This window comes from Carassius carassius, chromosome 23, assembly GCF_963082965.1.
Source record: "Carassius carassius chromosome 23, fCarCar2.1, whole genome shotgun sequence".
Lineage (NCBI taxonomy): Eukaryota > Metazoa > Chordata > Actinopteri > Cypriniformes > Cyprinidae > Carassius > Carassius carassius.
In genome coordinates, this window is record NC_081777.1 from 27,661,288 (window position 1) to 27,733,376 (window position 72,089).

Here is a 72,089-nt window from a genome sequence, read left to right on the forward strand (position 1 = left end):
AGAGAGCAAAGCAGACCTTATCGAAAGACCTTATGCTTTCGAATCGCTCTCGCGGTACTCTAGCGTTATGGTGCGTTCAAGTCCTCCTGGGAAGTTCGTACGCACGAGGTGGGAAGTCGTGCTTACGACGGCATGTGCGTTCAAGTCACTTTCGTCGGAGCAAGATGGAGGAGTACTTTCTCTTAATTAATAACACAAAAATACAGCAATGTTCTTAAACTCTTGTTCTAGAAAATGGAGAACAAAGAAATGTGCATTAGGTATACTTCGTTTTCAATGTTTTAAATTAATTTATGAAGCCACTGCCAACTTTATTGTTACAAGTTGCATTGTTATATTATAATGCCATCATATTATGCGTCGTCGATTAACTTACTGTGCTGTAAATAGACCCCTTAAAAGTTTGTAAACATTCCAACGTCTAGGGGTGGGAGGGGCTTAGCTGGAGGCAAAAAGAGGCGCGGACGCAATGTTGACAAGCGTAAGCTAGCACGTTTTAGGAGGGATTTCTTAAACATGGATGCAGAAGAAGGTTTGGAACTGTCCGAATATGTACAGTCCCTGACTCTGCGGGACCCTGACAGCTTTTTTTTTAAATTAACTCTCGCGGATGGAAGCAGGCTACCTGACCCGTATGTCATATGGCCATATGAATTACTTTTGGGTGGTATGGGGAATTTTGTCAAGGCTTATTTTCTAATGTAACCTATCACTGGGCTAACTATGATTAGCAATGAGTATTATTTTAAGAGACCATTCAAATGATGGCACACACATCTATCGCTGTATGTTTGTTTAACATTTAAACTAGCTAGTGCGCTGAAGGTTGGCAACTTTTCACCTATAAAACTTGCTGATTTACTAGATAAAACCAACACACCAGTTCATATGCATAGATTATTTTACCTGATATGAAGTGTGCACTGCAAACACGAGCATAATTTATGATCATCTCCGTCCAGTCTGTACGCCGTATTGCATTCAACCACAATTGTCTTCTTGATTTCTGTGAAGGAATGTCTGCCGGGATCCGGTAAAACTTTAGTTTTGAAACAAAAGTGCTGTTCTTTCTATTCTGGCAGCCAAAAACCCAACAAGAAGACATTTTAAAGTCAAAACCTCAAACTTTTAGCGCACCTGCTATGAGTTCTGCCTTATGTTTTGCCTCCAGCTAGAGCGATGACGTCACAGTGACGTAGGCGATTAAGGGGTCTATAGAAAAGCCTGACAATATCACAGCTAAATACCTATAGATACAGACGGTTGGTCTGGGAACGCCCCCGGGGAACGCCCCGTCACGTGATGTGAATTTAGCCCGTGTGGGAAAACATTGCGTTGGCGCCAATGGAAATACACGGGACAATCATGTCGAAGAGTTGTTGTGTCGTTTTCTGTACCTCCAATAAACTAACAAATTATGAAATGAAGTTCTACATCCTTCCTAATAAACATACAGAACCGGAAAGGATGACAAAATGGCTACAAGCAATAAGTTGTGAGGATGATCAAGGGAAGTTGTGGAAATCCCAAGACTAAGCATGTGTGTGTGTGTGTGTGCAGTCCACATTCATCACAGGCAGGCTACGTTAACATTGTGTTCATTATTAACGCTATCAAAACTGTGTAAGGTTGTTTCAGAAAGTGGCATGTATATATAATTAGCCTTATCATTCTACCTTAAGCAGCCTAGTGTCGAACATAAACCCGTTTACCCACTTAAAAAAGCGTGTGGACACGTAACAACTTAGTTTTGTGTCAGAACTTTTACACTTTCATTCATAAATTTACCCCGTCTGTGTTTGCGAAACGATTGAATCGCGGAATCCAGTCAAAAATATAACTTGCTGTATAAAGCAGAACGTTTCCTATTTTGCTGAAATTTTATTGGCTAACGCCAGCTGGGGGCAGCTGGCCAATTGACACGAAGCATGCAAATACTGACAGGTTCGCGGGCAGTATAAATTGCATGGGCGCGAAAATTACGTCAGAATCTCTTTCTTCACATTAGAAGTCTTATCTAAGTCATCGTGGAAGTTGCAATAGAGGACTACTCACCCTGTTTTTCCTCTCCGCATCCGATGGCTGCTAATGCTAGATTCGGACCTTCACCAGTTCTGTGTGACCTGCCTGGGATTCTTCCACGGACCACACGTGCGCCCACTGTGCCGAGCTGTCAGTGCGCGCCCTCAGAGCCAGAGTGGCTCGGAAAACAGCGGGAATGAGGCCCACTGCCGCCAGCGAGCCGCTGGTGGGCCCTCCCCCGCCCGAAGACGAGTTTGACGTCGGCGTGGTGGGCGATAGCTTCCGCCCCGCGAACTTCGTCCTCTTCGGAGCTGGTGAGGAAAACGACTCCATGTCGCTTTCGACGTCGGAAACGGTTTGGACCTCTCAGTAAAGAGGGATCGCCCCGACCAAGAGGGCCCTGCAGACCTCCAGGGGGAGCTCGTCAGGGTCTTCGGAAAGGCTGTCACAGAGCTGGGTCTCGCTTGCAACGCACCTGACGAGCCTGTGAAAGGTAACTGGACTCATGGCTCCTCCAGTCGAGCAGCTGCCAGACGGCATTGAGGCATTCAAGAGCTCGTGGTGAAGTCGTGGGCTGCACCCCAATCGGCGCGCACCCACTCTGCTACGCAGGCCATGTTCACGCACGTGGACGGGGCGGAAACCCTCCCCCCGGTGAGGAGACTGTGCACCTGTGCCCGTCTCCCTCTGCATTTGGTTCGGACCATTTGGTACCCCGTCGCTCACTCCAGTCTTCATCTGCGAGGTTCCGCTCTTATGCACCTCGTCAGGCTCTAAGACCAGCTAAAATAGCCCGCCGTGACACCCCGCTCTAAACCGGATGCTCGTTTCGGCCAAAACCAGCAGTGGTTAGAACCTGGGAGGAAACGTCAGGGTCGGTTGAGGACCCTGCGCCGCGAGAGAGCCAGCGCGCCATCGAGCCGTCTCCCTGACTGACCGATAGTGAAAGAGTGAGTGCGCGGGAGGCCCCGCCCCCAAGTGCCATGTTCAAATGCATCATGTCCCCCATTTCCTTCGGGCGACGATTGCTATGTGTGTTTGAATGCTGTTTGTGTGAGTTCCACAATAGAAGCATGTACACAATCAACAAAAGAGCTTTTCTTTCTCTTACACTCAACACTGTGTCACTCGCCCTGTCTCATAGCAGCGCTGAGCCACAACCCATGATTATAATGGCCTCGCGAGGGAGCGAGAGTGCCAACACCACAAAAAAAAAAAAAAAACACGGTGTCACCCTCCATGTTCAGATGCATTATGTCCCCCATGTTCCTTCGGGCGACGATTGCTATGTCTGTTTAAATGCTGTTTGTGTGAGTTCCACAATAAAAGCATGTATACAATCAACAAAAGAGCTTTACTTCCTCTTACACTCATCACTGTGTCACTCGCCCTGTCTCATAGCAGCGCTGAGCCACAACCCATGATTATAATGGCCTCGCGAGGGAGCGAGAGTGCCAACACCACAAAAACACGGTGTCACCCTCCATGTTCAGATGCATTATGTCCCCCATGTTCCTTCGGGCGACGATTGCTATGTCTGTTTAAATGCTGTTTGTGTGAGTTCCACAATAAAGGCATGTATACAATCAACAAAAGAGCTTTACTTCCTCTTACACTCATCACTGTGTCACTCGCCCTGTCTCAGAACAGTGCAGAGCCACAACCTATGATTATAATGGCCTCGCGAGGGAGCGAGAGTGCTAACACCACAAAACACATGCGTCGTGTCCCCCATGATGTTTGTGTGAGTAAAAATGTTACTTTAGAAGCATGTATCCAAATTCTTGCACCCAACATTGTGTCACTCGCCCTGTCTCTAACAGCGCAGAGCCACAAACCCATGATTATAATGGCCTCTCGATGGCGCAAGAGTGTCACACCATTACGCGACGCGACCCGCCCTCCCGCCAGTGCTTCCAGCCTCGCGGGGGCGGGGCCCTGGTCATAACAAGCCATCCATGGTTGTAGAGGTAACGCGTCCACGGTGTCATTTCATGGACGGTAGAAAGGCTATCCCGGGCGTTTCACCGTGGATACTGGGAATATTCACGATGGATATTCTCTCTAATTCAAACGCAGACCTCCCCGCTTCAATGGCGTGGTCCCGTCACTGACTTTGCCCCAGAACCGTCCTGTTCTGCGACAGGAAGTTCTCAGTCTGCTCGATAGGGAGCGATAGAGCGAAATTTCCCCTCAGATCGAGCGGAATGCGCATGTTGAATTATTTGGACGATTGGCTGATTTTAGCCCACTCAAGAGATGTGCTATCAGTCACGTGAAAACAATGCTTCTCCGTTTGGATACGCTGGGACTGCGTGTGAATAAGCAGAAGAGCGTGCTTTTACGAGTCAGAGTGTAACATATCTGGGAATATGTTTGGACTCGATGGCGATGCGAGCCCATCTCTCTCTAGAGCATTTCATCGACTCTGCGCTGTTTCAGACCGGGCAGGTCGTTTACACTGAGGGAATTTCAGAGGCTTCTGGGACTGAATGGCGGCGGCTTCTTCAGTGCGCCATCTGGGTCTGCTACATTGCGGCTGCTACTGTTTTGGCTGTAACTCGAGTTCCGCCGAGGGCGTGGTCTTCAGTCCACAAACACATACGGTCATTCACAGTTGCCTCAGCACTCTGAGACCGTGGAACAGCCCGGATATGTTCAGCCCAGGAGTTCTTTTCTCTACGAACGCGCTGGGGAGCAGTGCGTCTGGGCGTACCTGCCTCAGGCCTGTGGTCGGAGTCACAGAGAAGGTGGCACATACACCGTTTGGAATTGGAAGCGGTGTCCTTATCCCTGCAATCCGTTCGGTCGAAATTGGAGCGGCAACTTGTACTGATACAAACCGACAACACGTCTGTGGTCTCGTACATAAATCGCCAGAGCGGCGTGCGCTCCAGAGCTCTATTCAAACAGGCAGCGAGGCTCCTGTTGTGGGCGGACCGACACTTAATCTCCATAAGAGCGTCGCACATCCCCGGTACTTTGAACAGTGGAGTGAGCATGCTTTCGAGGAACGGGATTCCTCAAGGAGATGGAGGCTTCACCCAGGATCAGATCTAATGATTTGGGAGGGAATGGATTTGTTTGCCACGAGCGAGAACACACACTGTAAGACGTTTTTCTCGCTATCTCACTCCCCCCTGCCGGGATATGCTCTGACATCGCGTTGGCCGGAAGCCAGGCCTACACGTTCCCTCCGGTGAAGATTCTGCCTGTGTTTTGCAAAATCAGGGAGGAGAGAGCGTCAGTTATACTCGTGGCCCCGAACTGGCCGAATCAGCCCTAGTTCGCGGACCTGAGAGAGTTAGTGATGGCTCCCCCATGGCGAATCCCCCTCAGGCAGGACCTGCTGTCTCAGGCGAACAGCACAATATGGCACCCCAGCCCCGAGCTGTGGAACCTTCATGTGTGGCCGCTGCGTGGACCGTAATAAGCGGGACACTCTGCACTCACGAGTGCTAAACAGACTTACGGAGACGCGAGCACCATCAAACATTCGCTGCTACGCGCAGAAGTGGGGAGTTTTCACAAAATGGTGCAAGGACATTTATGTTGACCCGGGGACCTGTTCCGTGTCGGATGTTTTGCGCTTTCTACAGCACAGTATGGATAGCGGGAGTTTGAAACCATCCACGCTGAAGGTGTATGTGACCGCTAGTGCCGCTTTTCGTTCCCCGGTTGACAGGCAAGCGATCGGTAAGCACGCTCTGGTAATCAGTTTTCTCAGGGGAGCAAGGAGATTGTGTACTTCATGGCCGCCCTCCGTGCCGCCGTGGGATTTAGCTCTAGTTTTGAGGGCTCTATCTCTTACTACCGTTCGAGCCGTTAGCTTCGATTGCGGTTAAGGAGCTTCCCTGAAGTCTGCTTTGCGTTTGGTGAACGATATTGCATCGGTTTCGGACCTGGCGACTGTAACGTCACTCTCCGGCCGAGACCGGGTTTCATTCCGAAGTCACTCAATACACCGTTTTGTTTCCCTGCCCGCCTTATCTGTTGAGCCGTCAGCCTCGCGTGACGCTGATACTCAGAGCGCCGAGACCCTGTTAGGGTTTTACGGATGTATATGAATCGCTCGGCCGCCTTTCGTCAGTCGGACCAGCTGTTTGTGTGCTTGGTGGATAAAATAAGGGACGTGCTGTTTCTAAACAGAGACTTTCTCACTGGATCGTGGACGCTATCCAATGCCAGGGGAAGGGTTATCCCCTCAACATCAGAGCTCATTCTGCGAGGACAATATAAATGCTTCCTAATGGGCCTGGTCTAGAGGTATGTCGGTCCAGTATTTATGTTTTGCTGCTGGCTGGTCTTCCCAGAACACAATCACCAGGTTTTACAAGCTGGATGTACCCTCTGTAGCGTCACATGTACTTTCGGTGAGTTAAGTTTTATTCATTCTGTTATAACCAGATATACAGTAGTTACCATGGCTGCTAACTCTGTGTTATGGTTTAAATGGTTTATGCAGTTGTCACCGCTAAGCTGTCGACTCTGTGTTTACTCTCAAGCTTGAGTGCTTTTGTGTTGTGTCTGCCCTGTTTAGTGCGGGCTTCACATTTATTGCATGAAGATATGCAAATTTTGTTAGGGTCGGAGCTGATGTCTCATTGGTCTAGTTCCGCCTATCAGATGCAAGCACTCTTAGCAACACGGCTATTGTCTAGAACTGTCCTGCTTATGTGTGGGGGTGATTGACTCCGTTCAGGGCTTATCCTCACTGCTCTCACGGCGGGATTTTATACCGTTCCCATATACGTCTTAGCTGACGTAATGTTGAGTTCCCGCCTCGAGAGGGAACGTCTCCGGTTACTATCGTAACCTCGGTTCCCTGAGAGGCGGGAACGAGACATTACGTTAGCCGCCGTGGTCGCTGTTTGATCAGCTGTGTTAGCGTTCAGTCGTGATTCTGACGTAATTTTCGCTGCCATGCAATTTATACTGCCCGCGAACCTGTCAGTATTTGCATGCTTCGCGTCAATTGGCCAGCTGCCCCCAGCTGGCGTTAGCCAATAAGATTTCAGCAAAATAGGAGAAGGGAGGAGTTCCCATATACGTCTTAGCTGACGTAATGTCTCATTCCCGCCTCTCAGGGAACCGAGGTTACGATAGTAACCGGAGACGATACGCACGATGTTCGCAGTGTTTTCCCCCACGCCAACTCCACCCTCGCCACGCCCCCAGCTATGACTAGATGCCGACTGTATGTATTGTATATTCCGCCATGTTAATCACTGACACGCCCCCAACTCGTACAGATCGGGGTTTAAAGAAAATCCCAAGCTCCCCACTGGTATTTACGATATTGTGGTGGCGTTCATGTGCATTCAACTTGTAAATACGATCTATACGAGATGACTTGAACGCACCATTATTCAATATGATCGGCGCGCGGCGACGCTTCAAGTCGAACGAACGAACACGTGAGCGTGTTTGCATCACTTTGATCGTTCCCTGTAGATCTCACCTTATCACGGACCTGGATTGGTCGATTATATACAATACCTGCATGTTATTGGTCCAACAACTTTGGATGTTTTAGGCAATATAAAAATCCTTACTAGGACGTGTCCTGTATTAACGGCACATATGGCCACCCTAATTTAAAAAGAAAAAGAAAAAAGTTTAAAATAAAATAATTTACTCAACACATTTTGCTCCAAACCATTTTCTTCTTCTGTGGAAAACAAAATAAGATCTTTAACAGAATGTCTAAACGGCTCATTTCCATATAATGTGTGTGTGTGTGTGTGTGTGTGTGTGTGTGTGTGTGTGTGTGTGTGTGTGTGTGTGGCTGAGACTATAGTTTTTGATGGCAATGTTTCTTGAGCACCAAATCATATTACCATATTAGAATGATTCCTAAAGATCTATGCAAACATTTCGTTAATGACTGCTGAAAAAAACAGCATTTTAATCACAGGAATATATTAAAACACACATTTTAAATGTTTCATTATGTTTTGTATTACATATTTAATTAAATAAGCGCAGACTAAGCATAAAAGGCTTTCAAAAACAAAACTAACTGACCCCCAACATTTAGAACGGTCGTGTACTGTATATATAATATATATTAAGAAATTAATGTTTTTAATTACTGCAAATCACTTAAGTAATATGAGGGAAAGTTTTCCAGTAAAAAATTCCTTTAAAGATGAATTGTGCACAACAAGAACATGCTGTCATTTCATTAAGATCACAAAAATACAATAAGCACATTAATCTGAAACTTTCTTTGGTCACAAAGTCAGATGACTGTCAGACAGCCATGTCTAAAGTTTTCACCATGTGCTTTCAGTCAACTGCACGCTTTTGAATCTCCACAAATAGTGTGTTACTGTCTCCACGGATATCCAAAGAAACCCTGTGAATTTGAGGAATGTTTCCCGCTGTGTGGGTCGTAAAAGAGAGTGTTTTCGCATTAACCGTAAAGATGGCTGTTCAATGATGGGCTCTTTCGAGGACAGAGCTGGATTGACGGACAGAAAGAGAGTCCTTGAACGTTTTAAAGCACTATGGTTACAGAAGCTTAAATAGGGGGATTGATTGGTTCCTTTCTATTATAAATCTAAAACTCCAGACGTGACCACTAGGTGTTGCTGTTGTTCATTTTGTAACCCTGCACTGTACATCGCTTACGTCTGCATTGTAGATGCTCCACATTTATTAAATTTATATACGGTAGTTTAGAAGAAAATTATAATCTTTATTACAAGCTGTATCTTTCATTCCTTTTTGTTATCAGAGGATCAAAATATTCTTATCAAAATGGTTATGAATTATTTATTATACAGTTAACTGACCTTAGCTAACATATTGATAGAAATATAGTGCATCTGACAGGAGAGCGGATATTGCAACTGTTCTCTTCACAATTAGTGATGCTATCAGTTAGAAAGTCAACTAACAGAGCACTGTCAGCAAAAGTGGGCTTCTCACCAATCTCAGCCAGCAAAGACACATGAGAATGCTCTTCTAAAAACATAATCCCTAAAAAATAGAAAATTAACTTTTAATGTGTTTTTTAAATGATGACTGAATGTTCATAGGAAATGTTTTTTTTTTCTTTCTGTTTTTGAAAAAAGTCTCTTATACTTACCAATGCAGCATTCATTGTTTAAAAATACAGTAAACTGTAATATTGTAAAATACAATTGCAACTTTTTTCTAATTTAATATATTTTAAAAATTAATTTATTCCTGTGATGCAAAGCTGAATTTTCAGCAGCAATTACTCCAGTCTTCAGTGTCACATGATCCTTCAGAAATCGTTTTAATATGCTGATTTGCTGCTCAAGAAACATTATTATTATTGTCAAATGTTGAAAACATTTGTGCTGCTTAATTTTATTTATTTATTTGTTTGTTTGTTTGTTTTGGTGATTCTCATATTTACTGTTGCTTTTTATCAATTTAATGCATATTATTTCTTTCAAAAAACAAAAAATCGTACTGACCCCAAACATATTAACAGTAGTGCATATTGTTGGAAAATTGTATTTAATTAGTTTATTACAGTATGTTTTAATACTGTTCCACTCAGTGTTGGGGAAATTTACATTTTAAAGTAATACGTTATATTGTGCTACTCCATAAAAAGTAACTAATTGTATCACTTAGTTACTCTTTATGGAAAGTAATGTAACTTTTTGTCACCTGACCTGGGCTTTCTTATTTGTTTTTTAATAACAAACAAAAACTAAATTTATATTTTTTGGCAACTGTAAAGGCCTTTTCATACCAAACGTGAAATGAATAAGCCTCAGGCTGAAGGAAGCGCCTCCGCACTAACTCCCAATTTCTTTCAGCAAGGGAACAGGAGATGTATCATTGAATAAATAGGAAAACAAAGTACCTTGCATTACTTATTTGAAAAAGTAACTCAAATATTTATTTGAAGATTTATAAGTAATGTTTTACTTTACTAGTTACTTGAAAAAGTAATCTGATTACATAACTCACATTAATTGTAAACGGTTACCTTTAACACTGGTCCCACTTTAGCTTCTTATGATCATCTAAGACAGAAATGTTCAGGTTAATTGGGACACTCTTCACTGTTCTGATGGATTGCAATCATTAATCATCATACTATTATGAGCTCACATGTCTAGAACAATGTCATACATCGATTACAGCCTAGATATTTCCTGCCTAATTAAAACAGTTCTATGTCACAGACATTTACATATATACTATGTTTACATGGTACTTGGCCAAACTGGCCAACAGTTGATACAAGCTGATGGATCAGTCACCTGCTGGGACCAAGACTGACCTAGCTTTGCCAGCTTAAACTGACTGATTCAACCAAATGTTTAATTTTTACTTTTGAGAGACAAAAACTTTAGTAGTTCTTAAGGTAGATCAATCAAATACGACCTGCTCTATAATTCTGATTCACTTTGACCCAGAAAATCATGAAATTTAATGCACTAAAATGAAAAGAAATGTCTTTGCTTTCTTACTCCAAACCAATGTTGACATCCACACCCTTACCCCCTTTTTTTACTGTAATACATAAAACTGTCTTTTGGGTCAAAGTGACTTAATGAAGCAGGTCACACTTTATGAATTTAAAATCACAAGTTTCATTTCACCTGAAAAAAAGTAAAATATATGGAGCCCCGCACATGGCATGCAGGAAAAAATAGTAGGCTAAATTGTGTGCACAATTTACTATTTCATTCCCTCGATTTATAAATTGTGCGCACGATTAACTAATTCATTCCCTCGATTTGCTAAATCGTGCGCACGATTTACTAATTCGTTCCCTCGATTTGCTAAATCATGCACATGATTTATAAATCGAGAGAACGAATTAGTAAATCGTGCGCACAATTTATTTATTTTTTCTTGCATGTCATGTGTGGGGCTCCGTAGAAATGCAATGCCTAACTGTATGTGCAAATGTCTATGATGATCATAGAAAGAGCATATAATAAAGTTCTGGCATAACGAAACACTCAGATCATAATATAAATCTTTTATGTCCTCAGTTACACATCTACAACGTTCACCCTACAATTCATCAACAAATTTTGCTAACTTGTTTAGTGTCTGATAATGTTCTTGTCATAGATATTGAGTTAAACACTGCAGTCTAAATGAAACGAATATGCAAATAAGTTGAGCTGTAATGAGAATGAGTTTAAGAGCTCACTGAACTGCAATCAAATTTTTGGTATTACACTATGCTTGAATATGTCACTGTTAGATTAATGAAATAAACAGCAGAGCATATGACTTAACTAATTATATATATATATTCTCAGGCTGTTAAGGAAACTGTGTACACAAATCTAAGCATTGACAAAGTTAAAGTCTGCAGTGAGACATTTTTCTTATAGCAGTGGACTGAAATGTCCTCCTTTCGATTAGGACTTTCCTCTCTTGCAGCTGAGACAAAGATCTCTGATGTGGAACATTAAAGGTGAGCTAAAGCTGTCCACTGAGCAATGAGGTGTATAATAAAGGAAACCCAAGGGTCTGGAGAAGGTCAAGAGCTCTGGCTACCACACAGACCCGTGAACCAACGGTGGCCAACCGTCACCCATTCTTATCAGCTTTACCTGAGGAACATTTCAGTGTGAAAATGTATAAGGTATCAGGAAGAGGAAAAAAAAGAGAGCAGAAAAAGCACATCTTCTCATCAGCAGGAGACCCCAGAGATATCCAGCATGCACTTAGGAGAAGCACCAGATGACTGACAGGTTCTTTCCGTGAGTATCAGAGAGAACAGCTTAAGAAGAATAAGCCAGCCGAGACATTCTGTACGGGTCTGAAACCAGAGCTCAAGAGCCATGCTTTAGTTTACTTGCTGAGTAATTGTAAAGGGCGATATATATGAGCACTGTTCAGATATGCAGATATATAAGTTATATGGAAATACTTGATCACTGTTTGCCAAGACCATGAGTATACTACCTTAGTGAGACAAATACATTTATTTTGTGCTAAGTATACTACAAATATATTTACGTGCTTAATAAGAATACCCTTCAATTGTACTTTTGGTATATGTAATAAACTTGTACACCTAGAGTCTGCTAAATTGGAACAACTAATTTTGTACAAAACATAACTGAAGATAGACTTACAATAAGTATATGTGATTGTGCTAAAGTTTTACTTCGTATTCTCATCCAGTACCTCCGAGTCTGTTGTGGGGACATGAATGAAATGTTGCCAAATGAAAGAGCAGAGGAGGCCTGTTGCTGAAGAATTTGTATCCAACGTTGTCTGTTTGCATGTATTGCATCACAAATAATTAACTAATGTACCATAACGAAGATGAACTACATAAGATGGCAGGCAACACATGGGGACGTAATGACATGTGCCATTATAAAAAAATCTATGTATTATATATAACATGTAAAACGGAAACATAAAAGGAAAATTCTAAAAGCAACACCTTAATCATAATAGAATCTTATTCAGAATAATAAACATAGTAAATGTGCTCACAGTAAAAAAATAAATAAATAAATAAAAAATACAAAAAAACTAATAGAGAAATTAGAATCACATGTTCATTATTCGGAATCCCCTAGTTGTGCTGTATACTTTTGATTTGCTAAAAAGTACTAGCTGAGTCATTTGTTTGAGAACCTTACTACACTGGTAATGCAGCATGCTTTTAATTAACTAAAAAGAACCAGATCATAATAGCCATTCTTTAAGGAAACTGACTACACTTGTTGTGCTTTATGTCTTTTATCAAAAGAACCAAATTAGAGTCATTCATTCAGAAAACGGCTTTCAGTGGTTGTGCTGTATGATTCTGATTCACTAAAAAGAACACATTCATAAGAGCCAAAACCTGGTCTTCAATGGAGTATATTTTACCTCTAGATAACAGATAATAGAAAAATTAGGTTCTATAAAACATAGCTGGTCTCAACTGAGGTCCTGAATCTATTATTCAGAGCTGAGACCATCTACGTTTTATAGAACCTTTCGTTATGATTTTTTGATGCCCCCTTTCAAAGCTGTTTTGGCAAAATAACCTCTCCTAGAAAGATCTGCTATTGTTCCAAGTGACCATACAGAGCTTATTGACTTTCGAGTTGTTCAACTGGATCGTAGAGTACCAGACTGACTGAGAGACTGAATATCAATTTGTCTTTGTTTTCATAAATGCCTATTGAATTTTCAAGTGGGTAACCTGACTCTGATGATATTATAAGGAAAAATAATTCTAAGTGAGCTTTACACCGAGCTGAAGTGGCTGTAATCAAGTCTGGCAGTTCTGGACCAGCTGACTCTAATTATCCCTTTAATTTGGTTAATTTAAGGAGAGGACAATTGCTTTTTCTCTAAGGGCTAGTTGGTGTCAAATAACTTTGTTCAGTCTACATAAATTAAATAAGTAAGTAGTACAATTAGTTCACCTAGGTTCTTTTAGCAATCACTGGATTTTCTTTAAAGGCCTAAAAAGATTCATTCTGTTAAGGAAATGAGTTAAAGCTTTGTTCACACTGCACACAAATCCGATTTAGTTTTTAAATCAAATCTTTAGAAAAGACTGTCAGTTTGCAGGTAATGAAATCTCATTTTTTAAGTTAGTCAATGTCTGCTGTGTCTACATTAGTTGCTATGGTAATGATATAAGCACCTGCAGTCAGTGTGGAAAAAGAGGAAGAAAAACAAATTTTGCTGCTGCTCATGTGTATGACAACTCACTGCGTTGGTGAACTCTCAAGGTGCATGAGATGACTTACACGAGGCATTTTGTGCATTTATGCTCCACGTGCTGTGTCCAAAACCGCTGACTTGCTCACTCATTTACTATTCCTTACATAAAGTTTGCTGAAAGATGAAAGAGTGAATGAAAATTGGTGCGCTCACTGTCTAGATAAAACTGCATTCTGAATGATGAAAAACTACTTCTGCTCTGACTGTTAAGACTAAAACTCATTATCAAAAAATCTGATTATAACCAGATTTTAAATCACATGTTGATGTGATTTGGTTCTGGATGGTAAACATCAGATTTGAAGATAAAAAAAAAAATACATAAAAAAAATGGTGCCTGTTGGAGCAAAGCTAACTGCAGATAGGCTACATGCAAATCACATTAGAATGCATTTAATAGACATAGTATTGCAAAATGATTCCGCAACATTTAAATTTTCTCTTTAAAGCTACTATAGCTTCATTGACATGATGCTTCAAAAATGACTTCATATCTCATTGCACTCAAATCTGTGCAGCCATGCTACATTGACTTTTATGAGTTTCATAACTCCCCTTTACAATGGCATAAAGACTATTGCAACAAACTGGAGAAGCAATGCATTCGATTATACTGCACAAAAGTCAAAGCTCGGTTTGTTGTCAAATATGTTCTCATTACAATATTTAAGTTACTAAATGTTAAAGTGCATTATTCAAACAATCAAACTGTGCTATTGCGAGTGGTGATGGTACAATTTAAAAAAAAAATCTGATTCCATAAGGAAACGTTAACATCAGTGGAACCTATTCATTTTCACAAAAGATTTTTAAAATGTTCTTCACTCTAAAAATAAAAGCTCCAGAACTGTTTTTCTTCCATATAAGTGTGAGGAACATCTAAATCAACTTTTTTGAGATGTGTTGATGCCATAAAATTTAAAATCAACTTATTTTTCCCTTAAAATTATACATTTTCTCAGTCTAAACATTTGATATGTCATTTATGTTGTATTCTGGATAAAATATTGACATTTTAAAACTTCCACATCATTGTATTCTGTTTTTATTAACTGTGAAAACCCCCTTTTGGAACCTTTATTTTTAAGATTGTATTATACAGAAAAGCCTTTAATTTTATCAGACCCATTCAGTTCTCACCTGTCTGGCATTTCTAATCAGCCACCAGGCTATTCCAATTCATCTAGAAGTGAATTGGGTAAACATCACCAAGCATTAGTTTAAAATGGATTAATGTGTTTGGAGAGCTGGGACAAACTTTGCTCTCATGGTGCTCCACTAATTACCCCAATCAGCACTGCGATAAAGTGAATTTAAAAACACTTTAAAAACACTGATGTATCCAAATAACACTTCAATGTAAAAGATTTCAAGATGATGCAAGATATACACTGCTGTTTCCAACAGGAATTATTTGTGTCTGAATGAGTTAGTGCTTTTTTAATGGAGTTTCAAGATATCAGTGATCAATCAATCAATCGTGATGTTCCCCTTCACCATCACCTCTACAGCAGATCCCATTTAGATTAGCAGGAGGCAGAAGGGGAGAGTGTGAGATTGACAAGGCCAGGCTGCTTTATCTAATGCCCGTAAAAAACACAGAGCCAAGGTGCAACCGCCTGAGGTGTTTCAGGACATGTTCTCGTTGTCTGGTGAAAGAAGAGAAGCTGCAGACCTCCAATTCAAGAGCCAAAGTCAAATGTGGCTCACTGAATTGAACTGCACCATCTCAAACTTCACTCACCTCAAGGGAACTGTCAAAAAATACTGAACTACTTTTGCAGTACTTGCACTATTATTTTATTTGCATTTGTATGCTGAACTGTGTGATTTCTGCACCATTAGCATCTTCAAATGGAATAAAAAACTTTTTTTCAGATTTTATTCATAATATAATATAATAAATATAATATAATATAATATAATATAATATAATATAATATAATATAATATAATATAATATAATATATTCAGATCCATTTCTTTAGCTAAACATTTCTAATACCTTTAATAGTCTGCTCTCTTTGAAATCATAATGGGAACATTAAACTACAACTGTCTTGCATTTTAATTAGGTAAAACCTTATTTTCAGGTGTCCTTGTTACACATTATATGTACTTACTATTATAATAACAATAAATTATGCATAATTACACACGAGTAACCTTAAGCCTAACCATATAGTAAGCACATGTAGTTGTACATGTAGTGATGAATATTACTCAGTCAGTAATTAAATGTACTGTATAATTATACAATGTATAAATAAAATAAAGTGTAAGCTTCAATTGTTATAAAAAGGTTTAAAAGTACAAATATGCACCCTTTAGGTGTAAATAAGGTACAAAAGTGTAACTTTTTAAAAGGGTACTACCCTGATGATAGCTTTTTGTCCCATTTTTATCTGAGAGTGTATGCTATATCTGGCAGTACTACAGTACTGTTCACATTTTGTAATAGTTTTCATATTGCTCTAGATGTATACTTTTAGTGCTTATATAGCTACCTGCTGGAGTAAGTAGGTCACTTACATAATATACAGGCTCTCCTGTAATTCAGTGCCGTCTGGTGAGAATGTAAATGGACATGGAGTACATCCCACAAAAACACTCCTCACAAAATTACTCCTAGTGTAATACCATAATTGTGTCCAACTCCAGTCAATATGCAAATTCTCTTCCACCGAACGAAATGCAGAAATTATCAAAACATCCCTTTTCATGGGGAAATGCAGGAATACATTAAACAGATCTGAGCTTTCAGATGACCAAAGCACTGGATATGCAGGTATCATTTTCACAGGTGCATCAGACGTTATTTTAGTAATAATGTGCTCTGGTGTGGACAGAGATAATGCAAAACCAAAAACAACAGAACCTCATAATGCTAATAACATCACAATTGCTGCTACTGAGGACACCTATAGAGTCCCACACCTGCACAATTTCCAGCTCTATCTGTGTCGACATCATCAGACAGCAAAAAAAAGAGCTATTTATTTCACGGATATGAGTGGCTACTCTTCTAAACAAAGACACTGTGTGTATCCCGGCTTCGTGGAAAAGACAAAATACAACAGTTGAGGGTCTTTCTATTCAAATGGAGAAAAATAGGAAACAGAGAGAGCAGAATTGGTTTACAGAAGGTAAGTGTCCGTATTAATTCATGTCCAGATGAGGAACTCTCCTGTTTAGCACATCACAGGCTTGTGCTTCACTGTCACGGATTTGATTAGCCCAGGTAATGAATTAATGTGAGGCCGCATTAAAACAGCCAGATTGCCCAGGTCAGGAATAATGTGTGGACACAATGGAAGAGCGATACACGTTCCACATTGAGACAGCATGTATAAAGCCATTTCACTGATATTCTGCCAGGATTTTTGCAACTGAAAAGTAGTTTGTGATATTTGCTAGAAATAACTATTGCTACCAAACTAAGTTAAGTTTCAGTGGTAACATGTCCTGCAATTTTTGGGCAGCAGAAATTCCATAATAAGAATAAATCTATAAAAAAAGTATTTTAAATATTTTCTTCAAATGCTACATACTGTAGTATAGTTTAAAATATATTTAATTTAAGCCTTCACATGCAAATAGTATACATATATATATATATAATAATACCTACTACAATTGTGTAAATTGTGTGCTATAACCTTTCTCAGCAATGACAATTATGGTTTCAGATATAATATAATATAATATAATATAATATAATATAATATAATATAATATAATATAATATAATATAATATAATATAATATAATATAATATAATATAATATAATATAATAATATAATAAGTCATGTATTGTGACAAAAACATCTAAATGTATTTCAAATCTAAATGTATTTACATTTACAATATATATATATATATATATATACACACATACTTTTTTTTTTTTTGACCATTTGGTATATATTTGATAATATCCTAGTGTAAATGATTTTTCTAACAACCCTACCAAACATCACTGCAACCACTTAAACAATGCCCTGGTGATCAACTGAAAGGTTGTTTTCAGGGCCAAATCAGACCTGATAGTACAAAAGTGCAGGCGTTTTGTTTCTCTTAAAACTGAACATCTCTCTGCAACCCTGCTCTAATTAGTTCATTAAAACCAGAATCACATTAGTCCGACTTCACGCCTGCAAGCTGGCTCATGTTTTATCAGAACAGGGGGAAAAGGGTTCAGGAGGGCTGAACAATGAGCTGGTGTAAATTAAACAACCATGAAAACAAATTACAAGGATGGCCCATGGAAGAAAAGACACGGAATTACTTCATTGTAAGAATAATGGCATAATGAAACATTGCCCTTAACAAAAAAATCTGTTTTGCTGAATAGAAATAAATGTATTATTTAGTGTCCTGTGGTTCTGAAAATTGGTCACCCAGGTATCTGTGCATGTTGCATTTTGCCAGTTTTTCACATACATAAATAACAGCAAAGCACTAAGTAGACTAGTTTAGTTAGTTGAATTTGTGTTTCTGAGATGTACTTTATGATTTCAAACCAGTCAGAATAACAAAAAAATATTTTTTTTCCTCACACAACATTCACTAAAAGTGGGAAGGTTTCTTTTCTAAAGGTACTAATATGTAAGTTTAAGGCAGTAATTTATATATTTTATATATAATATTTAATTTTAAGTTAGTAATATGTAATCTTTAAGTGTAAATAAGGTACAGAATAATACTTTTTGAAAAGGTACTGCCCCAGTGACAGCTTTTGTACCTTTTGTATCTCAATCTGGTCCAAATCAGTACATATGATCACAAACATCATATTCTGATAATTGTAACTCAGACATAAATTTGAAAATTAAATCCATCAGAATAGTGCTTTAATGTCATTAAAAAAAAGCCATGTGCTAACTGACAGTGATGGATGTGCAAACAAATGAACATTCGAATATTGCCAAAAGCCTCAGAGCAACTCATTACACCAACAGAACTAAAAGACAGGCTTATTATTGTTCATCTCTCCTTATATAGCCAAACAAACAGCCTCATTTACATATTGTTGAATGGATTGTTTGGGTAAAAGAAGCAGCGAATAAGGGCCATTGTTCTCCACCTATATCATTTACCCCTCATAATCGCTCTGCAAACATGTCCCCAGATGTAATTCTTAGCTGTCAAAAGTATAAATTGCCAAGCCTTGGGGCCTGGTGTTAAACAGCAGGTGGGTCGCTTCTGGATGTATTAGTGAGTTTAACTGTTCTATCAGCTGAAATGAACTTGGAAAATATAAATCATCAAATGTTCAAGGAATTCAAGGTATTCTTTGAATAACAAAGTGATAAAAATATTCATATAACTTTGGAAACAAAAACTCACACAACAATGACAATGTCTGTGTTTGCTGCAGTTTAGTGTTGTGTGATCATGTTCTGTTTTGTCTAAGGGAATAAATGAAAATGAGCAAAAAAAGGGATTTGTTTCATTCCATTTCATGTCTTTAAATGGGCCACAAGACAAAGGAAACTTATATATTTACATACATTTGCACTGCCCTATTTGTAGTCAATCCAAACCATTCAGTCTATTCTTTTTATCTTGAAAATACTAAACATAAATAAAACAGTATTATTTGAGCTTAGGATCTCTTAGATGTCTTTTATCTGTTAGATGTCTTCAGAGATCAAAGCAACGTCTTGAGGCTGTTTTGACTAAAGCCAGGTTCTTATTGTTTGTTTACAAAACAAAATAAATCAAAAACAACTGACTGACCTTCTTGTGATTATTCTCTTAAGTGTTGCTTCTTGTTTAACCTTTATTGACATGATAAAGGGTGTTGGGTAAGGCTTGGGTTTGCTCAGAGCAGATGCACTTGACCCTATCAGAGAGCATCGCTCAATATTAGCATCTTCCTCTTCCGCCACTCGCTCACTTCTGTGATCTATAATGTGAAGTGCCTCCTTTGGTGTTGTGAAAGGTTACGTGTGTAAATAAATGCAAAGTATGGCTGTTGTGTTTGGTTTTGAAGGGCATGAGTCAATCAAATCATACAGGTGCTCCATAATTGGTGCTGAATCGTAAAGCTTTTGGAAGTCAATTATTTATTTGTGTAGTGTTCAAAGTGACAGTTCACCCAAAAATTACAATTCTGTTATAATTTACTCTTTCTTTTCAAACTCAGGCACACTGGAAAAACATTCCTTTACCAGTATTTTTGCTAAACTCACTTAATAATAAAATTCACTGTAGTTTCCAGCTGAAATGAACACTAGAGGCAGTTAAGTGCCAACATCTTTATTACTTTTAACATAAATTATGATTGCTGATTATGATTAAGCACAGTTCCTTGCACAACACTCACCTTTAAACAGTTTTACTATAGCACATGTTTTGTAAACTAATACATTTTGATGTTTGACTCACACCATCCCCATATGTATGGCTTTTTTAATGTAGCAAACCTGCTCAGTAGCTCACCTGGTACAGCAGTGCACTTGCAATACAGAGCGCTCGAGCACAATGCTCATAAAATAGCTCAACAAGAAAGCTCAAAATCATATAAAACAAGTTAAAATGGCGAGAGAATGTGTGAGAGTGTGAGTGTATGAGAGAGAGAGAGAGAAATGCAAAAAGTATAACTAGATTACACAGAGTGAAAACTTAATACTGATGAAGTTCGGAGAACAGGGCTTATCGATTTAACACAAGGGATGATAAATAATTGCTACATTCTGAGAATAAGTGTAAATCAGTAAATTTAGATTTTCATATTGATCTTTCTCAATAAAAAAACAGTAAATTGCCATTTATGCCATATTTCATAAGGTTCTTTCTGGAGGAGACTTGTTAACTACTGTATATAGAAACTGTATATAGATATTCAATGCAGGTTAGGAGCAAAGTAGATCGAAATGAAGATACATATCATTGCTGGTTCAAATTAAAGAGATATTTCACTGCAAAATGAAATTTCTGACATAATTTACTCAGCCTCATGTCATCCCAAAATTGTATGCTATTCTTTCCCCTGTGGAACACACACACACACACACAAAATAATATTTTGAAAAACATACAGCAAGTATAAAATTATTTTTGATTGAACAATCCTGGATTTGTTTTTAAAGAACATGCAGCAGTGCATTTGTTTTTCATATCTTTCCCTTCTTCTGGTCATCTCTTTACCTCCATCCAGCAAAAGCAAGTGATTGCTTGACAATAGTTCATTATAGTGATGATCAGATGTGATCAATTGTTGTGTCCCAAACTTCAGCAGGGATTTTGAGCCTGGACATGATTTTCATTTACAGTGATACATACTTTTAAGTTAGTACAAAATATCTTTGTAGTGCATTCAAATTAATATCAAATCAATCCCATAAAATAATCAAAGTCAGTATGCAGACATTTCATAAATATAAAATAATACAAATTTCTGAGTATGTAACATCTTTACAGAAATGGCTTTATCTTTAAATATTCAATGAAAATGAGTGCAGTCTTATTAAAATTTTTAACTAACTTAATTGGAAGGACTATGTATTGTATAGCCTATTATATTAATATTCTAAAGGATGGTAGATTGGCACTTTAATTGAGTTCAGTGTTCAAATAGAGGTCCTGGAAATTGCGATGTGATCTCATATCATATAATTTGAGCAGATTCCACAACAGCAATGCTGTTATTTAAAGGGGACAGAGCCAAAATAACACTAGGATCAATCCAAGCAAATTCTACGAACAGAGCCAATGCACAATTTGCCATGAATAATCTGTATTAATGTCTCCTGGAATTGTGAGATGAAAGAAAAATAAAACACTCACAGTAACAATTACGTGCACATTTAATCCATGTCTTACCACAAATAGAGCATCACAGTCCCGCCCACAGCTGGTGCCGGAAGTAAAAATTCAATACAATTTCTGCATTGACAGTTGGGGTATAAGCCATAAAAACGTAACCATACATGGTAGACTTAAAACCAGCTACGGCTGTACTAAGCGATAGTATATGCTCATATAAATGCCAAAGGTTTCATGGGGCACTAACCTTGTTTTGAGATAAATGCCTTTTATTCGCGATGTCTTGGCTAAGTACTTCATTACCCACAATCCTGAATAATCCCACAATCCCACAGTGATGCATCTGATTGGTGGAGCTCGTGTAACCGTCTGGTTAAACCCCGCGAAGGTCCGTGAAGACTGAATGAAGATCATTAATAAAAAAAAATAAATAAAAACCTGTTGCGTTTTTGCACAGTAGACTTTGCACGGTGCAATCATGATCTCCTTGGCTGCCATGAGAGTTTTGCAGGGAGGTTGGTAACGTTAGTTAGCATTATCGTCCACGATTAATACTGAAAGAACTGCTATTACTGCACATTCACTATATAAAATAAAACTCACTGGAGGAAAAAGTTTGCGCGGGAGACCGTCATCAGATTTGGAAGTCGCTCAAAAGGCTCGTTCGCGGTTGTGGCTTCAGTCGAATTCAGTGAGGCGCGGTGGTTTATGGGATGAGTAGTTCCTGCGCTCGAAATGAAAATATGTACACAGTCTTGTACCTTTGACTTTTTTTTGGATTTTCTCTGAATTTTTTCACTCGAAATGATATGTCATATGCTTATGAGTTCAGCCGTAGCTGGTTATCCTCACACATGCTCTAAAACTCTTTAGATACGGATCTTTCCGAAAGTCAATGGGAGAAATGAATGGGAAATTTACTTCCGGCACCAAAGCTCTCTCGAGTTGTGGGCGGGACTGTGGTGCTCTATATAAGCCACATAAGGGTGGAATGTGCCATTTCTCTGCCACTTCACAAAATTATTTAAAGACCAAGAGTTTAATTTTTTAAAGGTTAAATATTTCCTACACTGGTAAAAATGATGTGTTGGATTTACTTAAAATATATATGCACCATTTTTGCAACACACTTTTTAAGTAAACCTAACTTGGAACATTTTTTCTTAAAATAAACAAGATAATCTTTGTTATATGAACTTAATTATTTGAGTTGACTCAACGTTCTTTACTTAAAATATTCAACATTATATAATCTACCAAGTAATTTCAAGTTGTGTTAACTTAACATTTAAGCTCATTTATATTTAAAATTGAGTTGAACCAACTTAACATTTAAACTGATTTTAGATCTTCAGCTATTGGTCTGCTTATTCATCGCATCTTAAATAAATTAAACAAGCAAATTACACAAAATAAAGCATTTCAGTTTATTTTTTTGACAGGCTGCGGTGAAGGTGAAGCCTAAAACCAAACATCATGAATGTACAACAAAATGTGACAAATATACAAATGGAGCTTCATTTCCAACATGTTATTTTCTTGATTTTTCACCCTTTGCAACACTTCTTAAAGGGTTTACATTTTTCAAACATTTACTTTTGTACAAAATTCCTAATAAAACTAGAAAAAAAAGCATTTTCTTTCTTTCTTTTATGTTTTGTTTGTAACACAGAGATTGCAAACTTCACAATAGATCACTTTTTTTCACCCTTTGCAACAATTTTTCTAACATTTACTTTTGGAAAGATTTTGAAATAGACATTTATATTTTAAAATTAAATAAGTGATTTACAGCCATTTATTTTATTTCTATCTATGTTGGTTGAATTTAATTAACTGCCTTTATATAAGTTATTTAGTTTTGGAGAGTAACTTGGTTTTTGATCGATTTCAGATGCTCACCTGATGGTGTTTGATGAGATTCTCATAGAGGCAGATAGTTAAGCATAGAATTACAACTTCTTTACGTTGTTCCACTGGTCTAAAAAGTAAAACAAAATGCGGCTTGTTATGCTGCATACACACAAAATCACAACTATACAGTGTGAGTGACGTCACTTCCCAATGCAAACACGCCCAATAAAATGGCCCCACCCCTGTCACTTGATTGACAGGTTTCCGTGAAGACCTTGGAAATTCAAATGTAAAAGGAATTGTGATTCCATTTGAGTTTTGGCAGTTTACATGCACAGTGCAGAGAGAGTGAAAAGGCAAATGTGGTAATTAATATTGCTATTTAAATACGTCAGGCTCACAGCTCGTAAGATATGGGAAACACAATTGCAAATGGACTTTGCATTTCCATTTTAAATTTGGCAGACACTGTGCGTTCGCTTAAACGAAAATGCAAACGGTAATGCGCGATTTGCATTTGCGTTTGGATTATGTCACATTTTATGCGTCCACAAATTGAAAACGCAATTGCAAATACAATTTGCAATTCCTTTTGAATAAAGTCCGGAATATAATTCCATATTTTACAATGTAATATAAACCAAACCTCAAAATTAACCTGTGCCCAGGCCCAGACTGCCACTTATAGAGAACATGAGAACAATTATTATTATTATTATTATTCTGGAATGGGTTAACAAGAAAAGACTCTGTTTTCATAAGTATTCATAACACCTTTCTAATTTCAGAAGCATTATTCTAAGCGATTCAGAAATTCAGTTTAACAGTTCCTTTTTATATCACAAACGCAATAAACGAGATAAATCTAATATTATACTTAGTTTTCAAAAAAAGTTAGCTTACCTCTTCTCACCGTCTTCACATGCGCTTCACAAAATGGCTTCTTGGCAGGAAACAGCATATCACATGACTCACAGTCAAATACTTAAAATTTTATGCTATATTTACTTAATTTTAACATAATTGTACTAGTAGTTGTCATGACTTATTTTCTTTCGTTGTATTTATGCATACACTTAAGTTCACTTTGTAACTTATATTTTTGAACTATATATGTTAAGTAGACATTGAAAAGTTATAAATACTTAGTTTTTTGTGTTTAATATATTTACTTTTATAAGTAATGGTTGTTCAGACAACGAATAGTTTTTTTTCAGTGTACAAGTTTAATATGGAGTGACAACTACAGGTAAGATAGGTAAGATTAGTTTTTTTGGAAAAAAGTATTTTATGCTCAACAGTGTTGCAACAGTTATTTGTTTAGTACAAACAGTACTACTGTGAAATATTATTACTATTTAAATCAACTGTTTTTTATTTTAATATATTTCAAAATGATATTTATTTCTGTGATGGCAAGCAAAATTTCCAGCATCATTACTCCAGTCTGCAGTGCCACATGATCCATCAGAAATCATGTTTTGCTGCTCAAGAAGCATTTCTTATTTTCAATGTTAGAAACATTTTTGTGGAAACCAGGATACATTTTTTTTTTAATTCTTTGATGAATAGAAAGCACAAAAAAAGATGAAAAATAAATCTTAAAATCTTTTGTAACATTACATATGTCATTTTATCAGTTGAATGCATCCTTGCTGAATTAATGTATTCTTTATTTTAAAAATAATTTAGACTGGTAGTGCATAAATTATGCCACTTGAGCAGTTAAAAAAAACAGCTGTTTGAGCTTCCGGATTAACAACATTAACTCGTCCAATGGCATGACCTTGGAGGTGGGACTATCTGTTTGCTGGACCAATGGTAGATGGGGAAACCAGTTTGAAAATAGTCATTATTTTTGTAATTCCATTTAGGGATGTTAGTTAAAAATAAGCTACACATTTCAGATCTCGGTACCAGGGGCGAAAATCTCATCTAAATGTAGGGGGGGACAATAAACATAACATTTCTCATGAGCAAATTTTGAAGGGGACACCAATAAAACAGGCAAAATTGTACTTAAGGATATGTGTACAGAGTGGAAAGCCTTGCTATTGCATGGAGACCGTTCCATTATCCTTCTTCTCAAAGTTTCTTTTTGGTTCAATGAAAAAGCTGACTAAATTGACGAAAACATTCTTCAAAACAATTTTTTTTTGTTGCAATGTTTTTGAAGTTGTTTACACAATCAAGCCACCAAAATACAATGGAAAACTTTTATTTATTTATATAGCACATTCAATAGCAATGTTGTTGCTTCACAGTTATAATTAAAACATGCATAAATAAAAACATTTGCCATGCCTAGCAAAATGAAGGCATACACACTCTTAGACATACACCCTCACACAACTGTATAGTGAGATCGGTATAGACGTGAAAGACGGGAAAAAACAAAAAATAATAATTTATTACGTCAATGACTGATTTGTTCAAAAAGTGGATTTATTCATTTAGGAAACACCTGATGTAGCTTAGTTTTCAACTTTTTTCATTGGTGAAATAGAGCTAACAGGCAATATGGTGCCTAAAATGCACTTAATATTAACTTCTTATTTATTCAATTTTTCTAAAAATCAAAATCACATTTGTTATGCTAATATCTGGAGAACATCTGCACTCTTAGTATGATGTTATATTAGATTAACTATATTAAATGAAATAAACCGACCAGTGGCGGCTCGTGAATTTTAAAATAGAGGAGGCAAACTAATTGTATTGGTCTGGGGATCCCTGCCAATTGTTATTATTATTATTATTTGCTTAACCAGTTTAAAATGGCTTTTTGGCAGCTTTTAGTCAGAAACCGTAAAGAAAATATATTCAATATCGCTACTCATTATAAATACTTGGTAAATTATCAGCCCAGCCGCTCCGGGAGACGTTCAAACCATAGACTGTATAAAAACAGGTTCAAACTAATATCTAATTTATGTCTCTATGATGGTTGGTTGATATTCCAGAAGAGAGGCTAGCCTCCTCTATGATGTTAATTTTCTCAGCACTCCTCAGTGCTGAAAGTGAACACTCGATGCTGATTGGTTCCCCTGGCCTCCCCCTCCCCTTCTCTTTCACTTAGCGGTATAATTACATCAGCAGATTCGGCACATTCGCCATAGAAAAGCGGAGCTTTCATGTAATGGTATTACAACTGTGAAATTAAAAAACAAAAATATCTACATTCTGAGACATGAACTGAAATGAATAGTGAATATTATTAACATTAAATCTTCCTCATTTTCACCTCAAAATTTGGGGGAACTGTGCCTCCCCTGCCTCACCCGACGAGCCGCCACTGAAACCGACTAAATCATAGTGAACGTGGGAAAATCTAAATGCGCACCCGCACTAGTCTAATCTAACGTACAAGACTGTATATGCGTACACTTTGGGTGTGTGTAAGACTTTATTAAACAAGCTAGGTAAACGCCTGTATAAAACGCCCGTTATAATCACTAACAGCGCAGACTACATCGGTGACAAAAGTAAATTGGTACACAATAATATTTTTTGGACATGACTTATTAATGACTCAGCATAATCTATATTAAAGAGAAAATAATCACGTCATACGATGTTTAATGTGAATAAAGTAAGCTAGACTTATGGACTTCCACAACTACTGAAACACGATGTTTTCTCGCACCGGACTGTGTGTGTGTGTGTGTGTGTGTGTGTGTGTGTGTCGGTGGTGGTGAGGTAAAAGGGGAGCCGGCAGTGGACCAAAGCAATGTGAGGCAAAGCAGGGGGAACTCGAGATGTTTAAAACTTTTTTTGTTGTTGCTCAGTTTGCATTCGTATTGTTTTACTACTTACACAATTAGTTTAACTATATATCTCATTATATTATTTACAATACACATATTTCAATTATATTTTAAGGGTGGGACAACCCTCAGACCCCCCGACCCCCCCGCGATTTCCGCCTATGCTCGGTACTGTAGCTTCTCATTTTTGCACAGCATGCTAAGGAATATGTTTGAATGTAAAACATAAAAACATATTCCTTAGCATGCTGTGCAAAAATGAGAAGCTACGGTGCCGCGGAAATAAAACAATCCTTTAGGCAACAATTCAGTCCACCCTCTGTGCTGAGAGACGATGGTGATGAATCATCTGTTAAAACACACACACGCATACACACATGCTAAAGAGGAAAGTTTTCTCACTATGTGACACACATTCATACATTTGTGAGAGTTTCTCACAGGGCTCTTCAAATGTGTGCATGGAGAGTATGGTGAATGAATCTGTCTAATCTGGGCATTGGTATTCGCGGCTGTTTGTGCCAGTTGTGTGGTAGGATTCGGGAATGGCTGGAGGGGACGGACCCCTTGAGAAGCTTTGTGTTGGGTTGGGGATACCGGGCTGAAGAAGTGGTCTCCTCTGAGGAACTATAGAGACCAAGGCAGTTCCCATGCTCCAGTGCTCTGTGGAACACTGCATTGTGTGGCCTCTACTTCAGGCCAGTGATAAAGCCTCTCCAAACCTTTAATTACCCACAATTCTCTATTCCCTTCTGTTAGTCTGTCTCCATTTCATTCGACTAGTATCTCATTGGAATGCATTTTTAAGTGCGAAGCTTTGACATGTCAGCGCGCAATTATTCAACTGACTACACAGACTGAATATTTCCTCTTTGGATTAGTGCACTGCATTATTCACAAATGGTTTGTTTATTTTTGACTGAACGTGGGAATATTTGCTGCATGAGAACTGAGCTTCTTCTCATGCTTTTAAGGTAAGTAGGGTCATTCTATGAAATGTGTGCCATTTTCAGTTTGAAAAGTAAATTGGGTGCCATCACAAACAAAATTAAACATTACATAATAAACTTTTAATATATAGTAGCACATAATTGTCTTATAGAATTATACATCTCGGGCGGGACTATCCGTTTGATCAACCAATGGTAGAAGGGGAAACCAGTTTAACCCCAAATTAGCATATCAAAATGATTTCTGATTTGAGTAATGATGCTGAAAATTCAGCTTCGCCAAGACAGGAATATATTACATTTTAACATTTATTAAAATAGAAAACAGTTATTTGAAATTGTAATAATATTTTATGAAGCACACAAAAGTGATTTTGTAGAATGACCCAGATTATTAGGCTCCTAAAGCCAAATATGAAACAGAGCGCTGCCCTTGTGGGATGCTTCTCAGCCACAGAGCTAATGAAGTAAATAAAGGGAAGTAACAGAAGACCAGAGATCCAGCGGCACAGGGAGATTCTTCAAAAGTTGAAGGAAAGTCTTCAGAGAACGGCTATCACTGATTTCATATCTCAAGTCAGCTTGTCATGTGTAATAGCATAAATATTTAACGCGCAGCAGAAAAGATGAGAAGAAGTCTTATCTGAAATATGGATTTCCTCATTGGGCCTAATAAATATTTGACTTAATAAGCAGCTAGACAGATTAATGATTAGCTGAGTTTGAATAGTTAATAGAGGGCAGATATGAGGAGAAAAGTACCATTATGTGCAGCCGTTGCTGTCATTATGACATCAGAAGAAGAGAAAATGATAATGAAACTGCTCATCAGACCATAATGCCAAAAACACACAAAACTCAAACCCAATGCAAACCCAAAGCCAGCACAGGTTGAATAGCAGACCACTATCATGCACTACACAAAAGTTATGCAAAAAAACTTGCACAAGTTTGCATAAGTAATACTTTGTAGAAAACAAAGTAAAAAAAAAAAGAAAAAAAGAAAAAAAAGCTGTTTGTGTCACAGTATGGCTTCAGAACAATCATCTAAATCCAATAATATCAGACAGAAGACAGTAAAGAGGGATGACAACAGGAAGCCTTATCAAACTTGCTAGAACAAGCCCTCATCCATTTGACAACTTTCTCTAACAGTAACAGGAAATTCATTAATTCACACTGACCTTAAAGACTGCCAGCCACTTCTCTGACAATTACTTCTGCGGAGCCCAGATAAAGCTGTAATTTTGCTCATGGTTTAATGAAAGCCTGATTCCAGGAACATTCAAGCTCTTTTAAAAGCAATGATCATTTATAGGCCTGTGTAATGCATGGGTCAGGGAATTGTGCCTCATTCTTTCATTTCAAAGACATTCTCAATTGCTTGTACACAATGTACTTGTGACAACAAGTTAGATTGCTGCATACATTAATTACATAAATTCAAAGTGACTGTGAGCATTTGTACCTGATACTAATCTGAACTCATCCTAGCTGCAAGGCATACTGGGTAACCGGTGGCACTACAAAACTTCAGTGCCTAAAAGTAATGATAATATATATACACTGAAAAAAAAAAAAAAAAACATTAGGTTTTTTCTGTAAAAACAATTTTCATAAATAATTTGCTAGTAAAATGTGCTGGACATTTAATTACAAGGAAAATTTGTATTAAAGAAACATTGTATCAAAATAATAATGAATTAGAAAAACTGAAATAGCGATTTCTTGTAAAAAAAAAAAAAAAAAAAAAAAAAACCTTTTTTAAAGTCAAAGTCGTGATATTTGCCAAGTATGGTAACCCATACTCGGAACTGGTGCTTTGCATTTAACCCATCCACATCAGTGAGGAGTGAACACACCATGAACACACACCCAGAGCAGTGGGCAGCTATATCCAGCGTCCGGGGAGCAACTGGGGGTTCAGTGCCGTGCTCAAGGGCACTTAAGCCATGGGTATTGAGGGTGGAAGAGAGCGCTGTTCATTAACCCCCCCACCTACAACTCCTGCCAGCTGCGAGACTTGAAATGGCGACCTTCGGGTAACTAGTCCGGCTCTCTAACCATTAGGCCACAGCTGCCCCCAAAGTGCATATCGAATTAAAAATGGAATGTTTCAACTAATATTTGTGTGCAACCTCTGTTTTGTGTACAAATTTCAGTAGTTTGATGTTAGCATGTTTCTAAGCTAGCAACATGCTAACAACAAGCAATAGCAAATTGTGAGTAGCCCTATTTGTGTTGCTTCTTTTATACATTCAAGTATACCAGTTTTTTTTTTAATTGCTCCCTAAGTGGGTCTTAGTGTACATGTGCATGTGACATTTTGATCACTGACACTAGATGTGACATGGGCACAATGTGTTAGAAAGAGCATTTCTTTATGCAGCTTTTCTTCAGGCATGTATGTGTGTATGAAAGCACAAAGGTTCACAAAATTCAAAAACACTGGCCTCTTAAATCACTACCTCAGCCTTTTCCCTTGGGATATTATAGATGTGTAGTGTACCTACACAAACACACACACACACACACACACAAGTTCAGCAGGTTCACCCATGTCCCTCTGTGCTGAAGCCCACTTTGGGTTTTTTTATGTCAAGTGATGTGTGAAGATAATCCCTGGAGATCAAATACACCAGAGTGTGTGTGTGTGTGTGTGTGTTTATATGTGTGAGTATGTATGAATTCTTTTTCTCAAAATAAGCAGCAGGAAGACAGATCCACCCAATCTTACACAATCCAGCACTTTCTCTCTCTCATACGCACGCGTAAGACAAAAACACACACAGAGAGGCGAGAGAATGAAAATCAGGGTATCTCAGGGTTCTCTCCTGACTCACTCTTCTGCTATCAGTCACTCCCACACTGCTTCCACACATCGAGAATAGCAGAGGAAGAATAAACAAATATTTAGAAATGTTCTATGGCCAGGACTGCAACAGAGAGATCAACTTACAGTGGTTTTAACTGTTACTGGAACATTCAGGCTTATTTTTCATGTCTGGTCCATCCTTAAAGGGATATTTCTCGCAAAAATTTTAATTCTGTCATAATTTACTCACCCTCATATCTTCTGAAATAAAAGGAGTTATTTAAATCAGAATGTCCAAGCTGCTTTTTACCATACAAAACATCAATAACAGTGAAGGATGATGAAAGCTGTGAACAGCAAAAGATTCTCAGTAAATAAGAATCTGCAACTTATAGACAAAAAGGGGTTTTCAAGCAGTAGATAACCACAAGGGTAGTGGCACAATGCAGATTACCACATAAAATATATAATTTCAATTTCAAAATAAATATAAAATAGCAAAAATGGCTGCAGTGGCACTGAAGTGTTCTGAAGATTTTAAGAGCAGAAATGTGAAGTGTTTTTGTTAAAAACGTCTATGAATTATTCAGCAAGCAGTTTATTATTCGAGCATTCGAGCAAGTTGTGTAAATCATCCTTTTAAAGTTAGGAATATTTTTCTAGGTGGATGAACTTCTATGTTATGTGTTACCGATGTTATTTAGCATCAAGTGTAGTTTGCTCCATGCAAACAGTGGTTTGCAGTAATTGCATCAGGTCCATTTCTGGTATCTTTGCTCATATTGTATGAAAATTACCACGTTTAGCATATTGGTCCTGACATTGAAATTGACATATTACATAACTTTTCACAGACAGTTTAACATTTGATTCTATCATTCTAGTCTCACGCAAAAACATAATGTTTAGATCTTGTGGCTATACTTTTCTAAGAGAGTGCTTTGAATTTATAATGATATGTGCCATTGTCCATTGTACCTTTCTAAAATAAAATTTAAAAAAGACTTCTTACTGATATTATGCCACAAATGCAGTAGATCTTAAAGGAATAGTTCACCCAAAATATGGAAGAGTTTGTGTCTTCATCAGAACAGAATTAGCATTACATCACTTGCTCATCAGTGGATCCTCTGTAGTAAATATGTGCCTTCATTAAGGTATTTTAACATGTTATGAATAAAATTATGAATTATGAATAGAGGACTAGCACTCCACTAAGTGCCAGTTTGAGGTAAAAACATTTTAATTTTAGACTTGTTTCTTACAAACACACAGCTTTTCACTTTATGCACGTCATGCTGATTACTTGTGGATTATTGTGATGTTTTTATCAGCTTTTTGAACTCTCATCCTGATGGCACCCATTTACTGCAGAGGACCTACAGTTGAGAATGTTATGTTATGTTAAATTTCCCCAAATCTGTTTGATGAAGAAACAAACTCATATACATCTTGGATGGGCCTTTATTTTCTTTTTACATTACACCAACAAAATTACTGTTTATATTAAATTAGATTATTCTGCATCCACTGTCATTGTTGTAATTAAACTTTTAATGCATTTTTTGTCATTCTAGTAAAGCAAACTAAATTTAATTAAAAACAATTAAGTATGAATCGATCGAGAGACAGAGAGAGATAGAAGGTGAAAGTAAGATATGCACTGTACTAGATATCAGAAAGAGGCTAGAAAACAGCTTACGGTAAGATAAGAGACAGAGAGCTGGCTCTAAAAGGTGACGGTGTGCATGAAAGTGACATGCAGCGAGTCAGTGTTCACATTCATGCTTTATTTTCATACTATTCACTCTCGCCCACTGCGGACTTTAAGAGCTGTTAGACTGGCTCTCCTGTGGGCGATTACACAAACACACACATGTCTGCTTATCAGAGTCTCAGTAAGCTTTAAGGCACCCTCCATGGGCACATGAATAGATAGAGACTTAAAATGTATAGGGCCATGAAGAGATTTGTTGTTTTATGCACTCAAGCCTGGCGATGGCCCCCACAGTGTATTGATTAGTTACACACCCACACACACACGCACGCATGCACACACCTCCCTCTATCCCATATTCTCCATTTTATTTGTGTAAACGCATGACTGATTTCACTCTAGGCTGCGCAGAACAGTATTTTCAGACTTCAACTCATTTCAGAGTCAGAATGACTTGTGAATCAGGGAGTGCACATCTACCGTGAGTCAAGTCTTTTCACTGGGTGACTGTCGAAACTTGGATGCTGCGCTGAATTTGACTCATTCAGGAACAAAACTGAAAATCGCAGAGGTTTTGCAAAGTTGGACATGTTCCTGGATCAGCATCCTTACTGGTCCTGTTTCAACATTTCAATCAATCAATCAATCAATCAATCAATCAATCAATCAGAGTTTAGGATTTAGGCTACCTGCATGAATGATTTTTAGAGAAAAATATTTGAAACTGTGCCAGAAAAGTCCTAAAAAAAAAAATAGAGCCACAAAGATGTCACTGACTATGTTGAGGATACAGGGAATTCCACTATACATTAAAGGGTTAGTTCACCCAATAATCAAAATGTTGTCATTAATAACTCACCCTCATGTCGTTCCAAACCCGTGAGATCTCCGTTCATCTTCGGAACACAGTTTAAGATATTTTAGATTTAGTCCGAGAGCTCTCAGTCCCTCCATTGAAACTGTGTCCCTTACGGGTTTGGAACAACATGAGGGTGAGTTATTAATGACATAATTTTTATTATTGGGTGAACTAACCCTTTAAGCAATATAAAACTGGATAAAAATAATTCTGTTGTGACCATTTTCCCAGAGTTTAACATGGTGCTATACATGACAATGTTAATGTGCTTGGTTTTGGCAGAATAGATCTGCTACGCTGCTGCAACTGCAATAGACAATAGAAAAATATATGAAATAACCCCTATATATGACATACTGTACATGAAAGTAGTCCGTAGCAGATCTAGACAGGTGGAAATTTTACGGTTATTCTGAATGTCTATATACAGACCAGCACAATTGCGAGTGTAAATGAATATATCTATCCTTCCATCTAATTAATCACCAGGAATTGATCCAGGAACACATCCTTAAAAATCCACAACTAACGACAGCTTTCAGTCGCCCTCTTCATATTTTCAAGCGGCATATTCATAAACGAATGCTACTTCTACAACTGATGAGCAAATGGACTTAAAGTTTTTAGAGAACAGGCTGCACATCAAGCCAAGATTACCAAACAACAATGGCATGAAATGCGCATAAATCTAATATCATCGCATTAATCAGGAAAGCATTTGCAATAAACTCCAAAATGCAGGCCAAGCACAGCCATCATTAACACTCCTGATGATCATATTAACCGGCTTTATTAATGGTACATTGAGTTTTGATCGGATTGGCCGTGCATTCCATTTATTTATGTAAATGATCAGCTCATGAGGGAAATGTGCCGTTCCACAGCTGAATGCTGAGATGGTTAATGTATGATGTCCCAGATAACATCACGGAGAGACTTAAGGCCCGCCGCGTGCCTCGCATAGCCAGCAGCGGAAACAGAATTAAACATGAACTAGGATGACAGGGAAACACAGGGCTGATTGGACATGACAGCATGCTTTGATAGTCTAATTCACAAACATATTCAACTTTAAGCCAGGACAAAAACATGATAAACAAAGGAACAAATGCAGCTTGATAGATGCAATACATGTAGTGCTCCACACAATCTAAAGGTGGAACCATTTCAGAGACCGAATATATTGACTGCTAAGATGATAAGCCAGAGGAAGGCCGTTTAAAGGCACTCAAGAGCCCTGTATTTTGTTCACACAGGCACATGAATTGTTGTTTTGCCCTTGGCGTATGGTCGTATCAGAACTGAAGTCATTACAGAACAAACGCTCACATTTTATCTAAGATTTTCCCGCCTCCTCTGAATGTTTATGTGTGTCTCTCTGCAGTCCAGTGCATCTAATCTAGTGTACAGTTTACTTATCCCATGTCAGTAGATCAATACATGTCTGGAACAGCATTTCAGCTCTAATCCGGCTGATTAAAACAACACTGTTGTGACAATTAGATGCTTTGACTTTCGGTTGGGGTAATAACTTTGACCTTACACTCCCTTTCTGGCTCCCAAATGTTACATTTCACCTGTTTTCTTTTTCCCCACATATCGCGCTTATCTGCACTAGCGCTCACATTTAATACCTGACCTATTTAAGATTTTTCTGATATCTTCAGATGAGATAGCACAAATGAAGATTTCTTCCGCATCACAACAGATTTGCTAAACGGATTCTTGAGGACTCTCTTGTTATTTTGCGCTAATTTCAGCTGTGAAATGTTTTTTTCTGGCAAGGCCGAGAGCGTGTGATTAGAATGTTATTAAATGCTTTTATGTCAGTGCTATTGAACTGACTGCCAAAGGAGACAGTGTGTGCCTTTGGCGTCTCAATCTGCCAGCACAGAACACACAGCCCATGGTTTCAAATGAGCACGGAGCACTTGGAAAACAGAAGCGGCATAGTTATCATAGTGTCTCTGTTTCTCATGATTTCTGTAAGTTTTAATGTGGCAAACAATAATTATTCTGAGAGTAACATTTCCTACACCTTTCCTAGTTTTAGAATACCACTTTGCACAGCTATTTTAATACCAATTTGTGGCCGGATAATTGATTTGGCCTGCCGATTGGTCCTTGTTGAGTGGGGCTTTGATACTCCAATAAGGGGGAAGCGGCCATAATATTTAAGGACCCTTATTTTGACGGGTTAACAGGTCCTCGTAGGTTTGGATTTCTCACTTCCTGGCATTTTGTTTCGGTTCTCGGTTCCCTTAAGGTATGTTTACACTCTCCTTCGGCAGTGTAAATACACGGATTACTTTAGTAATGGGCTTCATTTATAGTTTATTTATAGCGGGGCTGGTGGCGATGGCATTGTAACCGGTTTCTGGCGGAGTTGCTTCCAGGTACGTTGATATATAAATCTTAAGCTCTTTCGCTGTGTTTGGGGTAATTATTATGTCACATGTAGCAGTAAGGACGCGTTGGCAGATGCCGGTGAACACTGGCCAGTAAACAGAGCTGCAGCACCGGTTGTGAGTAACCATACAATGCTGCGTTCGATCGTGATTCTACCTAAACTGTAAGTAACCTATCCCTTGTTCACATTCGGGGTTCGGGACATTTAGGTTGACTTGTCTCGTTGTTGAAGGTGAATGGAGAATGGATCATCACTGTCTCTAATCCATGGTGGAGAACGCTGCACGCGACGCCGCTGCTGTTTTGCTTCCCGGCAACGTTCTCTCAGTTTAATTTGTTACAGTGTGTGCTAGAGGTCTTCACAGTGCACCCGAGACCCGTCGACCCGGGACCTGACCCGGGACCCGTACGGGTCTGGGTCTATATTTTAAATGATCAGCCGGGTCCGGGTCGGGTCCGAATCTATTACTTCAGGTCCCGGGTCTGTTTAACATTGTGTGTAATACCCATGCGATCGGAGTCATCGGACTCGGAGAACACCTGGCCGTGATCAGACACTGCTTGTGTTTTTTGTAACTTACAACTTGTAAAATTAGGAAAAGAACAGTGAGTAAAAAAAAAAAAAAAAACTCTCTCTCTCTCTCTATCTCTCTCTCTGCCGTTAGAAGCAGAGCGAGCAGAATGCAAGTGCATGCACGGTAATAATTGCAGACTTGACACACTCATATTTAATATATTTCAAATCAGCAACAAAATCGGAGGTGAACTGTCACATGAATGTTTTCTATGACGCTCAAATTGCATTAAATCATATTTTAGGATGATCCAGCTAACACGCATGTGCAGTCTCGAGCGCGTGTCATGTTTCTATGGCAACCAGTGAGGGACAAACCGCGCTTTACATTTTCTCCAATTTTTATACTAATATAAATAAACCGTTTAATCTTAAAGTTTTAGTGGTCAGATTCAGACTCGACGCAGAGCAGAGAGCACAGAGATGATAGCGTAAGCGGCCATGGCACTGAAGGAGTGTTCGTTATTATAGTTCAAAAGGGCAAACAGTCGAAGTTATTATGCGAGTTAACTCGAGTCAGAATGTACATGTGCACAGTTGCATTTGTCATCCGTCACCGTGACATCAAGTGGAACTTTGAAGCTGAAATAATGAGTGGATTAAGCTTGGACTTGGAATAACGAGCGGAATAACATGGATAACTTCTTGTCTGAGGATTATAATGCATCACAGGCAGTCAGGTACAAGGACGAGAGACTACGGCTCCTTAAATTAATATATAGGTTTTTTTAACATGTTTATTGATTTGTTATAGCAATTTAAAGTGAAATATGTGACAGTCGGGTCTGTGTCTTCACGACGGGTTTGGGTCCAGCTTTCGAATAATATACGGGTCCGGGTCAGGTCCAGGTAGGCATTTCTCGGATCTACACGGGTCCGGGTCCAGCTTTTGAAATATAAGACGGGTCCGGGTTGGTTCGGTGTAGTACATTACGGGTCTCTTTCGGGTTCGGGCACGAATTTTTGGACCCGTGAAGACCTCTAGTGTGTGCTGCTGGACTAACGCCTGGTGATTACATGGCAGATATGGTGGAAGGCTAGTTCTTTAGCTTTGCGTCTGGCCGGCTGCCTACCAGGGTTATTTAGTTTTGTTTAGTTTATTTATTTATTTTTCTTGTTTTGCCAGGTTGTTTTCTATATTGTTTATTTTGAATTTTGGTTTTGTCTAACAGTGGGTTTACTTTGTGGTAAACTCTGTTTTGTGAGATTACTTGTGGACACTTCCCCTTATTATTATTATAATATAAGTTTGTGCTTGTTTCTTTTTCATCCCCGGTTCTGTTATTTTTGGGCCACTAGTCGCTGATTGTCAGCTAGAGCGACGGAAGGCACCGTTAGTGGGCTGGAGTATTAAAGCTGCCATATCTGGTGGCTTTACTTTAGTTTCTTTTCATTATTTTGTGTATTTTATTTTGATTGTTACTACGAGTCCTTTTTTTTTCCTCTCTCCCCAGGAGCCACTGAGGATTTGGCGTGGAACGGGGGAGGCTAGCTGCTTCATTCGAGTGGTGTGCTACCCCGTGTGCTGTGTGTGCTGACAAAACGTCCTTATGGTGTGGGTGTGCTGGTTTGATTTGCGGGGACTAGAGGTGGGTTTGAACAACCTCTTGGATTGCAGCCGGCCTGCCCTGTTCCCGCCAAGCTTGGCTCGGAGGAAGTATCGGTTACGTGTAAGAGTAAGCGAGTTTTTATTGGTGGTGATTATTTTATAATAAAGTATTTTTGTATTGTCCCTCACGTCTCCTGTCATCTGCCTGTCCAAATGGTAACACTTACCTGTGTGTCTTTCTTGGGAGTTATTTCCCTGGTGCCCCCCAGGGTGGCGTAGTCAGATGAAAAATAGAGATTAACTGTTCCCTCAACTTGAGTTACCGCCACATTTTGGCGCATTCGGCAGGGTTTACCGGGTCAGGCAGAGATTTGACACGAGGGGGTAATTTGGTGTTTAATGTGATATTGTTTTTTTTTTTTTTTTTCAGAAGCAAAGTAGCAGCGTGTGTCTCGACCCTTTGGGCAAGCAGTATTTCTTTATCGCTGGCCCCTTTCCTATCTTTGGGGTGAGTGTAGCTATGACCAGTATGGAGGAAGAGATGCAGGGGTTGCGAGAAATAGTGGCGCAGTTGAGAGCAGATAATGACCGTTTGCGTCGTGAAAAGGAGCAGGGGTTAGGTGAGTTACCTGGGCCTAGCACCGTTCCGTGGTTGCCCCTGCAGTAGGGCCTGACCCTCCTCTGCCAGTCGAAACTAATTTTGTTGTGCCGGAGCGGTTTGTTTGTGTGCCCAGGGACAAACGATGCCCGAAATTTAGTGGCAAATCCGGCACCGGTGTTGACGAGTGGGTGGAGAGGAGGCTGAGACATGCATGCGGATTCGTTATTTGTCTAAAATAGATAAAGCGTTTTTTCTCTTTGACCACCTGGAAGGTGAAGCACGGGAGGAGATTAGGCATCGTCCCAGTGAAGAACGGGAAGACCCGGATAGGGTTATTACAATTTTGCGCGAGTTGTATGGTTGCTCCCAATCCTATGTAGCACTTCAAGAAGCCTTTTTCTCCAGGAGGCAGCAAGACGGGGAATCTCTGTTAGAGTTCTCCCTGGGCTTGATGACACTCCTGGAGAGAGTTAAACAACAATCACCCAATGCCATCCCTAACGCTGAAATTGTGTTGCGCGATCAGTTTGCAGAGTACGTTGCCGATAGCGCCCTCCGCCGGGAACTGAAGCAGTTCATTCGCCGCCAGCCCGACTCCAGCCTTTTGGTAGTGCGTGGGGAAGCTATTAGGTGGGAGCGGGAGGGAATGCCAGGAGGTGCAAGGGGTAGGAGTCATTCTGTTGCAATGGCCTACGGTATCCAGTATGGAGTACAAGGGCATTCTCAATCGGAGTTGAGTGAGCTGCGGGAGATATTAAAATCACAGCAGAAACAGCTAGATCAACTCACTCAGAGTGTTGCAGGCATGCGGTTTCCCCCGAGTGTTCGTCGACCTTCCCGGACCGAGGCGTTGCTCGGTTGTCGGTTTCAACAACCAGGCCCTTTTGCCCGCGAATGTGATGGAGAACGTCTTCCCCTTCCTCCTTTAGTGCGGCGATAGTCACCTTCTAGGACGAGGGCTGGTCAGACTTTTTCCCGACCGACGGAAAACTAGGTCCCGCCGAACTGCAGACTCACAGTTCGGTAGGGAAAGATCAAGACTCCATGACCTTGGGCCCCCTACCTCATTTAATTGCGTCGTGTCTGCACCTTGTTGTTTGTATAGGGGGGGTGCGGGTGCTCTGTTTGATTGATACTGGCTCCATGGTGTCTACAATTACGGAAAGTTGTTTTCTAGAACAGTTTTCACCATGTGGCCAGGATCATCTCAGGGCATGTCAGTGGTTGCAGCTCCAAGCGGCCAATGGGTCGTTGATACCGTATGTGGGTTATCTTGAGTTGGACGTGGAGCTGTGTGGTCAGGTAATTCCAGGGTGTGGCGTGCTGGTTGTTAGAGATCCTCCTGGTGGCACCGGGGCCCAAGTCCCTGGTGTTTTGGGGATGAATGTGTTGAGCCGGTGCTATCAGGACCTCTTCGGGCAGCACGGCCCGGCCCTTTTTGATGCAGCATCAGTGTCCGAGGCCTCCAGGCCAGTGTTTCAAGCATTGCAATACTGTCGCCAGGTGAGGGCTACCCCGCAAGATGGCCAGAGAGGCTAGGTCCGTTTGCGGGGTCATAGGCCATGTTGTATTCCGGGCGGCACCATGAAAGTCGTGGCCGCCACTTGTTCCAGACACTTTGCTGGGGACTCACTGCTTTTTGAACCTCCAGAAATGGGTTTGCCTGCTGGTCTTTTGGCGTCATCTGCATTAATGCGGGTAACCCGAGGCATTGTGTATGTACCAGTCATCAATGTAGGTAAAACCGATATAATGCTTTTTCGTAACTCCGTTTTGGGCACTTTGCACCGGGTATTTATTGTGAGCCTGCCCCAGGGTGTCTCGGAAGTTAAATCTGTTTCGGCATTAGTGAATCTTCAGATTCCCACAGTTCTTCCTTCAGTGCAGGAACAAATCAAGCATTTTGATTTTTCTGTCTTGACAGTGACTGAACAAGAACTGGTGAGGTCTCTGCTGTTAAGGTTTCATACGGTTTTCTCTGCGAGCGACGGCGAGTTGGGATGTACCCAACTCCTCTCTCATGACATCCCCTTGACAGATTCGGTTCCAGTCCGAAAACGGTACCGGTGGATCCCTCCGGAGTACGATGTGGTAAAAACGCATATAAACCAGTTGTTGGATACAAGCATTATTAGAGAGAGTTGCAGTCCTTACGCCTCCCCCATTGTGTTGGCCAAAAAGAAGAATGGTACATTACGTATGTGTGTAGACTATCGCCAGCTGAACACAAAAACCCGAAAAGATGCTTTTCCTCTGCCGCGAATAGAGGAAACCTTGGACTCACTGACGGGGGCCCGGTGGTTTTCCACCATGGACCTCACCAGTGGGTATAACCAGTTTCCGGTCACGGAGGGTGATAAACACAAGACCACCTTTTGTACCCCTATTCGCCTTTTCGAATGGAACCGTATGCCATTCGGGCTCTGCAACGCCCCAAGCACCTTCCAGAGGTTGATGGAAAGGTTGTTTGGGGACCAGCAGTGTCAGTCCCTTCTTTTGTACTTGGACGATATAGTGGTGTTTTCACCGGTGGGCTGCCCAATTAGCGGCCTTTGATTTCGAACTAAGGTATCGCTCTGGAAGGAGCAACCGGAACGCGGATGCTCTCTCCCAGCAGGGTCCCTCCATTCAGAGTGAATTGGAGGGGTTACTTCCGGGTACAGCTCTCCCAGCCATCATAAGGCAGGTGGAGAAGACCGAGGTGGGTTCTCAAGCAGCCGTTACGATGCTCCCCGGTCTGGCCATGGACATGCAGTCATTGCAGGAGGAGGACCCCGTTATAAGCGAGGTAGTGAGGTTTTGGAGGCGTGGGGTTCCTCCAAGTGCTGAGGAGCGTCAACAGTCGGTTGTGTGAGCAGGACGGAGTACTGCATCGCCGAATTTTCCGCTCTGATGGGGGAGAAGAGTCCCTGCAGGTGGTGTTACATCAGGAGCATGGGCACCAGGGGATGGAACGCACCACTGAGTTGGTGCGGCAGCGATGCTATTGGCCGGGCCTGGCAGCTGATGTAGCACAATGGTGTCAAGACTGTGAACGGTGCCAGGCCGCTAAAGACACCCAACCCCATCCTAATAGCTTCATGGGCCATCTTTTGGCTTTTAGACCTAATGAAATATTGGCCATAGTTGGTTATGACAGATGTCTACACGAAGTACACCTGGGCTGTCCCTACATGAGATCAACGGGTGGAAACAGTGGCCCAAGTCTTGGTGGCGGAATGGTTTTATAGATTTGGTGTCCCCAGTCGAATACACTCGGACCAGGGCCGAAATTTTGAGTCCTCCCTAGTACAGCAGCTTTGCGTATTGTATGGGGTGGAAAAGTCTCGTACTACCCCTTATCACCCGGCGGGGAATGGGCAGTGTGAGCGCTTTAATAGGACCTTGCACAATCTTCTCCGTGCTCTGCCTTTGTCCAGGAAAACCGACTGGGCTTTATGCCTCCCGCAAGTGCTGCCGGAGAGTCTTCCGTGCACAGACAATGTCCCATTGCGGAGAACTGGTCGTACTACTGCAGGTCACCAATCAAATCCGCACCGGTTACCACGTGCCATCGAGGAGGGGGGCTTGAGTGCTGTTGCAATACCAGCTCCTACGTCTAACAGGATCTCCATTTTGTTTAGGCCGTGGGACATGGGCCAAGAATAGGGTATTAGTATGCCACGACAGAGGTGAGGGTCTTTGGGTCATCGTCGGGCGCCAAAAAAAAAAATGGGGGTAGAATGTGGCCGGATAAGTGATTTGGCCTGCCGATTGGTCCTTGTTGAGTGGGGCTTTGATACTCCAATAAAGGGGAAGCGGCCGTAATATTTAAGGACCCTTATTTTGACGGGTTTACAGGTCCTCGTAGGTTTGGATTTCACTTCCTGGCATTTTGTTTCGGTTCTCGGTTCCCTTAAGGTATGTTTACACTCTCCTTCGGCAGTGTAAATACACGGATTACTTTAGTAATGGGCTTCATTTATAGTTTATTTATAGCGGGGCTGGTGGCGATGGCATTGTAACCGGTTTCTGGCGGAGTTGCTTCCAGGTACGTTGATATATAAATCTTAAGCTCTTTCGCTGTGTTTGGGGTAATTATTATGTCACATGTAGCAGTAAGGACGCATTGGCAGATGCGGGTGAACGCTGGCCAGTAAACAGAGCTGCAGCACCGGTTGTGAGTAACCATACAACGCTGCGTTCGATCGTGATTCTACCTAAACTGTAAGTAACCTCTCCCTTGTTCACATTCGGGGTTCGGGACATTTAGGTTGACTTGTCTCGTTGTTGAAGGTGAATGGAGAATGGATCATCACTGTCTCTAATCCATGGTGGAGAACGCTGCACGCGACGCCGCTGCTGTTTTGCTTTCCGGCAATGTTTTCTCAGTTTAAATGGTAACACTTACCTGTGTGTCTTTCTTGGGAGTTATTTCCCTGGTGCCCCCCAGGGTGGCGTAGTCGGATTAAAAGTAGAGATTAACTGTTCCCTCAACTTGAGTTACCGCCACAAATTTATAGACATTGCTGTCAGTACTGTTTTTAATAAGGTACACTGTATTTTTAATATTGCAAACTAAGTGAATGATAGCCCAAATCGTGGGTTGTTGAGAAGAGGTATGCCATTGCTTTTTAAGTGCTTTTTATAATGTTTTTTTTCCTGGCAGACAATAAAGGCAAAACTAATCCAATATTCTTAAACTGGAGAATCAACCTGAGCCATATGAGACCAGAATATCAGACCAGAGGAACTTTTGACTTGGGCCAGTAAGCACAACACAGAACACCCTAGCAACCACCTGGCAACACATTAAAGAACACCCTAGCATCCACATAGCAATGGTAGAAGGAACAGCTGAAGAAATCAATGAAATTATAGGAAAAATAAAAATAAGGGAATTATTTAAGGGAAGTATTTTCAAGTAGCCTAACAACATCACAGGAACCCACAACACTTCAGAATCACATAGCAGTGAGTTTTCCCACATGGAAAAAAAACCTATATAAACATATATGTTTCAATATAGGTTTTGATATAGGTTTTTAATATATGAGACATATATACAATTGGCCGTTTTCCTATATTATATGTACATATATGTACATATATGCACACATATATTTACACATATATGTGCATACATATACCTATATAGGTACGTACATGCACCTATATGTTCACCTATAATAGTAAAATTAAAATCCATAGCTGCTAGGCAACATAAATAAAAGTCCAAAATGTAGAAATGTACATTATTTATTTACTCAATCAAATTAGATCAATCAAATAGTACAAAACAAAACATATGAGCTAGGCATCATGTATGACAGTCAAAAATGAGATATGAGCTACAAAATGACCACATCCTGCCATTAGCTAAATAGAAGACATATCTTGTATGTATAGGGCTTATATGTGGATATGAAGAAGCAATACAGGAGACCTATATTTCCTGTATATGCACATATATGCACCTCAATTTTGCCTATATGCGGCATATATACGCATATATGCAGCATATATACGCATATATGCAGTATATATGCAGCATATATATTATCATAAATGTGCATATATGCAGCATATATGTGCATATACACAGCATATGGGTTTCATATATGCGCTTATATCCACGTATAGGTTCTTTCCATGTGGGTTGTACAGGCGAACAAATTTTCTTATAAAGTAAATATCCAGTTTAGTATCCTACATTATATTTCTTGTCAGTACTCTTAAACATCAAATTAAGAACCCACAGATTTTTCTCCCCATATGAATTTATAAAAAGGCAGCAGAGCTGGCATCAACTTCCTCTCCTCACAGGAAATGAAAGTTTAAAATCACAAGTTTTATTAGAAACCAATCACTGTCAAATTGGAAATTAATCCTTTAAATAAGCAGAAAGATCTCACATCTGTGTGTGTGTACTAAGGAATGCTGACCATATGCATGTGCACAGCTTTAAACTCTTTTGCTTTTGAGAGGGACCACATATTATTATAAATAAGTCAACAAATATGTGAACCAGCTGTAATCCATCATCCATTTAGTATTTTATCCACTTCTGAGGGTCCGTTTACCATTATAAACCCATTATGGCTCAGTGTGTGCGTTTGTGTGAATTTAACGCAGCCATGCAGAGTGTAAGTGGAACATCGAGGAGACATCTCTCGAGAAACAATACTGCTTTCTCTTCTGTGAACCTCCGCAGGGCACTGCAAGAGTCCAGCGCTCTGAATATGGGAGGCAGAGAGAGAAAGAGGGAATCAGCTTTTTTTCCTCACCTCTCTTCCGCCATGGAGAGCCTCTTTTCACGGAGAGCAGCTTGAGTCCTCACAAAGACATGAGAGGCCAGTGTGTCCATCTAGAGTGTCCATGTGTGTGTGTTCCACTGCAAACAGAAAGTTTGGGCTGCCATGGCTTTGGGCAAAAATGTCTTTGTTGGGAAAAGTAATGCCAAATAACAATGTGAGAAATGTCTGGCTGTTTTGTTCGCCTTCTTTGCTTTTAAAACAATAGTCCACCTCAAAATAAAATTTATATTTACTCATTTCATGCTGTCTGAAACACATAAGAGCATTTTTGCAATGGCAGCCACAGGACAACAGTTGTGCTGCTTAATATTTTTTATGGAAACCATGAAAAAAAATTAAAGATTCTCTGATGAATAGAAAGTACAAAAGAAAGCATTTATTTTTTAATTTTCATTCTTATTATATTTCATTCATTAATTTATCTTCGTTCTAGCCTGGGAAAACCCAGACTACTTCCGGCGAATTTCAATTCTCTCTACAGAATAGTCTGGCAAAGAGGACTATCTAGCTCGTTTCTGTGCCGCCGAAATCGCGGCACCAATCAGATACGTTGAGGCGGGGTTTACACGATGACGACAGCGCAGCGACGGTAAAGCAGATTTTGTACATTACAAAGATGGATGCTGCAGAGGAACATTCGTTCGAAACTGCTATCGCGTCTGTTTTAAGTGATTTAAACTTTAACTTTGCGTTAAAACCCGAGCAAAGAACAACACTTGAAGCCTTCATATCTAAAAAAGATGTTATCGCTGTCTTACCGACTGGATTCGCTTTGGATTCGCTCTGCATACGTCATCTCCTTCATCGCTCTGATTGGTTTTAGGTCTATCCAATTGCGCCTAGAGGCATTTGAACGAGGTCCGTCGGTGACGCCCCTTTAGAAACGAGACGTCTAATAGGCTTTGCCAGACCCTAACTCAGTTTCAACTGAAAAGGGTCTGGTTTAACCAGGCTATCTTCGTTCTGCTCAAGTTACATAACTGTAAAATCATCCAGTGTCATTGGTTCCTACCAGTGATGCGCGGGTTGATCCAAAATGAGCGGGTGCCTGCGGTCACCCGCGGTTACGAGTCATCCAAAAATATTTTTAATGATATTCGGGTCGCGGTCGGTTGGGTCCTTTGAAATAAAGATGCCAATTAAACCTTTGTAATTTACATAGTACTATACACGATTTTGAAATATATAGGCCTACACTTTATTGGCTGAATAACTGGCGCGAATAGAGTGACAACCTGTCCCGCTTTACGTTGAACAGCAATTTTACCCTTTGTCCCGCCTCATGCAAATTGAGCATCTGTCCCGCTTTTTCACTCGACCCTGCCTAATAAATACACGGATACGTCCATAGGCGTAGTGTTAACTTATGTCAAATAGTTGAGAGGAGAGAAATAAAAGCTTTAGTCGATAGGCTCAGTCGTACATCAATCAAACTGTTGATGCGCGCACTGTTCGGTCAGGTTAATGGCCACGAAAAAAGAAGATGCACTTTTAATAGTGAATGGACCGGAGCATACCCTTGATTAAGACCTGTAGATGGCGAAGCAGAGAGAGCTTTTTTTCTGTGGGACATGGAGGAGAATACGACGTGAAGCGACATGGTGCATGTGAGTACCACAGAAAAAAAGCACATCATCAAGAAACATGCAAATCAGTGCAATCGTTTTTCAATAAACCAAATGACCCACAGGCTGACAAAGTTTGGGCAGCAGAAGTGACAAGCATTTATCATGCCGTACATGACTGCAGTAACAAGTTTGCCCCAGTCATTTTTCCAAATTCTGAAATAGCTAAGAAAAAAGCTGTAGAAACTTTGGGTGATATTTTGGGTCAGGTAGTGTCTTAATCTTTTAGTCGGTCGGTTTAAAAAGAAATATAGGCAATATTACAGAAAGCTTGAAATGTCTATTTTTAAACGAAAATATTCAAACCAAAATAAATAGGCTACTCTCTGATTATGTAATCCATATGAAATGTGCATTTCTCTCTGGCTTTCATGGCGAGTCCTTCATCTTAGCAGTGACACAGAAAACACCAGTTTATTACTAAACAATTAAATGTCTCCTTGCTAATTAAGACACATGCATAATCATTACTTTATGCATGTGTCTCTTTATGCGTGCCTCCTCCACGGACGCTTTTAAAAAATGCGGGTCAGGAAGCGGGTCGGGTAAAATATTTTATTTTCATTTTTTTGCGGTCCGAGTTGCGGGCGAGTTAGTTGAAAACATCGGTCGGGTGCGGGTTGTTTATACATTGACCCGCGCATCACTGGTTCCTACTTGACAGCATTTCGAACGACTGAATTTTTTATTAAGGGATGAACCATTTCTTTAATTATTCTTTGGATCACAGCAGGACATTAGAGTTATTTGCACAGTTTCAGTAAATAAAAATGCACACAAACATCCTCATAATCACATACAAACAAACAGATGCAGAAAGGCTTAATTGAGTGAATAGCGAGCTATTTACAGACAATCCTTTTCCGAACTCAAACCCTCCACATCAGAACATGGACAACCAAAATAATGATGTTACATCCCATGTGAAAGTTTAACTACATAACTTCTGCACTCTTGAACTGTATGTTGCTAACTTTTGGAGAGTACATTGCCAAAATTATGTTTACACTACAAACAGGCTTGGCATGTCTCAATTTGGACGCCATAAGATTGATAAAGATGCCTGAAGATTTCCTTATACCTGAATCCGTAACAGCCGGGCTCGTAATGACACGAAGAGTAGAGAACAAGCCAAGTTGGAGAAAGATAAGGAGCACTAAAATGACTGCTTTCTCATCGCCAGCTCCAGATCAGTGGAGAGCGTTTTCAAAGGGGAACAAGTCGAAACTTTTAGCTGAATAGTGATTTGACTGACCCCTTTTCCCTTGAAGGGGAGATAAAGAATAGGAAGGAGAGGATATGAAATGCTGGCTGGCATATAAATATTGGAGGGTGAGCTGTATAATAATTAGCCCATTTAATTAGCCGTCTGTGTCGGATTGTGTGCAACTTTCTCAAATGACAGTAAGCGGCACTGACGTTCAAACCGACCACAGAGTGGACATCTGAGACCAGCACCACATGCTTTCTGACTCTCACATACTGTACAAGGACACACACATGCTTGCTGAGAATGAGCAATCCAAAAAAAGCTTATCAGAGTAGCCATATGCTTTACCACACACACTTTAACACTTATTTGGTCATAACTCCAATTTGTAGCACACACACACAGAAACAAACAATTGCATTAAATATATTAACAGATATTTCCAGATTTCTGTATCATTTAAATAATTTATTTAGGTAACACTTTTGTATAGGGACCAATTCTCACAATAAATAGTTTCTTTTTAGCATGCCAATTATTAACATATTGGCTGTTTATTAGCACTTATAAACCACATATTCTGTATGACCATATTCTACAGCTCTAATCCTAGTTAATACCTGAATTTAACAACAACCTACTAACTATTATTAATAATTAAATTGTATACCATGTTAAAAATATGTTATAAAGAACACCTTTAAATCATATAAAAAACTTTTTTTAAACTGCATAAATAATACATACTGTAAACCATGTTAACAACTATTGCCATAATTTGCCATAATACCATAATACATAGTGCTCTTTGATGTAAGTAGCATTTTAAAATACATGGTTTTTACATGGTATTTAGTTTTTATATGTACTGCATTTATACAAACACATACACTACTGTTCAAAATTACAATCTGTAAATATTTTAAATATGTCAATTTTCAGTTTCATTCAAGACTCAATTTATTTGATTATAAATACAGGAAAAACTGTAATTTTGTAAAAAAAAAAAAAAAAAAAAAATGGGTTTTCTATTTTATGTTTCATAAATATAATTTATTCCTTGATGCAAAGCTGAATTTTCAGCACCATTACCATGCTGGTTTGCTACTCAAGAAAAAGATGATTTTTCATTAGTATTGTTCCAGTAAAAAATGTTTTTATATAAGACCATAATACATATTTTCAGTACTCATTGATTGATTGAAGTTCAAAAGAACAGCATTTATTTGAAATCTAAATTTTTTGTAACATTATAAATGTATGTGTGTGTGTGTGTGTGTGTGTGTGTGTGTGTGTGTGTATATATTATATGGTTGGAAGATGAGGGAAAGATTCTCTGACCCGAGGGAAGCTACGACAGATGAAATGAATGTGTCTATGTTACAATGAGATAGATTGCATCATAAATGTTAAATCATTTTTTATCAAATCGCAGAATTAAATATTAAAAGGATGGATAATGAACTGCACTATCCCCTGTTCTCAGTCCAGAACACTTTTCAAGACTTTTGACAGACAGCGAGTCACAGTGGTACAATAGAGCAGCCCACAATAATCCTGGCTTCAAACTGCTTGCTAAATCTCCCTAACTATGTCAGCCTTCATTATCTTGCTTCATGTTTTCGCTTGTGACGACTGCCAATAGTAAACTCCAACAAATCTTTATGTTTGCAAAGTTGAATGAGAAGTTTCAGTTATTTCAGGCAGAGCTTTAAGCTTATATAAAATATGTCAGTAGCTCTTTTTGTTGCTAACAAAGGCTCAGTAGAGGAGCTGAAAAGGGTCTAGAAGCTTCTTCTCCTGTGTGACATTTTCCCCATTACAGCTGCGGCTGTGGTGCGCTATTGAGGATGTATCTGTGGCACAGATCTTAGGCAGTGCTCACAGAAAGAGAAAAGAGTGACACTATCAAAGAGACGAGGCAGTCAGGAGCCCAACCTGGGGAATTAACTTCCTCTTTCTGACCTACAGGATAACTCAGACACATACACACACACTGTTACGATCGGAGACCCTGTGAAACGAAGGAGACGAGAGATCCAATCGCATTATGGGTTTTAATGGGTAATCCAAAGAGAAATCAACAAGCAGGGGTCAAAACCATAAATCCATCCAACAAATAAACAAACAGGGAAGGAACAGGAACGGGAATGGGAACAGGAACTCGGAAGACGAGGAACTCGGAAGGCGAGGAAACTGGGTGACGGAAAGAAAGGACGCCATGCAGACAAACAGAAAAGGACTGGTTAATATAGGGAGGATAATGACTAACAAGTGAAGACACCAGAGTGCAATTAACAGGAGTGCAATTACTGTGATGAAGGGACAAGGCTTTGTGGGAATTATAGTGCCTACGGTGATGTGCCTATGGGGAAGTGAGACCACTAGTGGAGACTCAGGGAAACAGAGACCAGACAACGTGACATTACCCCCTCCTCCACGGAGCAGCTACCAGATGCTCCACCCAAACCCAAGAAGAGACCAAGGAACACAGGACCAGGAGGGAGGTGGAGTGGTGGAGGACCAGGGGAAGGGACGGAGGGCCAGGTAAAATGGGGAAACAGAGACAAGAAGAGCAAAAACAAAAACAAGGAGCCCAGGAGGGAGGTGGACCAGCGTAGGATCAGGGGGAGGGACGGAGGGCCAGGTCCATAGAGGGAAACAGAGAGAAAAACAAAGACAAGGAGCCCAGGAGGGAGGTGGACTGGCGGAGGATCGGGGGGAGGGACGGAGGGCCAGGTCCATAGATGGAAACAGAGAGAAGAGGAGCAAAAACAAAAAAAAAAAAAGAAACAACAAAACACAAGTCCAGGAAGGACATAACGTTCAGTCCCCAGGGCTGAACCGACAGGGCAGGAATCCAAAGAGGACCAAGGTGGAATTGGAGCCCTGCGGTCGAGACAGAAGCCCACCAGGGTGGCGCAGAAGACCACCACATCCGTGCGGTCGAGACAGACGCCCACCAAGGCAGCGCAGAAGACCACCACCTCCGTGCGGTCGAGACAGAAGCCCACCAGTGCGGTGCAGAAGACCACCACATCCGTGCAGTCGAGACAGAAGCCCACCAGGATGGCGCAGAAGACCACCACATCCGTGCGGTCGGGACAGAAGCCCACCAGGGCAGTGCAGAAAACCACCCCATCCATGCGGTCGAGACAGAAGCCCACCAGGGCGGCGCAGAAGACCACCACAGTGGGATCGATGACGCAGGAGAGCCAGTCTGGTTAGGCATGTCTGAAATAGAGAACATGAGCAAGTTAAGTGTGGCCTCCGTGGCCACGACAGGATCAGTCGAGCGCTCAGAGAGTTCGGCTGAGACGTGACGAGAACCTAGAAGTTCCGCAGAGACGTGGAGAGACTCTGGTAGTTCTGCAGAGACGTGGAGAGGCTCTGGTAGTTTCGCAGAGTTTAGACTGGATTCAGGAAGATCAATGATGACTTGACTCTGCTCATGAAGATCATTGGTGACTTGACTCTGCTCATGAAGATCATTGGTGACCTGACTCTGCTCATGAAGATCAATGGTGACTTGCCTTTGTCCATGAATATCAATGGTGACTTGCCTTTGTCCATGAATATCAATGGTGACTTGACTCTGCTCATTAAGATCATTGGGGACTTGCATTTGTTCATGAAGAACACCGGTGACTTGACTTTGCCCATGAAGATCACCGGAGACTTGACTTGACTCAGGAGTGTCAACGGTGACTAGCCCTGACTCTGGAAGGTCAAGGGTGACTAGCCCTGACTCTGGAAGGTCAACGGTGACTAGCCCTGACTCTGTAAGGTCAACGGTGACTAGCCCTGACTCAGGAAAGTCATGGGTGACTAGCCCTGACTCTGGAAGGTTAAGGGTGACTAGCCCTGACTCTGGAAGGTCAAGGGTGACTAGCCCTGACTCTGGAAGGTCAACGGTGACTAGCCCTGACTCTGGAAGGTTAACGGTGACTAGCCCTGACTATGGAAGGTCAACGGTGACTAGCCCTGACTCTGGAGGGTCAACGGTGACTAGCCCTGACTCTGGAGGGTCAACGGGAACCTGACGCGACTCTGGAGGGTCAACGGGAACCTGACTCGACTCTGGAGGGTCAACGGAAACCAGCCCTGACTCTGGAGGGTCAACGGGAACCAGCCCTGACTCTGGAGGGTCAACGGTAACCTGACTCGACTCTGGAGGGTCAACGGGAACCTGACTCGACTCTGGATGGTCAACGGGAACCTGACTCGACTCTGGAGGGTCAACGGGAACCTGACTCGACTCTGGAGGGTCAACAGGAACCTGACTCGACTCTGGAGGGTCAACTGTGGCTGTCATCCTGTGCAGAGGCGCTGGACAAGCAGCCATCTTGTGCCATGACTCTGGGTCGGCGGCCATCTTGGGCAGTGGCGCTGGGCCGGCGGTCATCTTGGGCAGTGACGCTGGGCCGGCGGGCATCTTGGGCAGTGGTGCTGGGCTTGCGGCCATCTTGTGCTGTGGCGCTGGGCTGGCGGCCATCTTGCGTCGTGATGCTGGACTGGCGACCACCTTGTGCTGTGGTGCTGGGCTGGCGGCCATCTTGCATCGTGGCGCTGGGCTGGCAACCACCTTGTGCTCTGGCGCTGGGCTGGCGGCCATCTTGTGCAGTGGCGCTGGGCTGGCGGTCCTTCTGTCTGTAGACCCCAATCTAGAATCGGCCATCCCACCGGGAGAGACAGGTGTGGCTGGGGTATTCCACGGAGACCGATGTTGTAAATAAAATACAAACTCCCAGAAGTTATAGGCGTCCAACTGCTCCATTTCAATTCGAGGAACCGGGTCATCCAGCCCGGTGTTGAAAGTGTCCTTTAGGGCCGCATCATTATATCCCATCCCCTCAGCTAGGGACCAGAACATTTGTGCCATGGCACCCACCTCATTGCCCTCTTGGCGGAGGGTGGTTAATTTTAAATATTTCGCTCTCCGCTCCACCATAATGGCTGGGGAACGGGAATGAAGTCCCACACCGCTGGATCTCGACATAGATGGAGTCCTTCTGTTACGATCGGAGACCCAGTGAAACGCAGGAGACGAGAGATCCAATCGCAGTATGGGTTTTAATGGGTAATCCAAAGAGAAATCAACAAGCAGGGGTCAAAACCATAAATCCATCCAACAAATAAACAAACAGGGAAGGAACAGGAACGGGAACAGGAACTCGGAAGACGAGGAACTCGGAAGGCGAGGAAACTGGGTGACGGAAAGAAAGGGCTCCATGCCAGACAAACAGAAAAGGACTGGTTAATATAGGGTGGATAATGACAGACAAGTGAAGACACCTGAGTGCAATTAACAGGAGTGCTATTACTGTGATGAAGGGACAAGGCTGTGTGGGAATTGTAGTGCCTACGATGAGGTGCCTATTGGGAAGTGAGACCACTAGTGGAGACTCGGGGAAACAGAGACCAGACAGCGTGACACACACACACACACTCAAAGGCTGTTTCATAACACTGAGGTAAATGTACCCCTACTGTTTTATGTTTCCTCTCATATGTCCTTTGCCGAAAAGTAGAGTGTCATTGTACAGTGATGGTATCAAATGATATAAAGCACCATAATACTAAATGATTACCATATTCATATACTAAGCCATTTACACAGTACTAAGTGACAACTCAAAGGAAATCAATCATGATACGTAAGCAAGCACATGGTAATTCTTTACAATGTACAACAGATGTTCAAAGTAGTATGTAGTAGTACCATGGAATATCATTTTAAAACTGCATCATTATAGTAATGTAACTTTATACCATCACTAAACCATGGTACCAGTACATTTTAAAAGCAAAACAACAGTAATTTTAGTTCTGTTCAGTGTTTTTTTTTTGTATTACCACAGTACATAAAAAATTAAATAACACTGCCATAATACCATGTACAAAAAATGTAGATAATGTAATATACCTCTCCTCTTTTGTTTATAGGGGGGGGGGGGGGGGGGTTACCAGACCTATATGGAGGACCACAAGTATGTCATAGCACCAGTTCTTCAAGGTAACAAATTTTATTGATAATTTATTTGAAAAGAAACATGATTTAAATAAAGTAGATTCAACAAACATTAACTCTGTGCGCCTTTGCTAGAGCAAACGATAGTACCCCAGTGACACTCCAACACTACACTGCACTCTAGTGGTCACACAGCACAATCAAATCGTGATCAAATGCTAATCATATTACACAGTGAAAATCAGAGCTAACCCCAGCTCAGTAAGCACAGAGCGGTTCGTATATCATTTAAAAACTCCTAACTACATACATTCATTCTCACACATACATGCATACAGAAAATTAAAGTCTAAAACACATCCCCGTTTCCTGGCATCAAGACCCACCCCTGGGGTCTAAGGAAAGGGATCAGCCCTGTCAAGTCAGCGTCCTCCGGGACAGTGCGTGCAGTCCTGTGTTTTATCCCAGTTCAAGCAGTCACGGAGTCCGACGTAAGTACTGATAGGCTATTTAAATGCATCACCAACTCATTTAAGATTCACTGCGTACATAATACTGATACGCCATCATCCCTTTTCAACAGCACTGTTTCTCGGAAAACATTCATTAGGCAAAAGGCTGGCGCTCCTAAAATCTCCCCGCTATCTCACTAAACCCAACAAACATAATCTGACTCACTATCTTCGTTGCCGGACAAACCCTAATGGTCTCGAGCAACCCAAAAAGCGTCCCCGTCTTTTCCCTCGAACACCAAAGCCCAAAACTCATGCCATCCATTTCCTCTTCACATTGTCTCTTAAATTACCTCTATTCCAGGTGAGTCCAATCAGTCTCTCCTCCCATCAATAGGAAAGAGAATGCGCTGTTTAAAGTTCACATCGGCCAAATCAAAGCCAATCAAAATGATTAATCCCCCACCGCTGGATCTCGACATAGATGGAGTCCTTCTGTTACGATCGGAGACCCAGTGAAACGCAGGAGACGAGAGATCCAATCGCAGTATGGGTTTTAATGGGTAATCCAAAGAGAAATCAACAAGCAGGGGTCAAAACCATAAATCCATCCAACAAATAAACAAACAGGGAAGGAACAGGAACGGGAACAGGAACTCGGAAGACGAGGAACTCGGAAGGCGAGGAAACTGGGTGACGGAAAGAAAGGGCTCCATGCCAGACAAACAGAAAAGGACTGGTTAATATAGGGTGGATAATGACAGACAAGTGAAGACACCTGAGTGCAATTAACAGGAGTGCTATTACTGTGATGAAGGGACAAGGCTGTGTGGGAATTGTAGTGCCTACGATGAGGTGCCTATGGGGAAGTGAGACCACTAGTGGAGACTCGGGGAAACAGAGACCAGACAGCGTGACACACACACACACTCAAAGGCTGTTTCATAACACTGAGGTAAATGTACCCCTACTGTTTTATGTGTCCTCTCATATGTCCTTTGCCGAAAAGTAGAGTGTCATTGTACAGTGATGGTATCAAATGATATAAAGCACCATAATACTAAATGATTACCATATTCATATACTAAGCCATTTACACAGTACTAAGTGACAACTCAAAGGAAATCAATCATGATACGTAAGCAAGCACATGGTAATTCTTTACAATGTACAACAAATGTTCAAAGTAGTATGTAGTAGTACCATGGAATATCATTTTAAAACTGCATCATTATAGTAATGTAACTTTATACCATCACTAAACCATGGTACCAGTACATTTTAAAAGCAAAACAACAAACAACAGTAATTTTAGTTCTGTTCAGTGTTTTTTTTGTATTACCACAGTACATAAAAAATTAAATAACACTGCCATAATACCATGTCCAAAAAATGTAGATAGTGTAATATACCTCTCCTCTTTTGTTTATAGGGGGGGGGGGGGGTTACCAGACCTATATGGAGGACCACAAGTATGTCATAGCACCAGTTCTTCCAGGTAACAAATTTTATTGATAATTTATTTGAAAAGAAACATGATTTAAATAAAGTAGATTCAACAAACATTAACTCTGTGCGCCTTTGCTAGAGCAAACGATAGTACCCCAGTGACACTCCAACACTACACTGCACTCTAGTGGTCACACAGCACAATCAAATCGTGATCAAATGCTAATCATATTACACAGTGAAAATCAGAGCTAACCCCAGCTCAGTAAGCACAGAGCGGTTCGTATATCATTTAAAAACTCCTAACTACTTACATTCATTCTCACACATACATGCATACAGAAAATTAAAGTCTAAAACACATCCCCGTTTCCTGGCATCAAGACCCACCCCTGGGGTCTAAGGAAAGGGATCAGCCCTGTCAAGTCAGCGTCCTCCGGGACAGTGCGTGCAGTCCTGTGTTTTATCCCAGTTCAAGCAGTCACGGAGTCCGACGTAAGTACTGATAGGCTATTTAAATGCATCACCAACTCATTTAAGATTCACTGCGTACATAATACTGATACGCCATCATCCCTTTTCAACAGCACTGTTTCTCGGAAAACATTCATTAGGCAAAAGGCTGGCGCTCCTAAAATCTCCCCGCTATCTCACTAAACCCAACAAACATAATCTGACTCACTATCTTCATTGCCGGACAAACCCTAATGGTCTCGAGCAACCCAAAAAGCGTCCCCGTCTTTTCCCTCGAACACCAAAGCCCAAAACTCATGCCATCCATTTCCTCTTCACATTGTCTCTTAAATTACCTCTATTCCAGGTGAGTCCAATCAGTCTCTCCTCCCATCAATAGGAAAGAGAATGCGCTGTTTAAAGTTCACATCGGCCAAATCAAAGCCAATCAAAATGATTAATCCCCCACATTTATTACACTATCCCCTCCCCTCAAATAGACAGGACTCGTCCCTGAGTCTGAGTCTTTAGACCATACTGGTGGTTCCCGAGAATGAACTGGCCGACTCCTTTGTGGACATCGAGGAGACTCAAAGATGTCTCCAACTTCTATCCTCTGGTCCCCATCCTCCAGCTGCAGCTCACCAGAACCTGTGTCCACCAGAAGAGAACACAAGCTTCTGCCGGAGAATCCCTGATCCACAGCAGACTCTAATATGGAATTTCTTTCCTCCATGCTGGTTACAGCAGCCCTCTACTTGATCTTGACCACCTCTGGAACAGCAGGACTTTGGGCCTGGAAGGGTCGCTCAGCTCCCTCCCTGATCTTGACTGCCTCTGAAACAGCAGGACTTTGGGCCTGGAAGGGTCGCTCAGCAGGCTGACATTCAGTAGTAATTATAGGACAGGCTGGCCAAGACTCTGAAACAGAACAAGCAACATAAGGCTTCATTCGATTGTAATGCACAACACTCTCAGAACCCCCTTCTACTAGCTGAACTCCATACAGCACATCAGAGACCCTTTCTAAGATTTTAAATGGCCCCTTAAAGTGTCTCTGCAATTTAGGACAAACACCACGTTTCCGAGCTTTATTTCGAATCCAAACTAACTCACCTACTACATAGTAGGGGAAATTTGCTCGGAAATCAGCATGCGTCTTCTGTCGATTTGAAGCCAGATCCTGATGCCTTTTTACTGCTTCTACTATGGTCGATAAGCTCTCAGCTACTCCAGTCACATATTCATTTACAGATTGAAATGTCTGCTCCTCGTCTACCCCCAACATAATATCGACTGGAAGGACCATTTCTCTCCCAAACAACACCTTATAGGGTGTAAATCCAGTGTTTGCCTGTATGCTACTACGTTAAGCCATCATAACATATGGCAACAACCTATCCCAATTCGTCTGGTTATCATCCACAAATAATGAGAGCATCAATAGTAGTGTACGATTAAACCGTTCTATTAGCCCGTCAGACTGGGGGTGATAGGGGGAAGTACGCAACTTGTTTATTTGCAACAATCTGCAAAGCTCCTTAAACAATATAGACTCGAAATTTCTACCTTGGTCAGAATGCACACTCCTAGGAACCCCATACCGGCACACCCACTCCTCCACAAACACTTTAGCAATAGACTGAGCTTCTTGATTGGGAAGAGGAAATGCTTCAGTCCATTTTGAAAAATAATCACCAACAACTAAAATGTACCTATTTTTATTTGGGGTTTCTGGCAGTGGGCCCAGTATATCTAATGCCACCCGCTCATATGGGCGGGACACCCTAGACATTTGAAGGGGGGCACAAGGTGTTTTTCCACTATTCTTGCGAGATGCACAATCATGACACTCCCTGCACCATTTTTTCACATCCCCAAACCACCCAGGCCAATAGAAACGATCCTTTACCTTAGCTTGTTACTTCTGAATCCCTAAATGCCCTCCAGTGACTGTATTATGCAACATAAACAACACCCCTGGAACCAAACTTCTTGGTAAAACCACCTGTATCACAGAAGCAGCATCAGAATTAGCAGAAGGTATTCTCACCAACCGCTGATTCTGTACCTGTAATTCGTCCCACACTGGCAAATATTTTACAAGAGCATGGTTTCCATCCACTTCCTTACTACCATCCTCTAACCCACTTTTCAAACGAATGAGCAGCTGAATATCTGGGTCGCTTTGTTGAGCCATAACTAACTCATCCTCACTCCCCTCCAGATCTCCTAAGCTTCACTCACTGCCCGAATGTTCACTTGTCCCTTAGGCTGAGGGAAATTACCGTCCCCCGCCCTAATGTCTTCCCTGACTAATCCGGGGAGCCTTGACAAAGCATCCGCATTGGCATGCTGCTTTCCTGGTCTATGAATGATTTTATATTCAAAGTTGGCCAGTTGCTCAACCCAACGAGCCAACTGCCCCTCCAACCCACTGAAGTTATGCAGCCAACGCAACAAGCTATGATCGGTTCTCAACACAAACTCCCTCCCTAACAAATAGTGTTTAAAATACTTGGAAAAGGTCATTACGTTAAGGAGCTCCTCCTTTGTGGTGGCGTACTTCCGTTCCTGTTTAGTCAAAGCTCGACTAGCGTAAGCCACCACCCGCTCCAAGCCCCCTTCTTCTTGAGACAATACAGCCCCAATTCCCACATCACTCGCATCCGTATCTAAAATGAAGGGCTTTTTAGGATCTGGATAAGCCAACACAGGGGCAATAGTGAGACTTATTTTTAACTGCTGAAAGGCCTCTTGACACTCTTCCCCCCAGCAAGATCTTTTCCCCTTTTCTGTAAGCTGATGTAATGGTCGAGCAATCTCAGCAAACCCTTTAATAAATCTCCTATAATAAGAGGCCTAAAAAACTTCTCACCTCAGTCTGAGTCTTAGGTGTAGGCCAAGCCCGCACTGCCTCTATTTTAGATGGATCTGCCATCACTCCCTCATCAGAGATAACATGGCCCAAATATCGTACTTGGGAGGCAAAAAGGGTACACTTGGAAGGCTTAACCTTTAGATTAGCATAACGGAGTTTAGAGAGCACCTCATCAAATCTCTGAAGATGTTCTTGAAAAGTTCGTCCAAAAATAATAATGTCATCTAAATACACCAAACAAGTAGTCCACTGTAAGTCAGCCAAAACAACATCCATAAGATGCTGAAACGAGAGTTGCATAACCCAAAACTTAAAACATTAAATTAAAATAAACCCTGACGGGTAACATCATTTCTTTGTAACATCATTTAGCTTGCGATAATCCACACAAAAACGGAGAGTACCATCCTTTTTCCTGACCAACACCACAGGTGCTGCCCATGGACTACATGATGGACTGATAATGCCATTATCTTGCATCTGTTTAATCTGCTCTGCCACCTCCTGCTGGAGGTGCAAAGGGACACGACGGGGAGGCAATTTAACAGGCTGTGCAGAACCAGTGTCTATCTTATGGGAAGCAAGATTAATTCTCCCAAGATCAGTATCCCCTTTACTAAATACAAACAAATTACAGTGTAATAAATCCTCAATTGCCCACATTTGACTAGCATCAAACTCCCGATCCCTTAACCCAAAGTGTGACACTAAATAGTCAACAGTCAAAGGAAGGGAGGAAATTGGATCATTCGGCTCTGTAGTTAACGCACTATCGCCTACCTCTACATCTGGGAAAAAAGTACCAATTTTCTTATTTTGCTTTAAAACACAATTTTCATCTGACACATTAATGACTCGCACAGGTACCACCCCTTCCTCAACCTTACAAACCACCCGAGCTACCAAAACATCACACGTTGGAAGCATGAGGGAAAAAGGCTCAACCATACCCTCATAATGTTGTGGCAGTAGTCCTTCCACCTTACCAGGCACAATGACCTCAGTTTGAGGAGGAAGCATAATGTCCTCCCGCACCCTAACTACTTTGGGTTGTACACTGCCATCTTCACTAAACAGGGTAAGCTTTTTTCCCATTAACCGACAACATTTTTCACCCAAATCAATAACTGCTCCAAATTTAGAGAGAAAATCTGTTCCAAGGAGCAATTCTTGGGCGGTAACATCAGCCACCAAAAACTCTGCAATCATAGCCAATGAATCAAACTGGCACACAGTCTGCCAGCGACCCAGAATGGACATCTCTCCACCATTGGCCACAGCTACTCTGCCTTGATAGCCGTCTAAGCTAGACCCTCCATTAGTTACATTTAACCAAAACTGCTTGGGAACAATTGAAACCTGTGCCCCCGTATCAGTCAACAAACGCGTTTCACACCCACCTATTTTACTGGTCAAAAATTCTCCAGCACCGGTTGTAGAAACGGAGGCCAATTTATCTGATGCGGCCGTAGGGGCAGGCATTTGGCCTACTGCGCCTGCCCCTTCCAGTTTCCGTGCAAATAAGGACAATTCCTGCGCAGATGTCTAGTACAACCACAATCCCAGCATGCATCATTTCGCAAACGGACCTGTGGCTCCAGTACGCTCATCAGGGGAGTGGCAGGTCCAGAGACCGGACTACTCTTCGCCTGCATATCTTTTACAGTAACCTGTAATGCTTTAACCTCTTGACGCAACTCTTCCACCATGCCCAGTAAAACTTCAAGCTTATTATCAGAATATGAATTCTGAGCAATCAGACCACGAACTTTCAAATCTAAACAATGTGTGTGTTCCAAGTTCTGAATAAGCTCCAATTCCGATGCCAAATTAATTGCACCTTCTAAAGTGGCAGGTTTTGCCCTGTGAAGATGTATACGCATATCACCACTGCCTACATGTGCAACAAAATGATCACGAGCCAGTAAATCTTGAGTAGCCGCATCAGCAGAAGGGTAAGCTTTATGAATCAAGCGTCTTAATGCATTACCGAACTGACGAGCAGTCTCATTAGTGAGCCTGCGTCGAGAAGAAAAGCTCACCCGATTCCAATCTGCACTCTCGCATGGCTCTAAACATTTACCCATTGCATCTTTTAAAAATACATAATTATTCTTTGCTTCACTAGGCAATCCACCGTAAATATCTCTGGCTCGACCTGAAAATAACAAAGACATAAACTTTAACTTAAGCTCATCATTCCATACATTTACTTGGGCAGCCATTTCAAATTGTTCAGACCAATCGGACCATTCCCTTCCTACCCCTGTAAAGGTCTCGGGCATAAAAAGAGTGGGAGAAACTGGATTTACATTAGCAGCTGCCATAAAGCTGCTTGAAGCTGGCAAATTTGCACCTAATTGTGGCACAGACATACCCTCGTCCTCCATTTTAGCTGAACACTATCCCACCACTGCCACCAGTGTAATAAACCTCTCCTTTTGTTTATGGGGGGGGGGGGGGGGGGTTTACCAGACCTATATGGAGGACCACAAGTATGTCATACCACCAGTTCTTCCAGGTAACAAATTTTATTGATAATTTATTTGAAAAGAAACATGATTTAAATAAAGTAGATTCAACAAACATTAACTCTGTACGTCTTTGCTAGAGCAAACGATAGTACCCCAGTGACACTCCAACACTACACTGCACTCTAGTGGTAAACTACATACAGTCATTCTCACACATACATGCATACAGAAAATTTAAGTCTAAAACACTTCCCTGTTTCCTGGCATCAAGACCCCCCCCCCCCCCCCCCCCCCTGGGGTCTAAGGAAAGGGATCAGCCCTGTCAAGTCAGCGTCCTCCGGGACAGCGCATGCAGTCCTGTGTTTTATCCCAGTTCAAGCAGTCACAGAGTCCGACGTAAGTACTCATAGGCTATTTAAATGCATCACCAACTCATTTAAGATTCACTGCGTACATAATACTGATAAGCCATCATCCCTTTTCAACAGCACTGTTTCTCGGAAAACATTCATTAGGCAAAAGGCTGGCGCTCCTAAAATCTCCCCGCTATCTCACTAATCCCAACAAACGTAATCTGACTCGCTATCTTCGTTGCCGGACAAACCCTAATGGTCTCGAGCAACCCAAAAGCAACCCAAAAAGCGTCCCCGTCTTTTCCCTCGAACGCCAAAGCCCAAAACTCATGCCATCCATTTCCTCTTTCCCTCTTCACTTTGTCTCTTAAATTAACTCTATTCCAGGTGAGTCCAATCAGTCTCTCCTCCCATCAATAGGAAAGAGAATGCGTTGTTTAAAGTTCACATTGGCCAAATCAAAGCCAATCGAAATTAATAATCCCCCACATTTATTACAATACCATGTTACTTTTTGTAATTATATTTACTTATTTATTTTTTACATTGCTGTATGAGATGGTTTAGTACACTCACTAAATGATGGAAAGATGGGTAGACTGATAGATAGATAGATAGATAGATAGATAGATAGATAGATAGATAGATAGATAGATAGATAGATAGATAGATAGATAGATAGATAGATAGATAGATAGATAGATAGATAATGGCAGGTGAACAAATTAGTTTTAGTAAGTGTCCATGAAGTTAACACACACACAATTCAGGTAAAGTGATAAAGAGCAAAGCGAAAAACAGCCGGAGTGGCAGATGTCTCCTCCATAGGCATCTGAGGAATGAAGGCAGCCGAGCAAGCCCAGCACAGCACACTCTCTCAAGGCTTGAGCATCCAGCTCAGGCCTCCACACTGTGGGTCACCTCCAGAAGTTAATGACCCTCTCTGGGTCTGAACCGGTCCACCATAGGTGGCACATTAACCCTGCAGCACAAAAGAAGTGGCCTGTAAACTCCTCACAGCATGAGGACAAATTTATCAGATCTGTGTGAGTAAAGAACATTGACAACTTGGACAGCTAGACAAATCTCCTCAATTTAGCCACCATCCCTCAGCGCATGTTACACACGATCGGCACATTTCTACCAAGTGGTGGCGACAAATCAAAGTTCTTCTCTGAATTTCTTTGTGTACTATCCTCCTGATGCTTCTCATTGTAGCAATGCACAGCTGCTGTATCAGAACCGCTGATTAATCAATAATTCAGTATGGAGAGTTAATGTTTGATGAGCAGAGCTCCTGTGGTCAAGCACTAACGAATGGTGGCCGTGATGGTTAGCTGGGAACGATTTTTTCGATCAGGATAAAGAGGCAGACGTCATGTGGACTGAAACACAAACTGACACCCTCCTGAAAGGTGCACTCTAACCTGCTTTGTGGAACATAGATGTAGTGCACAAAAGACTTTTGGCTGTAGCACATTTACATCTTCTCTACAGTGAGATGCTCATGGCTATTGGGAAGAAGAATAAAGCACTTTCCTTTGGCCCAATTTTTTACAGTAAAATATAATTTACTTATTTTGTTTACATCATTTCAAAAATATGTTATCCAATATCGTATCAGCCTTATGGTTATTGAAAGTAAGTATCTGAACCAGGGCTGTAGTACTCGTGTCCGGTCTTGGACTCGAGTCCAGACTCGAAACATTTTTCTATCGTCTCGGACTTGTCTCAGACTCGTTGCGTTTGCACTCGGACTTGGCCAATGGACTCGCCAAATGTTCTCGATGGTCTCGACCGAGTCCAGCAAAAAAAATAAATAAATAAAAATTTCTCCTTCAAAACAAAACTACATTTGCATGATATCGTGACTGAAAACGTGTGGAAAACGCTGGGTGCGCAACTTTCTCCTTTTTTCCAGATCACTCTGTAGCCTGCACTCTACGCTTGCAGTGGCGTCTGTTGTTGCTAGGCAACCATGACCTGCTCTCCATGAAGCAAAGAAGTTTCAGCAAAGGATAAATGGATTTCCAGCACTAAAAATCCCTTGCAGTAGCTCTGCTAATAAATTTATTTAAAAAATGACTATCCTTGTACAGCTATGGTTTCTACTAGTCGATTTTTTTTTTTTAAATGCTTGAGTTACTCGACTACTCGTGATTCATGCTATTGTAAATGAAAACACATTAAATCGTTTTTTTATCAATAATGTATAGCCTTATGCAACAACTACATGTGTAAATTTTAAAAACTTTATAATTATGACATTACATATTTAAATGTTCATGTAACAGCCAGTATTTGTATCTGTAACAATCACAAAAAAATTTGTATCATTCGGATACAACGTCGTACAGTTACTTGATAAGACCGTTATGACTTTTTATCTTTTTTTTTCGTAGTTATCACTGAACAAATATGTCGTAATAAATTAAAATAATTATTCATTTCTAAAATAATATTTATAATGCAATCAGAGAGATGTCATGACAAACGTTAGGTGATCATTTGAACACGACTGAATCCATTCAGTGCGCACATTTTCATTACGTAGAACTCTTTAAGCGAGTCTATAATGTTTAGTGAACTTCACTAAACAGATGTGTGTGTGTGTGCCGCGTAAACCAGCAAAAGGTAAAGATGCAAATATGTAGGACGAGTAGAAAATGTATCTGTATCTCAGCTGATTATTAGCCTACTATTGAGAGAGAACTGGTTTGGTTTTTAAGAGACTGACGCGGCTGTTTGATTCGTGAGCGCGTTGTGCTTATTCCATTCATTCGTTTCATATCATAGCCTAAGGTTTAAAGAATTGCCTTTTAAAATATATACAGATAATAGAACGAGTATGATGTATTATTATAGGTAAAATTACTCTTGCAAAGCTCTGATTCCCTTTCGAGAGTACTCTCGTACTGAGTAAGCTAGCTTACGCTATGGGAAAAGGTCCCCTTTTCTCGAGAATATGAAGCCAAAAATTATCCTTAATTTTTAAATAATGTAAAACGCAGTGCTGCAGCACAGCAGACCCAAGCGAAGCGGCTCGCGCGCTTATTGGCTGTGCTGCGGCAACTGCAGCAACCTATGGTGAGGCGGCGGAGAGTAACAAACCAATGGGGGCGCTTCGCGCCCATTGGACGTCAGAGCGCGCCAAAATAGGCGTGGCTGGAACTATATAAGCCACCGCTTCACCATAGGGATCAGATTTCATCTCCTTCAGCGATCTCACCTGCACTTCGCTGTCTTCTCCGGAGAAGCCTCTACACGCCGTCGAAAAGCCTCTCAGCGGGATAGCACTGCAACGCAGATCTGAGGACGCCGGCTCGTGCTTCATCTCGACGCCGCCTTCAGCACTCGCTTCCTGCTGCGCCATCCGGCGTGACTATATCCTTTTCAAAGCTAGTGTGTTTGCCGCTGCATCACACTTTTTTCGTCCAGAATTCGAGGCGTTGTTTCAAATGCCTCGGGCCTGCGCTTCCTGCCGAGGCCCTCTGCCCAGCGAGGACCGCCACATCATCTGTGTCTCCTGCCTGGGCCGCGAGCATGCTGAGAGCGCACTCTTCAAGGGCGGCTGCCCTGAGTGCGACGACATGGCTATATCGACCCTGCGGGCTCGATTAGCTCAAACCAGCCACGATGCTCCACCCGCTCCGCCTCTTCTCTCTCAAGTGCCGCGTAAGAAACTCACTCGCGTGCTTACAAGGGCTGTCAGCGACCTTCAGCTCGACTGGTCTCCTCCAGACGAGCCCGCTAAAAGCAGGCTGGATGAATGGTTCCTGCAGGGGCGCCCTTCGGCCCCTCCGCAAAGAAACGCCCCCTCCTTCCCGGAAGTTCACAATGAACTCACGAAGTCGTGGAAAGCCCCATTCTCCGCACGCTTGAAGACTTCTGTCTCGTCAGCGCTCTCCTCTGTCGACGGCGCCCGAGACCACGGTTACGAGAGCCTCCCCCCTCTCGAGGAGGCTATTGCTGCACACCTCTGCCCGCCCTCAGCCGCTGGATGGCGGTCGAAGCCTGTGCATCCATCCAAGCCGTGCCGCACCACCTCAGCTCTCGCTGGCCGAGCTTACACCTCCGCTGGTCAAGCTGCTTCGGCTCTACACACCATGGCTGTGCTGCAGGTTTTTCAGGCCAGACTTCTCCGTAACCTGGACGAGTCTGCCCCAAATACCTATGACTTTAAAGATCTCCGCAGCGCTACTGATCTAGCCCTGCGTGCGACAAAGACCACAGCACAAGCGATCGGCCGAAGCATGGCAAGCCTCGCTGTTTTAGAGCGACACCTCTGGCTCACGCTCACGGAGATGAAAGACGCCGACAAATCCGCCTTTCTCGACTCTCCTATCTCGCCTTCCGGCCTCTTTGGCCAGTCGGTTAAGGGTTTCGCTGAACGCTTCACTGAGGCTCAGAAAACGTCACAGGCAATGAGACACTTCCTGCCGAAACGCTCTAGCTCTGCTGCGGGACGCCGTAGAAATGCGCCGCCCCCTCAGACCTCGAAGCCATCGCAGCCAGACTTACAGTCTCGCCCAGCGACCAAAACCCAGCACCGCTCTCGCTCTACGAGCCGCAAACCGCCAGAGAGACGGGGACCTCGGCCCAGGATTGTGCTGAACCCCGAGCCTCCGAAGCCCTCCTGACCTTCGGGCTGAAAAGACCGTGGTTAAGTCCCTAACTCACTAAAGGCAGTTGGAGATGTCTATACTGCAGTAAACGAGCCTGTTACAATGCACGCACGCCTGCACACAAACGCCGTTTTCACGGCGACCTCAATAAAGCACAAAAAGAGCTTTTTCTATGTAGGCAGTGTGCCCACTACACAGTACGCACCCCTACATGTATACACACTCCCCCAAGTGTCACAAAGACTCGCTCGGGTCTCCTTTCATGCCCACCTTCCCACTCGCGCCGGAGGTGCTCTAAATGTAGCGCGCGTGCCCACTTCTCAGTGCGCAACCCTACAAATAAGCGCTGTCACCACAGTGTCACAAGCACAGCATACTCGAGCTACTGGTCCCCTCATAACAGGCAGCCAGTGCCCGAAGCACATTCAACCCATAGCCGCACGAGCCGCTGCATGGCAGGCCATCCCCGGCATATCAAGTTGGGTTTTGAATATAATAAAACGAGGTTACTCGCTCCAGTTCGCTCGCAGACCGCCGCGCTTTCGCGCCGTGGTCGAAACGAAAGTGAAAAGCGAAATGACACACGTCCTTCGCGCCGAACTGATAAACCTTCTTGCAAAAGGGGCGATAGAAACTGTCCCCCCTGCGCAGCGCGAGTCAGGCTTTTACAGCCGCTACTTCCTCGTACAAAAAAAGGATGGCGGTCTCAGACCCATCCTAGATCTCAGACGTTTGAACAAAGCGCTTATGACGCGATCGTTCAAAATATTAACTACCAAACAAATACTCGCGCAAATTCGCCCGAGGGATTGGTTTTTCTCAGTGGATCTGAAAGACGCTTACTTTCACATTCAAATAGCACCCCATCACAGGCCATTCTTGAGATTCGCCTTCGAGGGGCAGACTTATCAGTACATGGTTCTTCCATTCGGCCTCTCCGTAGCGCCCCGTACGTTTACACGGTGCATGGATGCCGCTCTCGCACCCCTGAGAATGTGGGGAGTGCGAGTATTGAACTACCTCGACGACTGGCTAGTTTTAGCCCATTCCGAGGAACTACTGACGACACACAGATCCTGGATCCTCAGCCATTTAGAATGCCTGGGTCTCACGATCAACACTGTCAAGAGCGCTCTTTCTCCCAGCCAGAGGATTTCCTTTTTGGGGATAGACATAGACTCTGTGACATGTACAGCGCGTCTGACGTCACAGCGCGCTCTCACTATTCAGCATTTAGCCGTGTCATTCAAAGCCGGGTCTCTTTACCCGCTCAAACGATTTCAGGAAATGCTAGGTCTGATGGCATCAGCCTCTGCGGTTCTCAAACTGGGGCTGCTGCGCATGCGCCCACTACAGCGCTGGCTGAGAGACCGTGTTCCAGCGCGCGCCTGGATTTCCGGCCGCGCGCGCATCAGGGTGACCCACGGCTGCATCACAGCTCTGGCCCCTTGGAAAATAGCCAACTGGTATCAGTTAGGCGTAAGCACGGGCGCTGTCTCGAAATGGAAAGTAGTCTCGACAGATGCATCCAACCTCGGTTGGGGCGCCCTGTACGAGGGCAGGTCTGCCTCCGGCCTCTGGTCGAGCCCGGAGCGACTGTTACACATAAACTGTCTGGAGATGATAGCGGTCGAACTATCCCTGAAAGCTTTCCTCCCATTTTTAAAGGGCCACCACGTTCTGGTCAGATCAGACAGCATGTCAGTGGTGGCCTACATAAATCGTCAGGGTGGTGTCAGGTCAGAAACCTTGCACACCCTGACCGAGCGTCTTCTGACATGGGCACATTACAATCTGCGCTCGCTAAAGGCAGCGCATATACCTGGCATCCTGAACCGGGGCCCGGACATGCTTTCCAGGGCGAATGTTCCCCCTGGGGAGTGGTCTCTTCACCCACAGACGGTTCAGTTGATGTGGAGCATCTTCGGCAGGGCAGAGGTCGACCTCTTCGCCTCAGAAGTCAACGCTCATTGCCCAATATATTTTTCAAAGAGCAGGGACGCGCTGGCCCTCGATTGGCCCAGACGCCCGCTTTATGCCTTCCCACCGGTCGCGATGCTACCGCAGGTCATCAATCGGGTCAGGAAGAGCAGATGTGCTATGCTGCTAGTAGCCCCACTCTGGACGACCCAACCTTGGTTCTCCGAGCTGATGCAGCTGTCCAGTACAGCCCCATGGCCAATACCGCTGCGGAAAGATCTCCTCACGCAGCTGAAGGGCGCGCTCTGGCATCCCCACCCCGAACTTTGGGCCCTTCATGTATGGCCCCTCAACAGGTACCCGGGAACCTCCCTGAGGGAGTGTTAAAGACCATTACGGAAGCCAGAGCGCCCTCAACCAGGCGCCTATACGTGCAGAAATGGTCAGTGTTCTCCACCTGGTGCGGGACACGGAACCTAGACCCTCACTTATGTGACGTGACGGAGATACTCTCCTTCCTACAGGAGCGTTTAGATGCGGGCAGATCCCCGTCTACGCTCAAAGTGTATGTGGCAGCCATTGCAGCTTCTCATGCTCCGGTGGCCGGCCTATCACTGGGAAAAAACGAACTGGTCATTCGTTTCCTTAAGGGAGCTCGTCGGATGAACCCTCCCCGACCCCCTTCAATCCCTTCCTGGGACCTGTCTACGGTCCTAGAGGCCTTAAAAGGCCCCCCTTTTGAACCGCTTCAGTTTGTAGATATGAAGCTTCTTTCGTTCAAAACCGCTTTTCTACTGGCTCTGGCCTCAGTCAAGCGAGTGGGGGATTTACATGCGCTATCTGTAAGCGCTGACTGTCTCGAGTTTGGGCCTAATGACTCCAGAGTCATTCTCAGACCAAGACACGGCTATGTCCCCAAGGTGCTCTCAACACCGTTCAGAGCGCAGGTCATCTCGCTGTCAGCCCTTTCCTCGCAAAGCGACGAAAGCAACGCGAGCTTCATCTGCCCCGTCAGGGCTCTTAAAACCTATATTGCGCGCTCCGCCTTATTCAGGAGGTCGGACCAGCTCTTCATATGCTTTGGTGGGCGCACCCGAGGTCTCGCCACCACGAAGCAAAGCCTATCGCGATGGATAGTAGACACTATCTCGCTGGCTTACAAATCTAAGGGCCTTCACTGCCCGTTCGGCATCAGAACCCATTCCACCCGAGGTATGGCCTCGTCATGGGCGTGGTCCTGCGGGATACCACTGGATGATATCTGTGCGGCGGCAGGCTGGGCCTCTCCGTCCACATTTATTAGATTCTATAATCTGCAAGTCCCTGCCCTGCAGGCCAGGGTACTTTCTATATAGACGTGCTAAGCCTTATCACGTCCCCCTTTTTTCGTTCCCTATATAAAGATCACTAAGGTTGGCTGTTGGGACTGGGATTTCTCCTGCTATAAAGCCCCGAGCTCTCGCCTCGGGCTGTGACAGGTCGAAGTTCCCGAGCACGCACGGCGTTTTACATTGTGTTCCCATAGCGTAAGCTAGCTTACGCAGTACGAGAGTACTCTCGAAAGGGAACGTACTCGGTTACTAACGTAACCTCGGTTCCCTGAGATGAGGGAACGAGTACTGCGTAACCTGCCGTGCTATGTGCTCGGACCGGGTGATCGCTTCAGTCGATTTAAAACCTGATCCCTATGGTGAAGCGGTGGCTTATATAGTTCCAGCCACGCCTATTTTGGCGCGCTCTGACGTCCAATGGGCGCGAAGCGCCCCCATTGGTTCGTTACTCTCCGCCGCCTCACCATAGGTTGCTGCAGTTGCCGCAGCACAGCCAATAACCGCGCGAGCCGCTTCGCTTGGGTCTGCTGTGCTGCAGCACTGCGTTTTACATTATTTAAAAATTAAGGATAATTTTTGGCTTCATATTCTCGAAAAAAGGGGACCTTTTCCCATAGCGTAAGCTAGCTTACGCAGTACTCGTTCCCTCATCTCAGGGAACCGAGGTTACGTTAGTAACCGAGTACGTTTCTGAGAGATGCACGGAGAGACAACAGCAATGCGGTGTTTGATTTGCCCTCTTTTCATTCATAAAGTTTACATTCATTCACTTCATTCTCTATTGCGTGACTTTAGAGGTCTGTTTATAATATTGCGGTGATCCCCTGGCTCTACTGTTATCTAGCAAACACCAGACTCTGTCAGCTTCAGCTGATTATTCAGGCAGAATTATTCCTTGTCCGTTATTCGTTTTTGAAGACATAATCCGTGCCATTTCGAATGAGGTATTCGGTTTCAGGCACAACCCTAATTATTACATTACATATTTTATTTTTACATGCAACATAGATAAGGTAATAGAAAGTAACAGCTCCACGCAATATTGTAATCCGAAAATTCACGTCGTACTTGCAAACACTTTTGTATGCATTATGGTTAATGCATGCTGGAGTAGTCGATAGTTTCAGACAGCGCCGACTAGTCCATGCAAGCCCTAGTACAGTATGACAAAAAATTTTGCTGTATTTATGTACGCATGCCCAGTAGAGCCAAACGTATCCCTTCTAGCCTTAACCACGCGCATGCGTCATATCCCGAGCTTTGTGTTTGTGTGTGCACTGTGCCAAGGCATAAGTCATTTTAATTTTTGACCACAGACATAATGTCAGCAACAGCAGCATTATAAAGTAAATAAAATGTAAATAATTTTTTTTTATGTACATAAAATGTACTGTGACGAGTCAGCTGCCTCCTCCCTGATTGTCACCGGCACCCCGTCCTAAATCGCCGCTCTTCACCAGGCTCCCGACTGGAGTGGGTGTGTGAGAGGAGGGGCGCTGGACGAGTCAGGGCTGGCGGCGTGTGATGGGGCACACCTGAAGGAAATGGAGCCTCATCACCGCCGCTGTTTAAAAGCCCAACGCGCCTCTCCTCGGGAGACCGGTCTCTTCCCCGTGCATGCACACTGGTGTCCTCGTGGGTCCAGGAAGGGTGCGTTGAGGGACTCCCGCGCCACTGGAGACGTGAGCTGCCGGACCCGCGATCCGCATGGGAACCGCGCCCGTTTACACGGCCGACTGGCCAGGATGCCGGGCCGTCCATCCCCTACCAGCACCGCGGCCAACGAGAGTGATGCGGCCGCTAGAGGAACCCGCCGCCCCTCGCGCCCCAGACCGAAGAGGGGAGCGCGTGCGGCCGCCGAACTCTGCCCCTTACCTGGACCCTTCCTCCATGAAACACTGCCCGACCTACACGAACCCCGCAGCACGACGAGGACTCCAGATTTCCTGTTTATTTTGGACGCTCTTCCCCTATGGCCATTTTTATCCCCCTTTTATTTGATTTCTGTTAATAAAAGCCTCTCCGAGGCCTGACGCCACGCCCACTGTGTCTGTCTTGTGCTCCTCCCGTCACAATATATACATTAATGTATATATATAGCAGCACCAACCACAATATAATTAAAAAATAAAGTTTACCATCATTCCACCTCTCTGTCAAATCCTCTGGTTTTCATATATAGTAGGTGTCCCTTTACATTAATCTGTGAGAGCAGAAAGTGCTTTATCATCAATGCAATTACACATTTCACCTTTTAGTATGTTGTTTTAAATAATATTATATGAAAGCATTCTATGCATTTCTGCCAGTTTATTTCTGAGAGTTTCAAACGGCAGACATATTCTTAGCTTTCTGCGGAGAGAGAAAGACAGAGAGAGATGCGGTGGCATGAAAAACCATATTAACACACATTGAAGCGTGTCTGGTGGTTCTGTTTAAATGAGGCCCTTCACACTCCACT